The 63,680-nt window shown below is 38.5% G+C and overlaps 5 protein-coding genes across 8 annotated transcripts in view; 1 reads left to right on the top strand and 4 right to left on the bottom strand.

Annotated features, from left to right (window-relative positions):
* LOC144088051 (voltage-dependent T-type calcium channel subunit alpha-1I-like) overlaps window positions 1–2,181 on the bottom strand; it is a 97,989-nt gene extending 95,808 nt beyond the window's left edge. Inside the window, exon 1 of the mRNA XM_077618247.1 lies at window positions 1,987–2,181. The gene's annotated coding sequence lies outside the window, so the exon portion shown is untranslated. The remainder of the gene's footprint in view (window positions 1–1,986) is intronic.
* A 3,078-nt stretch (window positions 2,182–5,259) lies between these two features.
* lgals2a (lectin, galactoside-binding, soluble, 2a) lies at window positions 5,260–8,762 on the bottom strand. Its single transcript, XM_077618992.1, has 5 exons — window positions 8,652–8,762; window positions 7,877–8,032; window positions 6,358–6,437; window positions 6,036–6,207; window positions 5,260–5,777 (listed from the first exon to the last, which is right to left on the bottom strand). The coding sequence occupies exons 2-5, from the start codon at window positions 7,880–7,882 to the stop codon at window positions 5,631–5,633; spliced, it is 405 nt and encodes a 134-aa protein (XP_077475118.1). The 5' UTR covers window positions 7,883–8,032; window positions 8,652–8,762; the 3' UTR covers window positions 5,260–5,630.
* An 877-nt stretch (window positions 8,763–9,639) lies between these two features.
* On the top strand, window positions 9,640–15,455 carry gtpbp1 (GTP binding protein 1). Of its 3 annotated transcripts, none has more exons than XM_077619607.1 (14): window positions 9,640–10,100; window positions 11,207–11,318; window positions 11,407–11,587; window positions 11,656–11,839; window positions 12,221–12,385; window positions 12,452–12,575; window positions 12,641–12,755; window positions 12,843–12,987; window positions 13,184–13,366; window positions 13,445–13,580; window positions 13,702–13,880; window positions 14,009–14,141; window positions 14,339–14,418; window positions 14,572–15,455. In XM_077619607.1, exons 1-14 carry the CDS (start codon window positions 9,918–9,920, stop codon window positions 14,677–14,679), a joined length of 2,028 nt encoding a protein of 675 aa, XP_077475733.1. In that variant the 5' UTR covers window positions 9,640–9,917; the 3' UTR covers window positions 14,680–15,455. The 3 variants fall into 3 exon arrangements, with proteins under 3 accessions (XP_077475733.1, XP_077475731.1, XP_077475732.1); XM_077619605.1 differs by having other exon boundaries at window positions 9,651–10,100; window positions 14,009–14,167; window positions 14,368–14,418; XM_077619606.1 differs by lacking the exon at window positions 14,339–14,418 and having other exon boundaries at window positions 9,652–10,100; window positions 14,009–14,167.
* Window positions 15,456–15,891: 436 nt separating this feature from the next.
* Window positions 15,892–38,612, bottom strand: sgsm3 (small G protein signaling modulator 3). 2 transcript variants are annotated; one of them, XM_077619561.1, is made up of 22 exons: window positions 38,463–38,612; window positions 34,398–34,536; window positions 21,473–21,553; window positions 21,281–21,366; window positions 20,982–21,045; window positions 20,593–20,804; window positions 20,383–20,490; window positions 20,079–20,222; window positions 19,789–19,984; window positions 19,198–19,343; window positions 18,890–19,120; window positions 18,244–18,426; window positions 17,960–18,115; window positions 17,815–17,869; window positions 17,690–17,739; window positions 17,432–17,584; window positions 17,269–17,339; window positions 17,071–17,119; window positions 16,860–16,945; window positions 16,631–16,753; window positions 16,435–16,495; window positions 15,892–16,268 (listed from the first exon to the last, which is right to left on the bottom strand). In XM_077619561.1, exons 3-22 carry the CDS (start codon window positions 21,477–21,479, stop codon window positions 16,185–16,187), a joined length of 2,265 nt encoding a protein of 754 aa, XP_077475687.1. In that variant the 5' UTR covers window positions 21,480–21,553; window positions 34,398–34,536; window positions 38,463–38,612; the 3' UTR covers window positions 15,892–16,184. The 2 variants fall into 2 exon arrangements, with proteins under 2 accessions (XP_077475687.1, XP_077475686.1); XM_077619560.1 differs by lacking the exons at window positions 34,398–34,536; window positions 38,463–38,612 and adding an exon at window positions 23,399–23,561.
* A 5,413-nt stretch (window positions 38,613–44,025) lies between these two features.
* elfn2b (extracellular leucine-rich repeat and fibronectin type III domain containing 2b) overlaps window positions 44,026–63,680 on the bottom strand; it is a 44,629-nt gene continuing 24,974 nt past the window's right edge. The window contains exons 4-5 of the mRNA XM_077619366.1: window positions 48,809–49,475; window positions 44,026–48,720 (exon numbers count right to left, since the gene is read on the bottom strand). Coding sequence (XP_077475492.1) covers window positions 46,237–48,720; window positions 48,809–49,147 — 2,823 coding nt within the window. The 5' untranslated portion in view covers window positions 49,148–49,475 and the 3' untranslated portion in view covers window positions 44,026–46,236. The remainder of the gene's footprint in view (window positions 48,721–48,808; window positions 49,476–63,680) is intronic.

The raw sequence follows: 63,680 nt of genomic DNA, 5'->3' as shown, positions 1-63,680 counted from the left end.
CCACCCACTTCAAATGGATGGGGAGACTATTAATGATAAATTAGTAATCAAATCATTTAAATTCACCGGACTATTTCCTCATTCATTTTCTGTACCACTTATCCTCACAATGGTCGTGGGGGGTGCTGGAGCCTATCCCAACTGCCTAATTAGTGGCCAGCCAATCACAGGGCACGAGAAGGACAACCATCCTACCTAGGGTCAAATTAGACTCTGCAACCTGCCTACATGCATGTTTTGGGGATGTGGGATGAAACCAGAGTACCCAGAGAAAACCTACACAAGCCGAGAGAACATGCAAACTCCACGCAGTGAGGACCGACCTGAGATCGAACCCTCGACCCCAAAACTGTGAAGCCAACGCTCTAACCACTCCCCCTCCGGGCCAGTCCACCAAGCTTAATAATTGGAGGCAGGCAAATCCATGTACGAATATTCAGGTTGAGTGTTTAATGTGTTTATGCAATGGGACAAACGGACGCACCGGTGTAGCGTGAACGAGCTCGCCTCGAAGCACCGGAGGTGGCTTTGCCGGGTGCAAACAACGTGGTTATGATGAGGGAGGGTGCAGATATTTTGACACATGACAAGAAGATACTTTGGAGAAGGATTATGAGCACACAGCAAAATCCTCAAAATCCTGTATAATATGTGTCGGAAAGGGCTCTGGGGGCTGACAGTTCAGGGAAAATATTTTAAATGAAATGGCTATGTACAATGAAAGTTATGGAGAGATGTAGCAAAACATATCTAAAGGAAGGGTTTTTTTACGGTTCGGAAAGTTCTAGAAGTAAAAAAAAAATGAAGAGGAAGGGTGACCTTGTATTAATCTCATATGCCTCACAGTTCTGAGCCTCAGGATTTGGACTTCAGTGTGGATTTTGCGTACATACGTGACTTTTCTCCGGGTACCATGGTTTTCTCCACCACTCACCCCCCAAAAATGCAGGCTAGGTTAATTTATTTACTTAGTTTTAGACAAATCTTGACATTTTACAGCAAGAATTGGGTTATAATGGTTTAAAAAAATGTCTAATAATGAATAAAGTAAGCACGAGAGTTAAAAATGATGGTAAATTAAAAAGTTCAAACCTATAAAACCAAGATTCATTTGACTAATAAGAAAGGCACCAGAAAAAAGATGTATATGCTGTTCATAAGAAATACGTATCCCTGGCTGAACAAGGTTTGTGAAATAGAGGTTGCAGGGATTTTAGGTAAATTAAACATGATCACATGGCTTCACATGCCAAGTCAGTTCCTACTAAGTGCCCCCTTCAGGCTTTAAACATATACCGTAAATTGGCGCTAGTCAATCTTGACACATGCAGTATATTGACAACAAACGTGGCACTTTTGTGAGCAAAGAGAAGGGTGAAGGCATGAAAATTGTATGTTTTTCCCTTTGTGAAGCAATGACTAATTTACAGCACCATGCGCAAAAATACCCCCACTTGCCAGCTTGAGGTAATGTGCGTTATTCATAAGTTGTGAATAATTGAAGTTTAGGGGAGCACAGCTGGAAGAAAAAAAAAGAGTTTGCTGACTATGTGTTTTGTCTGGCTTGGCACTTAGGAAGAGTACAATGCTTGGGTCAGGCAATTAGCTGGTCCTACATAGAGAGGCAAAGTTGGGTGACTTATATATTTTAATGACAATTAGGCTGCCAAATCCTATTATTATTAACAATTGATATCTTTCTGACTTACATTATTCAACTTTTCTTTTGCACATTAGTGTCATATGGGAGTTTTTAAACTGGAAGATGGAGGGGATTTGTAATGGGTACAAACAGATAACATTACAGATTATACATTCAAAAAGGGGGAACATATTACATTTTTGTCAGGTTTTAGGATATAATTCCTTATTGATGTGTGCATCAGATAAAAGAAAAGAACTGAAAGCATGATAAAATGGTTATAGAGCGAGAAAACATTGAAGTAATTGTATGAGTAAAAGGATTGTTTGTTTTTAGGCACTTACTTGTTCTGTTGATAATTATCAGGTGTGCAGGCAACAGGCTTGACCATACAGCATATATCAGCCACTCAGGAAGTATCAAATGTATTAGCAGGAGATGGATTTGCATCTAAATATTCATTATACTGTAAAACTTTTTTAATTATTAGATCCAATTCACCTGGCTCTGACTTCATCACTTCCAGATGATGGCACCATGTGGCCTTTAACCTATACTTCTTCTGGAAGGTTACTCTTGGGTGTCACCTTCTATCTTGTCCCCACTTTGTTTCCTTTGTTTGTATTTGTTATTGACCAACCACCCCCACCTCCTCCCAAAGGATGAACCTTTCTGCTAAAAGGTTTGTGGTCACAGTCAAGGTAGTGAACACTTGAATTAGAAAAGAGGCTTACAAAACCCTTGAACGTGAAATTTAAAGGACACACAACTCAGGATCATGTGCACGTATGTGAAACCTGGTGTCATTTTTAAAGTATGACAGCCCTCTTGTATAAAGAACTGATTAACTTCCATAATTCAAAGTTGGTAGTGTTATGTTTGCAACAAGTTATATAAACATGCTGCCTGATGGACAGAAATTGTGGAAATTGTATCCAGTCTCACGGCCGACATTTCTCTCAAGTGAATTTCCTGTTTGGTTGTTTTAAAACATTTTTTTGCAGCTCCTGCAAGTTCAACAAACATCCATCAACTTGACAATGCGAAGGCAAGTGAAGAATTTAAACCCATTTGACTCACTATCAAGTTTATTTGCCGAATGTCTTCTCACAAATACAGACACGGAAATTGTGTTCATGGATCTTTTGCTATAGTCTCATTTCACAGTTGGGTCCTTTTTACCTAGCCAGAAAAGCCCCCTCATGGGATTTTGTAAATAGGAAGCAAGTTGTACCTCCCATTAGAGCTTAATTCTATTACGCAGCTGACTCATGGAGAGAAAGTAGGAAGTGGAATATTTGACAACAGTGTCTTTTGTTTGAATCGAGTACTTTCTGTTTCTTCATTTGTTTCATTTTGTCCCCTTTTCTTTTTTTTTTCCAGCTTTATGCAGTAGTAATTAGTCAAGGATGGCATTGCAGAACAAGTTGCCAAAATACCAAGCCTTATGCTGATGAGCACAAGACGACAAATTGAAATTTGAAAGCATGCTCCGTATGCACATTTACATTTAACGGGAAGGTGGAATTTTAATAAGAAACGTGCAGGAAGAATGCAGCCTGAGGCAGCAAGTATGAATAAACTTGGCCAGGGAAAAAAAGGGTAGATTATGAGGAACCTTTCTTCAGAAACAAGATGAGATCAGGTTCAGGTTTGTTTCACTAAATTCAGATTGTAGTGGACAGAATTCAGCTAAAAACAGGCAATTAATATTGGAACATGCCTGCTTCAAGGAAAAAATGTCACCTCACCTCTTCGGCAAGCTTATACTTCCCCAAACACACACTTGCTGGCACACATTTACAGAGCCAGATTAGGTCAATGACAGCAGATTCTCCTAGCTGTCAGCTTTACTCTGTCTTCTGGGAGAAATGGGGAAAATGATACTGAACCGATATATGAAACTTAGCTGAGTAATTTCATGTCACTATCCCAATAAAAAGCTTTTTCTGTGCACCACTCCACCAAAAAATATTGTTAGTTGGTGGTCTCTTAATAGGCAACATAACAGTGTCAACCAGTGAATCTTACTTAGCCTGTGATTTTACATAGAATGGGTGAATCTTCACATCATTCAACTTTTGGACAATTTTCAGTAAGTTCTCCCCAACCATTATGGTCCAGTTTGGTAAAACTCACCTGTCTTGAGCAACTTATTTTGAAAGAGGCAATTTAGTTAAACAGAAAAGGCAAATATTCAGCACTCAAAGAATTTAATTGCAAAATTTCCCTCAACAAGGCCCTCAGTGAATGAGATTGACTCCTTCTGGATTGCATCAAGCACGACTAAAAGTTGAAAATCTGACCATTTGATCTTGATCCCTCAGAGTTAAAACTTGGTCTGACTGCAGAACATTGTCTAAATTCCTTTCACTGAAAATTTTGATATTCAAAATGATACCAAGATGACGCATAAGTTGAATACCAAGCCTGTGCACCCTTATGCAGACATGCTAAGCACTTGAGGAACGAACAAACTCCATGTCCTAAATATTCAACAATCTAACATCTTACTGTTTCTACAACCAAACAGGTTATATTTTGCATAGTTGTGTTAATATGCTACTAATCCAAAAGTACTCTTTGCAGGGAAGACAAGGATTTGACTGCAGCACCGCAGTGAGCACAAGATGGGCCCACACATGCCTCAATGTGGCTGATAGCTTTGGTGCAGAAATTTGAAGTCGTGCGGGTGCTAAATATAGGTTTTATGTAAGCTGAGGTGAATCATTTTTAGTCCACACATTTCACATTTACTCACACACCCATGAGGTGACACTACACGGGGTAATGTTTTGAGAGGGTGTGTGTACTTTTCTTTGAGCAGTGCAATCTTTGACATCCTGCTTTTATTCTGTTGACACTGCCGTGTTTGGATATTAAAAAAAGAAAAGAAAAAATCCCTCCAATCATATTAGGACCTGAGGATCAATGCACATGTGCACAAAAGAACCCCATAAATATTTAATATTATTGCAAACATGACTTTTTTGATTGCTGGGCTCAATGTGGGGCTCAGCATTTCAGATGAACTATTTACAACCACTACAACAAGAATAAACATTGTTAAACTACATACTGTGTATTCTTTTTTTAAGCAGTTGAGGGTTGAATTACAGTAAGTGTACATTTAATGTCCTGTAGTAAAATGTGATTTTTGTAGATATTATAGCTCAAAGCATAGCAGCCTGTTGATATGTATGGCTGGTTCTTGGCCCATCCCCTCTAAAATCAGTGTCGTTGCCTCTTGTTACATCAGATGAAATTAAAATAAAATCATTTGCACGTCTCTTGCTCGCAGTCTAGCAATCAAAATGAGCCATGGTGGGATAAAAGAACAATGTCTTTTTTATGTACACGACCAAAGTCACATTAAGTAGAAAAATAAAGCAAGAATCTCGAAATTTACTCATGAAAATAAGCAAATAAACTTCTTTTAAAATGCATATTTGTTTTGCAGGGAGAAATTAACAGGAGAATAAAACATCAAGTGACTCCAATTAAAATTAAATCAATTTTTAAAACCTGCAAAAACATACCTTTTTGCTGCAATGGTGACATCTTGTGGCGGAATTTGGTCATAGCTCAAATAAGTATCTGGAAAAAAATGGTCAAAGTCCCTGTTTTTACCCGGCTTTATTAAAGTTATTGAATGCAAACATCAATAGAAGATGGAATGTTTGTTAATGTAAACTATGACTATCCTTCTTGTTGGGTAAAAAACAAAAACATTTTGGATAGGTTTAAATTTGAGCCAATTATATTATTGATACATTTTTACATTGCTGTCCAGAATATCAATTTGTTTCTAAGTATGTAGTGGCTGCACATGTCAGAAGTTAAAATGTTCAATAGGTATTAACATAATCAGTTACATTGCTGAGTCAATTTGGTAATACACACAATTGTGTTTAAGCGAATTAAAGGAGTAAAAAGGAGCACTGTGGCAAACACCAATTTTAAACAATAATCTCTCTATTGCTGCGATTTATTTAATCTCAAAACTGGTGACACGAACATCTCCATTGAAGCTAATAAAAGAGTATTTTTCTGCACCCATGCGGTTGGGAAAATGGATTTGAGAGCCATCTGACAAGTTGACCTGGAATTCCGTTGGAGTGAATACAATGGTGATCTATGAAAGACAACAATATCAATAGAATGTAAAACTGCAATTTGTTCAATATAGGTAATTTAGAGTAACGTTGTCAAATATTTGGAAAAACAAACACTAACCTTGAAAAACAAAATCAGTAAATTGCAACACTTAACTGATCTTTTTTAAAGTTCTTTCACAGCAGGTTTCCCTTAATAAACTAAAGTCACCTTTGATATTTGACAACTATTGAACTATACATCATTTCTAATATAACTAAAAGGTGGGTTTACACACCTTGAACTCCTCCCCCAGCTGGAATGGAAAACCTCCCTCGCGGTGCTCCTCGCACCATTTGCCTTCCTGGTAAGAATTGCAGACCACTGCATTCTCATCTCCATGCGCGTTGAAACGTGGGTTGATGTGCATGGTAATGTCCTTCTCGTTTGGGCCAACGTTAAGTGCAAAACTGCAGCACACAGACAAAAGGAGGGAAGATATTAGCAAAATATTGCAGTACCTCAATGAACTGTTTAATCAAAGTAGTTTTTATTCGCTTGCTAAAATAGATTTCCGTCGCTTCCCAAAAGCACATTTTTAATGACAAGCAAGTACTTACTTAGTAGCATCAGGTAGAGGCTTTCCAACAATTGTCATTGTCTGGCCAACCTTGAATGACATGTTCCTAATAACCATCCCCTGTGCAGTAGAAATAAGATATGTTAGCATATGACGAAATAAATGTACAAAATCCACTCTGAAATTCATAATAAGTGACTTCTACAATCCTGTCCACTTTTTAATGCTAAATTTTATGATCTTTAATGAAACGACTTTGCAAGGACCAGCTCTAGATTCTGTGAAGTACTGTCCCACTCCATTTTCCTTTCTACGCCTATAAACTTTATGGTAGTAATTATGATACTGTATGTGGTGTCAGAATTTCCTCAGATTTGTTTCAAGGGGGGAAAGGGGCTGGGTTTAGCTAAAAGCTGAGCATGTGGCAGTATGGAAAATCTGCTGTGTCGAGATTAGGACAACTCTCATCGACAATGTGTTACATGAGTGCAGGACTTTGATTCACTCAAAAAAATATTAATTATCGTGCATTATGAGAATAGAAGCAGGAGAGGAAAAAAGAAATGCAGCAGTGACTTAAGGATTTGCATTTAGGATATTGCATTGTACTTTTCATTCACATTAAGGAAGTGATTTTTAATTTAGGATTATCTACTAACAAACATTAGAATATTTAGAAAACCCAGATTCAAGCAGGGAACATTGCTACAGATTAGAAGGGCATACTAATGGAAAATGGAAGTGTGCTTAAAGAAAGCCAAGATAGGAAAAACAGTAAAAAGTATGTGTGCAACATTCTTTCCATGTACGAGTCCAACTGCCAAGTGGGTGAGTGCAACAAATGGCAAATGGGCCTTATAGACATTTCATTTGTGGATTTCAAGATGCTTGCTATATCACAAAACAGACTTTCACAAAGATTATAATGCTCAGTTTGGATTGGCATATGTGACATAGGTATTCATCTAAAAAAATGTTTTAATTATGATTACTGTCTTTCACTATGGAGTGTATTGGAAGTCTGCTTTTAATTCTTCAGCTCATGATTGTCAAGCTCGTGATCAGCACAGTAGCCGAAACAAGTAGCCATTTATAAACAGAACTCAGTTTTTGAGATGACAGAGATCTTAATTGTTTTAATATAGTATGTTTGATTCTGTTGGCATTCTCAATAGATCTGGATAGAGTGGTGAAACATGAGAAATCCAACAATTGTAAGCAGAATAGAGAAAATGTAAGCAGTGTCTGGGAAACAGCTGAGAATTCAGTCATTAGCTGGCAAACTCCCACTGAGGCGCTGCAGAGAATAGTTTGGCCAAAAAAGGTAACACATTGCATACATACCCATCCCCCCAAATCCACCCCAAAAAGGACTAAAAATAATAATAACATCATAGAAATGACCTATAATTGAAGAATCTTGGTATTACATGTCAAGTACTTGTTCCACATGTCAATTATTTTTTGTGCAACTTAAAAAAAACAACAACACTAGATACTAACTAGTTATGAATTATAAAGTTACACTTCTATTGCCAGTTAATAAGACTTTTACTCACGGCCATTGTGACTTCGGATGTGGTCAACGGTGACGAGCAGCTGAGAAGAAGAAGTGATAAGTGCAGGGCCTCGCCCCAGCGGCCTCAAGAGGTTTTTATGCAGAGTGGGAGGTATCTTCATTACAGTGACAGTGAAAGCAGCCAGAGTACTTCAAGCTGTGGATGACATTGACCAATGAGCTCACAGTAAGGTTAGAAACCACTAATAACGGATTCAACAAGCAACTGCAGACCCGAGTCCACAGGAGCTAATTACTGCTTGACATTACATGATACTGTCACAATGTAATTGTATTGAGTCTCCAAGCTGACGGGCCAGAATAGAAATGAATTTGTCACCAAGGAGACAACTGAAATATTTAGCTCAGCTGAATGTGGCAGAGCCCACCAACTGTATTTGGCTTGTAAAAGGATCAGATGACAGTCAGCCTATCTTGCAGTGGGTTGTGACTCCTGTTTGAACCCCGTGTGCGCTGAGATTAATGCAGTTTATTAACAATGAGAAGCATTGTTTTCTTTTGCACAGACCAGCAGATATGAATCAGTATGAATATTCGTCACAAAAGCCATTATTGATATTTCATGAAAATGTTTTCTTGTGTTGTTTTCATTGTGGATGACCTATGTTACATGCATAGAAGACAGTATGATAACTCATCTACATGTGAATATTCTAACGTGTTCTAAAGCCAGAAGCCTGTGAAATGTGCTTTTAGTGTTGGAGAAAACCACATTTTAACCATTTTGTATCTTCTTGTTTGTGAACTCTACTTACCATTAATTTCCAGAAGTAACTCATCATCAGGAAAACAAGTCACAAGGTCTAAAAAAAAAATTGGAGCATTGTAACACAAGTTAACAGAACATTATTCTTTGCCGATGATGTATTTTAAGATGTTAAAAACTTACCTATGATTCTTTTTGAAGGGACGCAGACATTTTGTGTGGTATAAAAGATGTGTTTTTGGCCAAGGCATTGTCATATTGTAGTCCTGTGGTAGTTCCGGTAGAAAATCCATGAGCACTATGTACTGACATTGTTGTTGTTTTTTTTTTTTTTTGGGGGGGGGGGGGGGGGGGGGGTGCTGGGGGGGGGGGGGGGGTGGTAGTGGTCAGTAAAGTTTCTTTCATTTTGTAATGGTCAGATCACATAGCAAAAGTATTACAAGATGACCCTGAGAAAGCAGACAGGAAAATTGACCTGGAGAGACAGATAAGGAGAAAGATGAGTAATCGCCAGGCAAAATAAACATCAATTTTCATTGCCTTTATTTGATGGTGATAGACATCCTTCTGCTATGAATAAAAAAAACAATATCAGTAGAGTTCAACTTTAAATACATTGGACGTCTATCACCGTCAATGGCAGCCATCGAGTTAAATAATCCAATAATTTTCAGGTTTAATCAAGTGCAGTGTGCATTCGAATAATAAATCAGACGGATGATGAGATAAATGAATAAAATAATGAGATGAAGAGATAAATAAATGTGAAGCTAGAAGTCGCTGATCGACTGACACGTCACAGTATGCTTACGTCGTTTGTAATAGAGCAACTGATGATTACAAAGTGTCTGACGATGATGATGACCATTTGCCGATCAGCCCTTGTGTTTATCAAACTATAACAGACTTTGAATGGCAGGTTTGTCCACGTATGACGCCCCGGATTGCACACACACACACACATTGCACACTGACATCTGCAGGAACCATGAGAGGAGGAGGCTGTGGAAATATGTTCAACCCTTCTTCACGGCATTGGTCCTCTGCTCGCATATTCAAGAGAGTTCGAGAGACTATTGGCGAGCATGTAACATATTCACCCACACCCCCTCATTATTATCAACGGGGAGGTGACGTGCTGTTTTGAAAAGCAAACTGACAGTTGACAAAAGGGGTTCTCTCCATTTGCAATGTTATCCAAATTAAGATTATCGGATCTGTAGCCATCAATTGTCCGACGTGGAATAGCAAACCGCCATCACGTCATTCTGGATAGCTTGACCCAAAAATCAACAGAATTCGACTTCCCGTAGAAATGGCATCAATTGCAGCGTCGGTGCATGAGTCGACCTCTGCGCTTGCTGATGCTTTACTCCCCGCGAGCATATTCGCACCTGACCGGGGAGGATGCATGGACGACGCCGGGGATGAGTTCTACGATGACGGGGACGTGGTTAACGGCGAGCCCGAGGACCGACGGATTGACTTCACTAGCAAGGTGAAGCTAGGCCCTAGATAGCACTCTGCTAATGCCAGAATGAATGAGATTTTAGTTTAAAACGCTGGATTTTAGCATATGCTTTGCCAAATATCATATTTTATGTTAAGGAGAGGTATATTGCATCGCGAAAAATACCGATCGTGCTATAAAACGCGTTGTTTCGCTTTCCTTTTACTTGCATAGCGATGAATAGCCGGTATCGGCTATGGCTAGCAGAAAAGCTGCATTACTGTACTGTTGACGTTTATTAAGATCATATTTCATCTAAATGAAGATCGGAGTCTACAGTTGTTAACAGCGTTTTTTACCTGCCACACGCTGTTATTAGTTTAGAGTTTGCTTAGAGATCGGTGGCAAAGTGACAGGTACAACAATAATAAACAACAAGCCTGAATGTACCTGCATTAACACATGCTGATGAAACAAGTACAATAAACATGGGATGATGACCTGTAATTTGGTAACTCGCCACAAGCAAACGTATGATGTGCCACGTGTGTTTAAAATATTGTTTAGCATTTAAAATAAAATAAAAACTTTAGAGAACAAAAAGTTTAAATATAATATAATTTCATCTAAAGGAGGCTGGCAAAACATTGCTATATTTTCAGCGTCAGCCATTTCTATTGACACCCCTAAAAGAAACATGCCTTTTTATTTGTTGTTGAGAAATTCTTTCTTGTTAAACGAGTTCAGCCTATCGAATGATGTAAAGTTAAGAGTGTAGCTGTAATAATACATTGCCTGCTATTAGTCATCACAAAATATCAATGTTAGCCTTTCACATTGTTGCATCATTTAGAAATCAACTCTTGTCAATGAAGCCTTTCCTTTGTTTAAATCAAGTCAAAGTATAGTGCTTTTTAAATGAACTAAAAGATTTGACATTTAAATTTTTATAGTTTTTCTGTGGTATTAAATACAGGTTAAGAGGCTCTGTTAAATAGGCATTTTTTATAAGAGATCATAAACATCATAAACAAATCCATTCAATTTTACCCTTGACCCTGACAATTACTACTTAATGAATAGCCATTTAAAAAAGTTTTCTTTAAATTCTTACCTCACTGTCACACCTTGTTTCCTCTATTATATATTCAAAGATGGCCCTTGTCAGTCCAAATGGAGAGCAGTATGATTCCTTACTTAACCAGCTAAAGGACAGGATGGGTGAGGGGTCTGGAGAGACCATCTACGTGGTTGGGATTGGTTCAGGTGAGACCTATTTCATGCTCATTTTAGGATCACCGCCAAAAGTTGAAAGTTTGTTTAAAAATTGTTTATGATTTCCTCTTCGGTAAAGATGGTGGTGATTGGGGTCTCAACGAAAAGGACATGGACGCTTCAGAGGCCACCGTGCGATCCATGTGTGCACAGCTGAACTCCGATCTGATTCCTCTCAGGGAACGGACTGAGGCGGAAGGTTTGGTTCGTGACTATTTGATCCGGCGGTGTGTCGGGGAGCTGGACTTCCTGGAGGTCAGGTGCGTAGTTAAATCAGAGATATTTTGTATGAAAATGTTTTATCAGACATTTCATTTATTGCTCTTAGGGTGGCAGTGGTAGGGAATGTGGATGCTGGTAAGAGTACTCTACTTGGGGTGTTAACACATGGAGAACTGGATAACGGCAGAGGCTTTGCTCGCCAGAAACTCTTCAGACATAAGCATGAGATGGAGAGTGGCAGGACAAGCAGTGTGGGCAATGATATCCTCGGATTTGACCAAGAGGGACAGGTGATACGTGGGGTTTTCTATATGAAATTTGCTAATTTCCTACTGGGAGGAAAATCCCATTTAATGATTAACTACCATTTCACCTAATACAGCATTATATCTTACTTTGGGTTCTAAGCACCAGCTGTTGCTTTCACATGCTTGAGAGCCAGAGTTCTTTTTAGCTGTAGAGTGACAACTCAAAAATATTAAAATATGCCTATCACAGTTACAACCACATGCTAGATTTTCATATGAATTCATTTGGATTGATTTGAGTTATCAGTGTTGTCAGTTTTGACAAGCTGCAATCAAAAGGTTTAGATGTTAAAAATATGAATTGCAAATTCACATTATTGAATTGGCATTACCATTCAAATTGCCTAATCTAAATATTCATAGGTGGTGAACAAACCAGACAGCCACGGAGGAAGTCTGGATTGGACCAAAATCTGCGAAAAGTCCTCCAAAGTGATCACCTTCATTGATCTGGCTGGGCACGAGAAATACCTCAAGACAACAGTGTTTGGAATGACTGGACACCTTCCAGATTTTTGCATGCTCATGGTGAGAAGTGGCATCAGAGTGCACATTAATATTGCAAGCTTTCCTCAACCTTTCATCCTTTTACAGGTTGGTAGTAATGCAGGAATTGTGGGTATGACCAAAGAACATCTGGGCCTGGCTTTGGCCCTGAACGTGCCGGTGTTTGTTGTGGTGACAAAAATTGACATGTGTCCAGCCAACATTCTGCAAGGTCAGTCGTCTGGGTTTGCCATTTCTTGCGTATTTTTCTGCAAGTTTGCTTGCTGATCTTAACAGAGACATTAAAGCTGCTTCAGAGGTTGTTGAAGTCCCCTGGCTGTAGAAAAATCCCAGTCCTGGTGCAGAACAAGGACGACGTCATAGTCACTGCATCCAACTTTAGCTCTGAGAGGTACAAAATCTTTCCCCAAGGCACATTCAGAGTGAGTGCAAGAGTTAAACCATCTTCAACAACTTCTGATTGTGAACCCTCCCGTAGGATGTGTCCCATTTTTCAAATCTCTAACGTGACCGGAGAAAACATGGAGTTGCTCAAGATGTTTCTCAACCTGCTTTCATCAAGGACGTGCTACAGAGACGACCAGCCAGCCGAGTTTCAGATTGACGACACCTACTCTGTACCAGTAGGTGTCCATACATATAGAAGGACTTAGAATTTGCAAACTCTGGTGCTAAATGCAGTTATTTTCTTGTTTGAATAATGACAGGTACATTAATTTGTTGCCTTATGTAAATTAGTTTGGACCATTTATGAACAAGTGGAAACATTTCCCAAAGCCCTCCATAACTGGGATTATAAAACCGAATTGTTTGTTTTAGGGAGTTGGAACAGTCGTATCAGGAACCACTTTACGTGGTTTAATACGCCTGAACGATACCATGCTACTAGGGCCAGACCCTTTGGGCAGTTTCATTCCCATTGCTGTCAAGTCAATCCACCGCAAGAGAATGCCCGTTAAGGAAGTCCGAGGGGGTCAGACTGCATCGTTTGCGCTTAAAAAGGTAAGTGGATGAGCACTATCAACTTCGTGAACACACCCCGTGGGGATTTTAGTCTTTTCATGGTCCTGTTTGATACAGATCAAGCGTTCATCGATAAGGAAAGGCATGGTGATGGTATCCCCAAGGTTGAACCCACAAGCTACTTGGGAGTTTGAGGCAGAGATTCTTGTTCTACATCATCCAACTACGATATCACCCCGCTACCAGGCTATGGGTGGGTAACTGAAAAGTTTACATCAACAATGTCCCATTTTTTTGTATTGTAGGTAATCTATTTTATTGGAAAGAAAAAAGGTTGATTACCTTGTCAAGTTTTGCTTTCAATCTCCACACAGTCCACTGTGGTAGCATAAGGCAGACCGCCACCATACTGTCCATGAATAGAGACTGCTTACGGACAGGGGACAAGGCCTCTGTCCACTTCCGCTTTATTAAGACCCCCGAGTATCTTCATTGTGACCAGCGGCTGGTGTTCAGGGAGGGACGCACCAAGGCTGTAGGGACCATCACAAAGGTAAATATTAAGATCTTTTGCATAGATTTTGGGGGAAAAAGTAAATCAAATGTCCTGTCTGCCAAGGCAGGAGATACGCACCTTCATAAAAAAAAAACAAAAAAAAACGTTTTTCTCTTCTTTTTCAGCTCCTGCAGTCCACCAATAATTTGCCGTCAAACTCCAAACCTCCACAGATAAAAATGCAATCCACGAAAAAGATGCTTATCCGAAAAGAAGACGGAACCACGGCAACCGGCGATGAGGGCTTATCGATAGCACACTTAATGGGCACAAGCATGACACAGGTGAGAGACCACAAAAGTAATTTTTCCAAAGACGCCTTTTTTTTTTTTCTATTTTCAACTTGGCCTGCTAATTCTCTCTCTAATTTGTCAATTCTCCTGTGCCCTTATTTTTTCAAAACATTCCATTCATCAATTAATATTGTATCATACATGTGTCAAACTTTCCCCTCTCCTTGGCTTGCGTGACTGAATCTCAAAAGGGAGAGGGGGAGGAGGACCCTCAGTTAAAGGAGGGCAACAAAGAGAATAAGGTAAAGTCAGTCATCACGGGAGTGGTGATCCTGAGTGGGAGACGAACAAATGCGTTTTTTTTTTTAGTTCTATAGTAATTTTACCTTACGGCTTCTGCATGATCAAAGTTTGTTTTTGCTCGGCAAAGCTTAACTTCTATATTTTCCCTGCAGCCAAAGACTGGAGGAGGTGGGAGAAGAAGAGGAGGTCAGCGACACAAAGGAAAAGGACCAAACATTTCGGCCGCGGCAGCTTCCACATCGGCAACGGGAGGAAGCTAAACTGAACCCCTTTGCTTACCTCCCATTCATCACTCCATTCCAGCTATTTTAGCGTGAAACACTCTTACCCATCATTGCCTTTTATACCAGGATTTTATTGTAAAGGGAATTTGAAGAACTATACTCAAAAGGCACAGCTTGGATCTTATGTAATTGAATCTACCATCACTGTTAATAGTTTACATGACAGCAAAGTGGAATAGCTTGTCACAATCATTTTTTTATCATTAAAAAGGAAAAAAGAAAAAATACTTCATGGAAGGGAGGGAGGTAAAATCCCCCATCAAGGCTTCAAAATACATAAGCAGCTAAAAATCACACTCCCTTGCATTCCATATGCATTTGCAATTAGAACATTTTGTGTACTATTTATATACTATTTAAAGTTTTTGGCCACACCCTGATTAAAGATTTAAGTACTGTATAACTGAATGTAGCAGTGAGTACATAGCCTGTTTATACTTAAATCTATGGAATCTAATTCAAGTTGTTACATTTTAACTTTTTCAATTATTTGGCATATATGCAAAATTTTACCCACCAATATTTAATGTTTTGAACTTGTGCAACATTGTATATCCTGCACTCTTCTTCCCACTAGTGTGCTGCATCATGGCTCCATCCAACATAGGTCACAACCCCGTCACCCCAGCAGAAACTCATGATTGTAAAACATGCCGTGCTAATTGTCAACTCTGGTATATATCGTGTTACAGCTTGCTACTGTTAACGTGTGACATTTATTCAACTAAATCTAAATAAATTGGTTGTACAGAGCTGCACAATAGTCTTTAATTTAGTAATCCCAAGTAAAATAGTGTTTCAAGAGTTACCATATTCTGGTTGACAGGAAAAAGTTTTTTTTTTTCATTTAAAAAAAAAAAATCCAAATTATTTCTTTGGACTGCGGGACAAAACAGTTTTGCTTCAAGACTTACTACACTTGTGTTAGTGCACATTCATACTCACCCACGTTAATATAACAAATTCTAAAGGCTATATTCGACATTCGCAACAATTATTTCAAAAGTAATTTATAACTTACTGGCTTGAGGGATGTTCTGTTTCGATCTTTAAATGCAGAGTTGAATCGAAGTCCAGTGTTTTAGCATGGAAAACCAATAGCTGGAATTCGCAATAGGATGTCTTTGAAGTCTCCCTCTTGCACCAATGATCAACTTTTAGGGGGCGGTCTGAAATAAAGTGCTGCAGTCCAGTGAATACCAATTATTCTGTATTCAGTTGGGTTGAACTCCATCATAAAACTTTCACAAAATGTCCTCCAAAATCACATTAAACAAAAATAGGATGCATTTTAATGCACGTGCATTTGAGTTCACACAACTCTGACCTTTCATGGTAACTGGGGGATTGGTGTGATTGAAATGAGTTACCATTATCCATGACAAAGTCCATAAAGTGTCCAGGGATTCGACAAAAATAGGATTCTAAGATACACATACTTAGGATATACAAACAGCAGTTGGGATGCAGTTTAGTGTTTACTAGCCATCAATATCCCAGCTGAAGAGATGATGTTTCACCAGCATGTCCTGCACACCCTCCTTAAGTGGCCTCTGCTCCTTTTCCTAAAACAAAAATGGACAGAGTAAGCAACACGATCACACAGTCTAAAACGACAGCAAGTCAAGGGAAAACAGGTCTTTTTTTACTGAGAAGAGGACACAAGACAATCAAAATATCTTAAGTCTTAACATTAAATTACATCCAAATTTTTTTTTGTTTTTTGTTTACCTCTTTCTGCTCAGGTAATTCACAATCTTGAGACAGACTGAAGGCAAACTTTGAAAGGACCCTGAAGAAAGGAACCCGTTATTTGGCATTAATGTAAATTATCCATATCAGATTATCATTTGCAGAAAGTTTATGTTGCTGCATTGAAGTTAAATATCTACAGATTCCAGTTGGTCAAAAAAAATAAAAATCCTACCTGAGTTCACATTTGATCTGAACCCATCCAGGACTACGAAGAAATGACCATGGATGATACCATTTCTCTACAGCGGCCATGCTAGAACACAGCACCTCGAGCCATAGGTGTAACACTTGCTCACTGTTAGGGAAAATGCATGTACATTAATAGATCGTAATCTTTATTATGTCTTTTGTTCCCAACAAGAAACAATTTGTTAATTCTAGTGCTGAGTGTGCGTACTCACTTGAGGCCAACGCAGACAAGAGACCTGAACTTAATATCCATCTGAATGTGAGCTATGTCATGGCTCATGTTGACTGACTGCACTGCCTGAATAAAGCGCAAAGAGGGTCCTCAGACAACAAAATCTCCTTCAAGGTACTTTAAACCTTCAGCAAATGTTTCCCCCCTTAAAAACAAAGCTTTAATTTAATGTAAATTAAATCTCTACTCACTCTGTAAAGGAGTTCCTCTGGCGTCAACACCTTCCCATCTTCATCTAACCTAGAAAAAATAAATCACACCCTAAATTAAAATCTGAAAGAATACTTTCATTATCACTCTTTGGAAATAAAATCAACTTGATAATATCAGACAAACTTTAATGATGTACTTTCCTGTGAAATGGTAAGAGAGAAAATGGGTGAGTTTACCTGTAGGTTTTACACAACACCAGTCTGGAGTAGACAGAATTAAAGTCCCTCTCGACCTCTCTGCTGGCAGCCTGAAAGGAGCCAGTGGAAATAAGTAAAATTGAAATAGTTCTGAAGAAAATCATGTTGTGACATGACATTTGGCTTTGACAATATCCTATACCTCTTCTATAAATAACCACGGGTGACATGGCCCACCCAAAATGGAGGGTTTCTTGAGCCCATGCAGAAAAATGGCCTTCAGGGCTGGACATAGAGTCCCTCTGGCAAGATCAGTCACAGCTTCTGTTACAGAGTCATCGCCTGCTAACGAGTACTACGAAAAGAACGATAAAGCAACATTTATAAAAAGCAAAATAACAGGGAAATTCTGCTCTACTACCTCATTATAAAGCAGCTTAAAGACATATTAGTCGTGTACCTCTTTACTTCTTTCATCAAGGATTTCCACAAACTTTGCAGGGAACCAGCCTGTTAAAAATCAAGAAAAAAAACAACTTATAACCAACCGATGTAGTACAACAGGAAATCCTCCTGCAAACACACCTCGAAGGCCATTGAGCTCTCCAACCCAGCAGTGTTCATCCCTCTGTGAGACAATCTGAGAGCAGCATAATCGCAGCTTGTCTCAGTCAACGGTTTTATTCATGGTTAACAATGCTAGTTATGCATTTGTGTGCCATTGTCTTACAGTGATGATATCATTCTTCCTGAAGCCCAATTCATCATCATCGTGTCGCTCAAAATCCAGCAAAGCCTTTGCTCGTCTCCGTCTGTTTCGGGACACCACCAGGAAATTTTCATGGTCCCGTTGGTGGCTCTCCATGGAGTAGTCAGGGGTCAGCTCCTATATGGTGGCAAGACGGGTGAAATACTGCACACAGCTATGTCTGTAAGTCTTGCTTTAGTGACTTGACATTCTGCAAGAGGAAATTCTCACAACGGATATTTACTAATGGAGTGTTGTGAACTCACACTGCTGGAGTGACGAGGGTCGAGACAGTGGAAATGCTCTGAAGTGCGTGTTATTGCCTCTCGAAGGGCCGCAACCAACTCAGTCTGCTTGATGTTTTTAGACTTGAGCGCTTCGGCCTCATCCTCCCCAAATAGCAGAGAGGTAAGGGTAGACTTTCTACGTAAGGACTGTCTCCTCACCACCTAGTATGGTATACAGTATGTCACAATTAGGGTAAAAAAAAGAGCTACCATTGTAGCACAATTTGTTTTTTCTAGGCACGTTTCACATGAAAACAAATGCTGAGAAGCAATGAGGCAATTAAAAAATGTTCCTTTAGAGCAGGGGTAGGGAAACTTTGGCTCGGGAGCCAGATGTGGCTCTTTTGATGTGTCTATATGAATTGAATGCTTTTATTGTCATTATACAGGTGTAATGACATTTAAAGCTGCACCACGAAGTGCACAAATAAAAACAACAAACAAACAAATAATCAATAATAAAATGTGAAAATAGGAATTGTTTATGGCTCTCTGTCAAAAAAAGTTCCCTACCCCTGCTTAAGAGATACTAGTGATATGGAACACAAGCACGGTCACTAGATAAATTAGACTCATAAGTCAAGGTACCACTTCAATAAATGAAGGCTACTTTCAAATGGCTAACCTTGTTGAAATTGGAATTGAGTTGCGTGTTTCCACTGTTGAGCTGGGCCTGTTCATTTAGGATGTAAGCAAGATGCTTGTTCCGGTGGGCGTCAAGCGTGTCCTGGGACAGATTCCCTGCCAGCCTCATAGCCTCCCCAAGAACTGCAGGCCCATCCCTCAACTGGCTCGGTAAGTCAGACAGGGTGTTAAAAATGGATGCAGAATTCTCTGATGATATGAGCTCCTCCTCCTAAACAAAACAAATGTGCGTTCGTGAGGCTTGAGGTAATAAAGAAGGCATTCATTATATGTAATCTCAATAAACACCTTTATCTTGAGCATGCCCAGTGTGATTTGAAATAGCACTATGGAGCCCTGATAGAAAAGCAGGTCCCAGATCCTGAGCAGCAACCGGATGTCCACCACACTGGCAAAGGATGTCAGGAACCAGTGCAGTGTTATCAGGGACAGTTCTAAAAACACAGAGGAAATAGCCACATTTAGTACTTTTTCAATATGAACCTCTAAGTTTTATTTATTTTTAATTACTGTATTTTCCGGACTATAAGTCACACTTTATACATAGTTTTGGCTGGGCTTGCAACTAACACTCAAGTGCACCTTATGTTTTCTTTTTCTTTCTCTGCCTACAGGCATGCTGTCATGTGTTTTTCTAGGCTACGGTTATGCGAAAGTGTGATGTCAAACGGATACCTATTCAGCCTATTGTTCTCCATTTTACTATTGCTACTTTAACATATGGTTGTTCTTGAATTCTGATAAAATGAAAAAAAACACTAGTGTGAAATGTTTTTTTTATATTCATCCTTCTCTAATCATTTATAGCTATTACAGTCCAAAAAAAAAACAGTAATGCTTTTAACCAAGTTCCTTCTTTAGAGCTAAAACAAGCACTACCTATGTCATGCTCCTGCAAAAGGCGGTCAAGGGCTGGTAAGTACTGAACAATGAGCTGGCGAAGCACCCTTTGGTCTGTTTGGACACCTAAAAGGGTGGAGGAGAAGTACGATGGAGGAAGGAGGTCTTCAATCAGGGCACACATCATCCATAGCACATCCTCCTCCTCCATAAAAAGCAACAGACAGGAAACAACCTAGAAGGATAGGCGAGAAATTCACTAAGCTGCATAGATATAGAAACGAGCAAATCTGGAAAAGATGAGTAGATATTTGGAGATAAACATTTACCATGCCAGTTCCCTGACAGTAACCAATATCCGGGTAAAGCCAGGCCAAAGCGCGAAGTACCCGTCGCAGGCGTGGAACCCCAACACTTGTTAGGGTACTAAAGCATACATTGGTAGGCATTGTCCGCAACAAGTCCTTCTCTATCTAAGGGACAGAATAAAAGAGGGGAAAATGTCTAGATCCTAATCATTATTTTATAAAGCTTTATTTAACTTTGCCAACATATTTAGAAATGGTTTGAAGCTAACAATAGATTGGAATGACTCATTATATTTATGATGTGCACACATTTTGGGGATCTGACCTGTTTAGCATTGGAGGTGTCTTCATTTGAGCTGTTCTTGATTATTTCTTTGTAAGAGATCTCAGATGTCCTCTTCTTCTGCAATGCTCCAGATAGACGCATCCACAACTAAGAGAGAAACATGATACATGTTATTATGTGTTCCTTCCATAATGTAATTTCCCCATGTCGATAAGTTTTACAGGGAAATATATAGCACAAACCAATTACCTGTGGTCTCATGCTATGAGGAATGCCGCCCAGTACGAGTCCCCGTAAGCGTTCAGATCGAGTAAGGACTGGTGCGATTAGCTCCCATGTGAGATCACCTACTGTGTGATTATGCGTAAACTCTAAATGGGCTTGCCACCGCAACCTTTGTTGAGGGTTTTCACGTTGTGGTGAGCCTTCAGTCCCCAGCCAAGGACTGGGCTCATCCGTCTCTGTATGACACAGAAAGAGTATAAGGCAATTTCATTACTAAAATAAGCAATATTAAAGTCCAAATCTAAAGCAACTAATGTTAACACAAATTTCCTTTCCATTAACTATTTTCTATATACAAATAGTGTAACTTCCCAAGCAATGAAATGAGCCCGCCTATACGGGTGAAAATGTACCTTCTACATTCACTTTGAAGCCAAACTCGTCATACTTCAGTTCATTCTGTTCACAGTTGCTTTTCTGTAAAGGGCAAAACATGATATAAATTTAGCTTGCGGAGAAATAGAACTCATGAAAAGTGGGACATACTGGTTAACTATCCAGTGGAGGAGAAATAAATTCTGTGTGTTTCTATACATAGTAGAACAAACACTATGTTGTAGCAAACAATGTCCCATGGTAATCTAGTGCGTCAATACACAGGTTTTAGAGAATCGCCATCAAAAACATTATGCACAAAAAGTCATGTGCTTACTTGATGGAACTTGGCTAAAATATCCTGGGGCCACATGCTTGGAGTGAGAGCTGAGAAGGGCCCACCAGGGGCAGGAGTATACGTGCCTGAAACCGAGAAAAACAATCATACACAAGGCAACCGAACAAAATGTGTGTCGATAAAAAATACGCTTTCTAAATGTAGCTTGAAGAGTATATAAATGATAAATACCTGACATCGAATTGGTTGTTTGAGTGAGCTCTTCTCTATCCAAAGACCAAAGTCAGGTGGACCAGGAGTAACAGGACCTGCCTAAGAGAAAACCACATACAAGTTCAATTAGCAGCCCATTCAAATGTGAAGGTCTCTGGGAATTGTTACAATAACAGAATCATGAAGAAAGAAAATGAGGACTCCTCCTCTCATGACCACATGACGACTGTTCTCACAAGAGAATCATTACTTGCTTCATTTTTTCTTCACATTCTGTTCTTCCAGATTAGTCGCCCTTTGGCAAGATTTGCCGACAGATATACAGATCTCCAACAAATGACAAAGCAGCTTCTGTTCAACTACGGAAATGATTGTGAATTCAACATTGACTTCCCCATTTCCCCCCACCTATCTCACTACAGAATTACAGCAATCGATTAGCATTTTTTTGTAATGCAGAAATAACAGTAAATTCTAATTATCCAAGGTTTATATAAACCTAAGATCCAGACTCTTGCAAAGCATGTACTTTTATTTCCTCTTTGACATTTAGGCTTATTGGGACCTCAAACAAAGAATTATCTTTTACATGATGTGGTTTCTGAGAAAAATGATGTCCACATCATAAGTGGACGCCAGGCCCTTGTAGTCAAACATTTAACATTGTAGTGTTTGACAACCAAAAATTTGATGTCCACACGTAAACGCCAGGTCATAGGAGGTTGAACGTAATTGGAAGCTTGGTGCAGAGTACCTAGAAATGTACAAAACCTGACTGATGTGTGCAACCACATCTAAAAATGCAAGGCATGCAAGAGCCTTCAGAAAAAATGTTCCATTCAGATTCATCCTAAGGAGGATTTAGGACTTAAAAAGAGATGAGAAATCAATTTGAGCATGGGAGGATGGCCAAGCAGCTTCAAGGGATGCGTAACTCAAAACTACTGGGATTTTAGAGCTGCGCCCTGACATATCCTCTAATCACCTGCCAAAAAATCCAGTGAAACTGTTGCACATGTAACACAAACAGAAAAGTTTGTCTAAAATACTTTTACTGTGTAAAATTCAAACATTGAAGGTGGCCCATTAAAGCTTTTAATTTAATTTTCAAGATGACAGTCATAGTCAAGATAGTTGGAAAAAAGTTGGTTCAGAAAATGAATGAATGAATGAATATCTGATTCAAAAAAAAAATGCCAGAAATCCAAAGGGTGACATGACAAAAAAATCTCAAACTACATTGAGACTGTCCTCACACCTTTATTTGCTCTGGGAAAAACAAAATCTATCACAGTTGTTCTTCTGTGTATGCATAAGATGTGATAAACTGAGCCTCTACAACTCTGCATGCACATCACTGGTGACTCATGCTTTCATCTAGTAGTGGATTTATGTCCACCCACAGATGATTATGTTTTTTTAGCTTGATCTGAACATTAAACATAAGCCAAATAAGAAAACACTTCCTCATCATAATGCACATGTATTTCAAAACACATGTTCCGTGACGTCATTGAGGATGCAGCATATCTGAAGTACGTATTGTTACACAAGAATCCCTACACACATCTAAGGTTTTCATGTGTCATTAAATACCCAATTAGACAAAAAATGTTTTACACTATGTTAAAACGAAACTAAATGCACATGCCAGGAACATTGGGATCGTTAGATGACGTAAAACGACTCCGAGTCCCAGGATGACGTCGAAAAGCTCTCGTTCCTACTAAATATAGCATTACTTTTGTAATCATCCCACAATAACGAATCAACCAGGGTATTTTTTAACATTTTTCCTGAGCCACCGAAGAACATAAGAATAAGTCCAGTTGCATGTTATAAACAAATGCAATGTGTTCTTGCAATTGTCAGCTGTTAGCTAGCATTAGCATGTGGCAAGCAATAATGTGTCTGGATGCACAATAACAAGCTAGCCAAACTTACCGTGACATTCGTCAAATGTAAATGCGAAACTATAAAAACACCGATCGCCGCGACATGACGCGTCTCTCTTGGGATTGGAAAATTCACTTAGGTGAGACCATGCACCTGCTTGCGACGTGTTGCTCCGATGTATCCTTACACTTTTCAATGCTTTTTTTCCATAGCCATTTGGAAGAAATAGTTCCACATCCCGGAACAGACGCGTTACGGTGACAATATTCTTCCGCTAAGCAAGCGGTGACGTAAGCACAGTAAAATTCATTCATTTTCCTTATTCAGTCTCGCTCAATGGAAAATTGTTCATTTATGAAATTTAAAAAAAAGCATCTAAAGAAGTGTGACAGCCGATGACGTCTACACTATAATAACCAGAGGTTGATTGCAAGAATAAATACTAGTTATTTATGGGCAGATGACAATGACATTTTGTAAGCATGTTGTATGGCTGTCTTATAGTATACACATTTATCATTGGCACCTGATTTATTTATTTAGTTATTTATCTATCTCAGCGCTAATTATTCATTTATTTGCTTGCGGGGGGTGCTGGAGCCTATCCCAACCATATTACATACACGACCAGGAGCAAAAATATTTTGATATTGTTTAACTTCACATTTTAGAGTGCATTTTTGTTTGTTTTAGTTTTCCTACCTACTACATAGTAGTGTTTAGTGTACTGTTACCACGTTTGTTGAAAAGCAAGATGCAATTCTCTTTTATTCCAGGAGATGACTCTAACGCTCAGAACTTGTTGATTGCAGTTTAGCCTTTTAGATAAAAATAAGTGGCCATGTAATATTCTTATCCAACTGCGTCAAACCAATATGCATTAAACCCTGTTTTGTTCTGTTTTTTTAATTATTTTTATTACATGTGCAGAGGACTTCTCTTCAATTGAATAAAGAATAATATATAAAATAAAAATCATGTATTGGCATATTTCTTTAACATAATGCTTGAATTTAAAATGTCTACATTTTGTGCATGCAATGATAATAATAATCCGTTTAAATCCAAGTAATGGTGTCACATCTTGCAATGGAGTACATATAACTCAAACAAAATACCTCTGACACACACACGCACACACTTTTTATGATGCAGTGCAGTTCAGCACCCTTGCAGACCATGGTCATAAGCATTAGTAGAGAAACACCCTGATGTTTTTTCAAAGCAGGCTAGTTTTTACTGCTCATGTAGTGAAACTCATGACTGATTGATTATGTTGATGAACACACTATTAATTACAATGTACATTCAGAGTAAATCTTTTGTCTGTATTCCTCTCTTCTGCTTCTACCTCAACACTCTTGACTCTTTCACAATGGTGGTTTGGCTATTTTAACCCCCTCGTTTTACTTGAACACTCATTTCACTGCACCATGCCACAGTGAGTCACATCAATAAAAATGCTGCAGCCCGAAGCCGACCTTGCCCACAGCTTGCGGAGCCTCAATAGAGCATGCACCCAGCATGTCATATTGTGTGGGTGTGGCTCGACTTATGACTTTTTCTTTTACTGTTTATTCCTCATCTACCGAGCTGCCTCTGTCATTTTTAATACATTAACATATAATGACAATATAAAAGCTCATATAGTGCGATTGCCATAATGACAGACACAAACAGATAGAAAATAGCAGGAGAGGAGAGGGACACCCAGAGAGACAGTGGTGAAGGTAATGAAGAGAAAACATCATGCGATAAGAGGAGTGTGAATGAAAAAGATAAGAGGATGAGCAAGACCATTATGCGTTTGTGAAGGATGATCATTGTTAGGGTGATGATTAAATGAAATAACAAAGCCTAGCTTACATTTGGGGGTCTTTACAGATTCACTGAAAAAGACAAATGAGTATGGATTGCCATGAAACAGTAGGTTACCATCGGCTAAAGGAGAAAAGCAAAGAAGCATTTTGTCTGTGGGCTTCAGTTTGCTGCAGTTGTGCAGTTTGGAGGGGGAACGGAAGATAGTGCTGTTGCAATATAGCAGGAGGTATTGTGCCCCTATGAATCAGTGTGTATTTACATGCATAATTTAGGTATACGTGTGTGTGTGTGTTTATGCATACAAGCAACAGAAGATATTCTATACAAATTAAGCCATCTTCACATGTAACACTTATTTGGATGCAGCAAATGCCTCATTTACCTCATAAATCACACTCCATTGCATTACATATGTCCTGCAATATGAAAGATGAGCAAAAGTGTAAGGTGTGCATGCTCATGTACCCTTGAGGAAACTCCATCTCAATGATATGCATCATTTATGAGTAAAAACGTCAAGATAGGCCAAGTCTGGCCTGGTCTCCTGAGTTGGATCATGGAGCTCTCACGCAAATGTTCTCGCAGTCTCAGCGGAGAACTGGAGGTAAAGGGCACCACTCCAATAAGTCTGCAACGGCAATGCAGATGGCTGCGAGGGGAAATAATGTTCTTTGCCATTTTTGCATTCCCCTCTGTGGCCAGTCATCCCAACCTCCATTTCAGGCTTATCTGCTTTGAATGTGACAAAATTAGATGAGCACATAAACGATATGTAATTGTGCACAGTCCAATCCATACTATAGATAAACATACTTAGCAGACAGCACATGCTGATCTCAAAGGGTGGCATCGTCATCTTGCAGTTCTCACCAAGACATAATTTAATCATTTAGCAGAAAGGTAATTGAGGGGGAGAGAGATATACGGAGAACATATGTGACAACTCTCTTAGCCTGTTTTGTTGTGTAATTCGATGTAAAAATCATAATGAAATCAATGACTGTGGAATCTGTTCATGTTTATTATGTGAAGATGAGGGTAAATATCAACTTACATCATCATTTTGTCTACACAGGTACAGTACATAATGTGCTTTACATTGGCTCACAGTCACACACACACATTAATAGACTAGTGGCATTGCTTCTGTCATGAAAGGTGCGCTATGCCCACTGGGAACAATTTAGGTTTTAGTGTCAGTAATAGATTCTCCTTTGGTTATTTCATAAGGGAACATGGGCTTCATTTTTAGACCAGCATAAAACACACCAAGCGAAACTGTCTTTCAGCCATTGTGCCGGAAAGAGCCGAAAGGGCACCCATGTTGCACATCCCGACACAGACTGCTAAATTATGAAAACACTTGCAATGAGCTCTGAACTTGGACAAAAACCCACGTATTAAGACATATTTTACACCTCAGCACACCTACACAGTGTTAGAAAATTATGCGCAGAGTATCAGAACAGAATCAGTATCTCGGAATGCCTTGTGTTTAACATTTAAGGTCTGTTTTCCCATTATGTTTTTATGAAATTGTCCCATAGTACCCAACCTTTAACAACAAAAAATTGCAGCGTTAATGCAATTTGGGTCTATGGCTGCTTTTTTATGAAGCCCGTCTTGTTCAAAGTGTTCCACGAGGTCTCGTCAGACATTAGCACACCAAATAAGTTAATTTTCCTCGAGGAAAATTCTTTCATGTGACTTTGCAAGACTAATCAGTCTGCTCATGCAGGCTAAACTTCAGTTGAGACTGAAGCAAGACTTTCCAAATAACTCAAGCATCCAAGCACAAATTTTCTGTACTCCCTTGCTTTCAAAACATTGGAGCCGCATTTATTTACAACTCAATGCTTGTGTTGTTCGTGTATATGAACATGTCTACTTAACTCTGCTTATCCGACTCGACCATTTGGTGGGTGGGAGGTCATTTGTATTTTGTTAAAGTCAAACGCACAGATGAGTGAATGTTGTAGAGAAATAAATCCCTTGAACATAACCATCATGTCTTATATTATTAACTTTTCGTGCAAGCGCTTTAAGCCGTAAACATTTTGCTCAGCACAGCGAGTACATGGCAGCGGTTGTTGTTGTTATTATATGATTGTTTTCAGATTATCAAAATATCTTTAAAAAAATGGACCATTATCAAATACATAGTCCACACACATTTTATTGTATGTGTATGTCATTTACCAGCCATTCATTGGTGGATCTGGCAGAAATCGGAAAATATGCTATAAAGTCCTTGGAGTAATAGAAAGCTACCTGTTTTTGTTTTTATCAGCGTGACCTTTATTTAACCTGTGGCCCATTCAATTGTACTGTCCAAATCAGCCATACTCAATGCCTTTTTATCAGTGACGACTTCAGAGTATTTCATAGAAGCAGTTTGTCTGCTCCAATTAAAGTCTAGTTAGTTCTGCATAACTTCATAATTACCCGCTGCATAGCTGCACTTATATGGCCTTCTGCTTTATATAAGGTGGATATTAGTTTACTGGAATGTAAATTTAACCTCGGGTCTGTGCTAACTAGCAAGAGGAAATTTTTAGTATTTTTCTTTAATCATTCCTAGCCTCTAATTTCTCTACTGCACTGGCTAAGTATGTTTGGATTTAATTATCTTTTGCATTATTCAGAAACAACTGCAAAACACAGAATTTTTTGGGGGGCATTTTAAGTTTTCTTTTTAAAAAATGGCCTTGTTGAAAGCAAAAGTGGCCACGCTTTTTGCTTTCATCCATTGGGATGGATTGAGGTGGTCACCAGTGTAGATTTTCCTCTTCCAACTCATTAGTCTTTATATATAGTATAAAAGTCGCGAGGCAGAAGGCTGAGTGGGGGGACAATAAAACCCTCTGGGAAGAAAACTCTGACAGGGAAACCATGATGCATGTTTCTTTGTGGGTTTCAAAACTGCCACCACTGATTGCAAGCTAAAAGGATAAAAGGGGAGCATGTCCTTGTTTCACATATTTACTGTATACTTGCATTGAGAATATACCGCAGTCACAATGTCATTTGTCCCTGTTCGCAAAGCTCAAATCCAATGAGCGTGTAATAGATAAAAAGCATGGTGACGATGAGAAAGAGACCAAGGCAATGAAGTTAAATTCAGGTTGGATGAATAAATGCATGATTCTCTAAAGGCCGTAATAAGGTTTACATAAATTCACATTGTCTAGTTTGCTTACTAAGTGTAAGATTGACAATGATAGCCACACTAAAGCATGAATACAGTTCATGGGATTTGATAAACAAAACGATAAAAGCAGCAACTATATATTGGAGATTCTTAAGCAACATCCACTTATGCTACATTCACTCCAGCTATATGAATGAGTTGTAAATAAAAGTAGGAGTATTTGAAACTAGGAGGCAGATGGACACCTCGTGTCTGCTCCACAGATAAGAATCAGGTGGATGAAATGTTAATCAATGGTGTGGCACTGATTGAGATGCTGCAGTGCGCCTTCTGTCAACATTCGCTCAGCCAGACTTTGTGTGCTGTTAGACAATAGACTTCAGTGGGTGCTCTAACATAGTTGAATAGATTCAAGTATACGTATATGGCAAGCTGCAAGGTTCACTATTGGAAAGCTTTTTAATGACCTAATCTGTAAAGCAAGGGTGTTAAACTTGGGTTGGTTCATGGGCCACATTAACGTCAACTTGATTTCATGCAGGCTGGACCACTTTAGATATAATATTTAGATTTTTTTTAATAAATGGATTAAAAGGCCTGAATATTCATTCTTTATAGATCCAAAACAATGTTTATTTTAACTTTTTTAAATATATTTTTAGATTTTACAAAATGATTTTTGAACTAAAAACAGAAAAAAATGATTGAAAAAAATTACAATTATTGATTTAAAAGGGGGAAAATCAGGACATTTAATATACATCTATACTCTTCATTTTAATTTGATCCTAAAACAGAAAATCGGCACTCATGATTTACTTTCCCGGGCCACACAAAATGATGCGGCAGGCCAGATTTGGCCCCCGGGCCGCCACTTTGACACATGTGCTTTAAAGAATTCCCTTTAGGTTTCAAGATAAGAATAAAATTACAAGTTTCAATCATAAAGTTGCCTCTTGTAAATTATTCAGTTGACTTTTCTTATCATTTTTTTTAGCTCTCACTTTTATTACTTGTCAGTGTCCAGCTCATTTCACTGACAGGCTAATTTTTTATTTTTATTTTTTATTTTATTGATCAAAGCCTTCAACACAACATGGTGAAAATAGGGCTTGAATTTTTGGCTTCCAATGAGATATTCCAGCTGCAATCTGTCACCTTATGTGAGCTTCAAGCTAGTATGAGTTACCTGCATTTGATCAAATATTTAAGGCACTTCCCTTCACCCCACTCTTCCATGAAGCCATAGCACAGGGAATCAAATATTGAAAGTTTATATTTTAATAAATAACTTTGGCACACTGCACACATTCTTGCAATTAAAAGTACTTCTGTTAAGAAGTGCTTCGGTGCTCACAAGCAATCATGCATGTAGCCTACACCCAGAAAATCTGCACGCTGATGCATATTACACAAAAAGACATTTTCTCTGAGAAAGAGGTCAGAATAAAATATTTCTAACTTGTATTTAGCGATTCGGGTTCAGTGTTATGCTCAAATGAATCTTATGAGATTTGGATTCTTTGTGAAGCAACAAGTAAATTATTGACTTGCTGAATCCAAATTGGATAAGCTATTGGAATTTTCAGCTTTGCATATTTGACCTAAAACAGACATGAATTTGTCTCAAATTTGCTTTTTTTTAAAATTATTATTTTTTTTTAATTGCAATTAAGATGTTGGAACCTAGCTATCTTATGTACGTAGATATAACTAGCTTTCTTTCGTGGTGGGAATAGTTACGCTGTGGTGGCACTAGGCACACTAGGCACACTAGGTGTCAAAGTGGCGGCCCAAGGGCCAAATCTGGCCCGCCGCATCATTTTGTGCGGCCCGAGTAAGTAAATCATGAGTGCCAACTTTCTGTTTTAGGATCAAATTCAAATGAAGATTATAGATGTATATTATATTTCCTGATTGTCCCCTTTTTAAATCAATGATTGCAATTTTTATCATTTTTTTTCTTCTGGTGTATTTAGGTCAAAAATCATTTTGTAAAATCTAAAAATAAATATATAAAAATATTTTCGGTTTTCCACTTTAATATTGATAATTTAAAAAAAAAGTTTCCATTTTAAATGAAAAACAAATGATTAGATGTTTTCCCTTATTAAGAAAAAAAAGTTCAAATAAACAGTTTTACATCTATAAAAAAACTGAATATTTAGGGCTTATGATCCAGTTCTTATAATCGAATTTAAAGAAATAAATCTAAATATTATATCTAAAATGGTCCGGCCCACATGAAATCGAGTTGATGTTATTGCAGCCCGTGAACCAACCCGAGTTTGACACCCTTGCACTAGGTCATTCCTACCATAATTTACCATTTTTAAAAGGTTGGCTCTAAAGTGTTTCTACTCCGACACTCTAAAAGCAAAAAAAAATAAAACTGCTTGACCTTATAGGATAACTTATCTACAGCATACTTTGATGAGAAATAATGTGCATCATTTAATCGCTGGTGTACAATAACAATATCCAGAAGTCCTGATACAAGCAACCTGTCAATACTTGTTTGAATTTTACATAATGTGCAAATTCTTTCCCTCACTGTCACCTCTGATTAACCATAAGAGCAAAGATTTGCTCACCTCTGTTCATTACTTTTTAAAAAGCAGAATCAGCAGGTAGAAGAAAATCTTTAAAAAAATATATTTTTGCATGACTGTCAAAAAAAATGGTGTACAATATTAATGTTAAACTGCGCTTGTAGCAGAGAGCTACTTTAGCCAATCCAAAAAGTCAGATATTTTATAAAAAGGAGAAAATCTCCACCAAGTAGTTTAATAATCAACATTTCCAGAGGGTAAAGCCTCACAAATAGACTGTAAACTAGATTAATGTTCTCCAAAACACATGTACACACGAATGCACACAACTACACACTCAATGATTTATCCATTTTCACCATGAGACCAAGGAGAGGTGAGCACGGAGTAATAAAATTTAGAGCTGACTTTTACCAGCTAGCTTTACTTTTATTAGAAGTGCTGAAGCAGCAAGATAATGATAATATGAAACATGACACAATTCATGTCCAGAGCATTATTTTAATCGGATTCCTGTGAAATACTTGATATAGATCAAGTGGGCTTGGTTGCAATAGTCAAAAAAGGCGTGTTGGCACTTTTGTACATTTTATGATTTTAATGTACAGTTAGAATAGAGTAAGATGTTACTCGGACGATTCGCCGAAAGACGTTTCGCCGTCGGCTAAACGTCCGTCGGCGAAATGTCTTTCGGCGAATCGTCCGGTCACGGAGTAGGATGGTTAAATGTTTCTCATGTCATAGACAGGTATATCCTGATTTCAACTACTTTTTTTAGTTTTATAATGTGACTTCATTGTGTTAGGCTTGATTGACAATATCCAAATTTTACCTAAAACCCCACCTATGGCATTAGTATAAAATTTTATATTGACATCAAATAAATCACATTCATATTATCACTCTAAAATGCATTTTATATATTAAAAAAGGTGAAATTAACCAACATTGCACATTAGTTCATTAGTGAATTTTACTGCGATTGAAAAATAAAAATGTAATAGATTAAAGATCACCAGTGGATCAGGTGGTGTGCTGTTGAGACAACTATAGTAACTATAGTGCGCGCTTTTAACTAAAATACATTTTGGAATTCATGTCAGGTACGTAGATGTTTATTTTCAATCTTTACACATTTGTTTACTTGGGGACAATCACAGCTGAGATCTGAACGAGAAGCAGCAGGCAAGCTCACAGACGTAAACACCAATCAAATTAATCCAAATAATAACTGTGCTTTGATGGAAATGCATGTATTTTGCATTGCTCACACCAAATTCATGTTTACTCAAATCTTTTTTTTTTTCAAAAAGGGGGTATTTTTGAGGTTATGATTTCTAGCCTATACTTATTTCTGTGTAGTATGCAATAACTGCAGCCAACAGCAGTCTGATGAAAATCCTGATATCCATTTATTGCTGACCAAGTGTCACTATAATGTAGAAAGGCGTTACATATGATTAGGACCCTGAAGAAGAACTCCATTTTATGTCAATCATGTGCATGACTGTGCTTCTCAAAATGATGCAGTCTCCACTACAAATGGACTCTGCACCCCATTTGAAGAAGAGCATAACAAAGAAGCGCCTCTGGGATGCTTTGGCAACAGAATATTTGTCGCAAGTTGACAGTGTGTGAATTTTCACACCACATAAAAGATTTGGAACATAGCACAACAGTTGTGTGCGTGTATGTGTGCATATGTACATTATTTGTGTTACACATGTCATACTGCTAAAGCATTTGTGGCGTTTATCCTATTACATTTGACATTTTTGACACTTATCACTAATAGGATTGGCCCAATAACTACTAGTAGTAATACTAATGCGGTAATCTGACACTGTCAGGGGACGTTTCCACACAGGCAACTCATGTTAATTCAATAATTGTACTGTTTAGTATTATCCAAGAGTCAGTGGCTTGATATTATTACTGATTGTGGAGTGCTTGCACTCAGACATATGAGAACATAACCTATGGTGACAATTCAGCCCCGCTTCTGACAATGAATTGAAGCGTGAAGATGATTTGAAGAATTCAAAGGTTGACAGTTGCAGGATGACTGTGCTTGGGTGCTATTTCTCATTCTGAAAAGGAGGTTCGTTGCTCCGTAAAGTTGGCCCTATGCGCTCAATGTAGATGTCAGGCACCCTCGGGTGCTGTTGTGAATCAGGTTTTCTGTCGCACCGCATTCGTTACAACATAGACATGCTCCAGGGAGTCTATAGCTGAACCAATGTTCCTAGTGTATATGCAATCTGGATGTTAGACTGTGTGAAAATTGCATATACCTACAATCAAAATAAACAAATAATTGTGTGCTATTTAATGATGCCAGGAGTTTTAATCCAGAGACTATTTGAATCATCTGTCATAATCCACAAGTATCTTTTTTTTCCCCCCAAAAAAGGTGGGGAATACCATACATTTTTTATCCCTTTTAAATGAGATAATCACAGGTATTCCTCTAAACTGTCTATCATAGTCACCACTAATTTGTAAATACCTTCTGACCATAATGAATTAATAACGATGGACACCTACGCTTCTGTTTTGTCCTGTTTTGTCTTTTCTCTAATAAAAAGTAGGAATAAGGCCGTGAAGCTTTCAAATGATCCCTCCATGGTCCACATCCTCTGACTGCCTCTCATCGTGAGCCACTCATGCGCTAAATTACCTCCAGAAATGAGAACGATGCATAGATTTTGCAAGTGGAGTTATAATGCCACCACCTGATGGTGTAGTGGTTCACTCGCCTGACTTCGGTATGTGCAAATTTGGGATTTAAAAAAAAAACTTTAAGCTATATACATTTTACTCTGCAACCAACCACTCAATCCTAATTCAATTATATCAATTCATATGATTTCATTGCTGGACTTTAGTAGAAAGAACACTTGGCAGTCATTTAATGTTGGGCTCAATTACTGTTGTCTGCACATATAAATGTTGTTTTTAAATGAATGTGTAAAAAATAAGAAAGTCAAAGATTATGTGTACTATACAAAAAATGGCTTTTTGTCTGCTACGCTTTCCAATGGATGTTTTGGGAGAAATTGAGCACTAATTACACATTGGCACACATACATACACAGGCGGACACATACAAGAGGCCATGATGGACGGCTATAATGCATTACACATTTATAGGGGTATTCGGAGAGGTTATGCCTCCCTGAAATTTTGATGTTCTATATCTTTACTGCTATAGACATACATTATAAATGATCTAGCAGCAGAGGAGGGTGAAAGGTCCCTCATGACTTTATATTGGACCTTCCACCAACTTGATCAGCTGTATCTGAATCACCAAAATTTAGCATTTGAAAACACACATTACTATAATCTGTTTTTTTAGTACTTATTCATGATCGTTTCTATTTTTCCACTTGAACACTCACAGTTGACGTTGAACGTGTAAAGCTGATTAGTCCAATATACTAAGTATATTAGCCGAGTAATTCAACCTCCTAGATTAGTGTAGTAAATGATACATTTTAGTAGATGTTTGTGTGCGTACCTTTATGCAGCACCAAATAGTGAGCAAGGTCGTAGGCTGTGTGGAACTGTCAGATGGGGGTTCATAGCGTGATGAGCTCCAAGTGGAGCATGACAGGCCTGGCGGTGGGCAGACCTCTGGGGGAGGTCATATCTCCAGGCTTGGGGTAGAGTGGGAAAGGTTAGTCACGTTGCACATGGAGCAAATGATTTGGGCAAAATGGTTCTAGGTTATGTGATTCAGATAGTAAGTGTGAAATAAAGTTAGGGTTTGAAATTCAGTCAATGGTAAAAGATGGTTGAAATTTGGATTTTTTTTGTATTGGGAAAATAACATTTGAGAAATTGCTAAATTCCTTAAAATATCAGAATTTATTAATACAATATAACATAAAGATAATTTCCAGGTATTTAGATTTGTTGTTTGAATTTAGCTGTCTTTTCACAACAGCGTGAAAGTCAATTAATATGAACCCGGATCTCTCTTTGTTTATTTAAAAAGTAGTCAGTCAAGGTTGCAATAATTCCTTCAAGGGAATATTCTCCTCCCACATCACAACATGATTGAATGAGTCATTATTTGAGCAGTCACATAAAAACTCAATTATAATAAAATATCAAGCATAAAATGATTGTTTTGTGTATGACATTGCAATCAAATGAGAAAAACAAACACGCAAAAGTGACTAACAGATATTTTTTCCATTTCCACAAAGTTGATTCAATGACGCACAGTTTCAGAGCCACCGGAATGACAAAGATTCCCTCAGTGAAGTGTGCAAGACTTCATTATTATCTTTAGGCTATTGCATATACTCACACGGATCGTCATTTTAACCTATTTTGCACATTCTTGGGAAGTGGGAGGAAAAAATTAGTATTTCTAATAAACCTGGGGAGAACATGCAATTTCCACACAGAAAGGTCGCGACCTGGTGTATGACCTTTATGCAGTTCATAAATATTTTGTCTACTATCATGAGCTGTTTAAGCAAATTTTGTTGAACTTGCATGAAGAGTAAATTGACAAATGAGCCAAATGGAACAAACGTGTTTAATGGTCAATTACCTGCATGAAATTTTAATTTAATGTTCATCAGGGGACATCTTTAAAAATCATTAAGATCCGAGAACAAGTGACTTGAATTAAACAGAACGGGTACACGAAACATTAGTAATATAATAGTGATACATCTGTTAAGTAAGTTCTATTTATTACAATATGCTGATTTGGGGCATACATACTTTTGTTATTATTTTACTGATATTACTTGTAGGCCTTTCAAAATAAAATTAAACTAAAGATAATCCTAATTGCAGAGGCAAATATTTATTGATGAATATTTTCTTTAAATCATTTGTAAAAAAAATGAACTTGAGAAAGGAATCTTAAGTGGACAAAGAGAGGTTACAAAATAAAATTATTCATCCGCACACAACAAATTTCTTATGAAATAAAATACAATGTTCAGCACTGTCGTGCAGTGGACTACATCCTCACAAAGCTTTGTACATTTGTATTCCCTGAATGCATGAGTAAAGCTCGGGCAAGTGAAATAAACAACCCACAGCCCCATTCTCTATGCTTGTCACAGTTAAATTATCAGCCTGCTCTGGAAGGAATTGGGTTCCATATTGCGTCATACACAATAAACTCTGCACACAGAACACAACCACATTTGGCAGTGCAAATCTTGGCTGCTCCTGTGTAGAGGTAAAAAGACATTCCTGGTGAACATTGAGCAATGTGATGCTAATCAAGTCCCGAGCAGTGTCAGGGTTCTGCAATTAGTTTTTCATAAGGGACTGTCAGATATACTAGATTTGTCATCTTCAAACTATAGCCACAACAGCCGGGGCAACTGGCTTTTTCCATATAAGGTAAGTTAGTTGAGGTTAAAAAGTCTTTTTCCCACTGTATGAATGTGTAAAATAAATTATTGTCCCTTTTATGTTTGTGTTCAATACATGTAACACGTGTACTAGGTTTTTTGAGTCATGATTTTATATGACTGGATACACTCATTGAAGTTACATAAGCAATTTTTCCATTTTAAACAGAATGAAACATCAGTAGCAACTGAAACGACCTTACTCCACGTTCTCAGCAATTTCAAGGTTTGCTGTTTACTATTTTAATCGCTCACTGCTCCCCTTGTGGCAAAGAGACTAATCATCAGATGATTATTTCAGTCTCAGGACTGGAATTAGTTTTGATGTGTGTTATTATGACTGACAGGTTGCCTAGGGAGCTGATATGAAAAGCACTCTGGTGAATATCTACACAAATCATATGTGTGATTTGTATAATTAGAATTGCGCTTGATTGTGGTAGTTATTTTTCCGTTGATGCATCTGTCATGTATTGATTTGCAGCTTTATAGGTCTCAAAGATCAATGTTAAAATTGTGGTGGGGTTCAACTGGTTTACTGGTACAATTATGTCTGCGCTAGTGGCCATTCTGCGCAGAGTTATGACAAGAACAGCTGCTACTGGCTCAACATGCAGAGAGCTTTGAGTAAAGCTCCTGGGCATGTTAATGCTCATAGGCATCAGATTTGTTCAGAGAGTTTGACATTACTATGCTCGAGTTAACAGCCCCACATGCCAGATATTGTACATGTTTGGAGATGTGTGATTTGCGCTTCTTATGCCGACTGTTACTCGAATACTCCGTCGGTATAGGCGCTGTCACACCCAGGATCACTACGATTATTACCAGGGGCTGTTCAGGGCTGTGAGTCACGGTGCCAGTAAGGTCATACATTAGATGAAGACAATTCTGCTGGAAATATTATTATGCAATAAAAAACACATGTGCAGCAGACACATTGTGACAGCATTCAGGGAGGCTATGGAACAAATGTGTCCAAAAACACATTCAAAATTAATCACCTACCATTCATATTTAAGTATAATGAATAAAACATCTGACAGAATCCTGAACGCTCATTCTACATTAAAAATGGAACGCATGTTTCCAACAGGTTTTAATGAGCCCGAAAGGTTGCGGAAAAATGTGATTTGTGTCACATTGGGGTCTCTAAGTAGAACATACTATCCTGTGCTACATAGCGCCGGAACTATGTCGTTGAATGATTATATTATACAGTTTAATTCAAATATTTCAAGGGGTTTGTCTATGAACTGCAATAGAAACTGGAATATTGTCCAATGCTGTTAGCAAATATGAAAATTACTTGTTCTTTCCCAAAGTGTGATTGGGGAAGCAAATAAACTAACAAAAAGCTAATTAAAGGCAAGTCATTAATAAATACTAGAAGCTGTATTGTTCGAGCCATTGTTTGCACTATTAATTCAATATAAAAATAAACAGATATGGCAGATTCGGGGGGGGAGGAACCCAGCATGCTTGAGAACATTTTACACAGATTAAGAAAGTAGACAATCTGGCAATATGACTTCATCAACAGCATGACAGGCTCACGCAAGGTGCAATAAACTAACATGTGGATTACTGCAAAGGGATGTTTAAATGGTGAAAGGGGGTGGGGAGCCAGCATGAAAGTACATTTAAATGAGTTAATCGCTTTAAAGCCTCACTGGGTGACATGCTTTTAACTTTTAATGTCAGAGCAAGGATGACACATAATATTCAAAGTAATTGCACGTGCCATGGAAAGCTTTTAAATCCTTACAAGAGTGAGGCTGTACAGTAAATTGGTTTTTAAAGATTTTTTTTTAACCTGATGTTGTACAACACCTACTACTGTGATAGTAGCATCTTTTTTTAGCCAGATAAAAAAGCACATTTAAATATGTTCTTATTTTAACATTCAGCATCCTGCTTATTCATAATATTGGACACATTAGGAATGCTATATTTTTTGCTTCATCTGGTTACTTTTCAATGCAAGAAAATCCTTTAGTCACAGTAAACAGCTCACTGTTGGCAGAAGAATTAGAGATAATTTGTCTTTGTGTTTAAAAACAAAAATGTAGCTCTTTAACAGCATTAAAGTGGTCTTTAATAAACATGAACGACTTCAGCAAACAAAACTTTACCAGACATAACCATGGCATAATACAAAGCATCAAATAAAAGAGCAAAAAAAGCAAACTTACAGGGAGGGTTAGACGAGGATATATACCATGAAGGCACGGACATCAAGGACATTAGGAGGACAAGTCCAGAAGATGTGACATTGTGCCCACCATGACAAGTAGTTTAAAGTGACAGACAGGGCTTGACAAGACAATGAGGAACAGGTGGGTGACAAACACAGACAGCCGATTAGCAAGAGAGCAGATCATGACAGGTGAAATCAATTGAAAATCACAAGGACAAACCACACAAGACGGAACAAACAAGATAATAATAAAGAAACAAACCAAAAGAACCCGAACCTAACAATTCACTTTTTAACTTTTATGAAATAGTCTTGTTTTTATCAGTTAACATATTTAAACTAATATGTTTCTTTTCCCAATTGAAGCAATCATACAGGATCACTGATTCACCAAGTTGATTTTTAACACATTTATGACTTTTTGTAGTGTCCCTGGGCACAACATTACTCTAATCCTCAAGCAATAAATGATCTTAACGTTAATGCTGCAATTTTATGGATATTTTACAAATATGCATGATTTTTTTCCAGCGTTGCTCTATGTTACATAATTTTGAACAGCATGTTTTATGACAAAAAAAGGGGTCAGTGGCCGGGGGGACGTAGTTGGGTCAGAGATATGATGGTGGGGAAGTGAGTGACGGATGAAATAGCTTGACGAAAGATGAAATGGGAAAAGAGCGAGCAAGCTGAATGGATACAGGTCAAAGTTTCATTTAAAGGATTTTCCCACAAAGTGATGGGTTAACATTTTGATCAGCAAGCACAGCTCACCCAAATGGAAATGGAAATGTGGAGAACCTGCTGTCATGATGATGCATTCATCTTTAATCACTCCTACTCTGTCAGGTTGGGAAAGTGGGGCATGCAGACAGCATCATCCTTCCACTTTTGGCAGGCTTTAAAGAAACACCACTTTCACTTGAAAATGGTGAGTGTTTTGCAAGATGGCGTTCTGGTTAGCCCAAGGAACAAGATAATAGATATTAGTCTTGACTTGACCAGATTCCCACCCTTTTTGTCATCTTCTGTTAGTTGTAGCAGCAAAAAATATATTTTAAAAAAGCCACTGAGCAACATCCAAATGCATCCCTTCTTGTTCTGTCAACCTACACATTAAAATTGAACACCGAGCAAAGCGTTTTCTAACATTAAACTTAAACATCTCTCAACAACTCTCAACGGAACTGTGCCTTAGAAAGACCCGTCGCTTTAAGGACTCATCATATCTCTCGACTCTGGTGTGATAGTGACATTGTGTCTAGAACATGGCAAGGTTTTTACTCAAGCCAAAATAGCCATCTGTGTGTACGTAAATCTGTGTGTGTGCGTTGGAGAGGGAAATCCACTAATCTGTCACTTTACAAGTAGTTGAAGCCCACGGTGCATGAATAATTCAATTGCATACCATCAGGAAGCCTGAACTCGCAAGAATTAATCAGGGTTATGTTTGAAAGGGACATTTTTCGATCAACATTGTGGTTTGCCAGAACTCTGCACCATTTAGGATTCAATCATTGCAAAATAGCAGCTCAAAATCAATCAGTTCAGTCATATTTATCGGAATTTTGCCAACTTTCAGTGTCTCCTTGCATAGATACTGTTACAATTTAGTCTGAATACTATTGCAAGGTTGACATTTATGCTCATCTCATTTTCTGAACCATTTCATCCTCACTAGGGTCGCGGGGGTGCTGGAGCCTATCCCGCCTGACTTCGGGCCAGAGGCAGGGGACACCATGAATTGGTGGCCAGCCAATCACAGGGCACAAGGAGACAAACAACCATTCACGCTCACACGCACACCTAGGGGCAATTTAGAGTGTCCAATCAGCCTGCCATGCATGTCTTTGGAATTTGGAAGGAAACCGGAGTACCCGTAGAAAACCCACGCAGGCCCTGGGCAGAACATGTAAACTCCACACAAGTGGACTGACCCGGATTTGAACCCAGGTCTCCCACTATGAAGCCGATGTACTAACCACTCATCCGCCGGGCTGCCAGACATTTATGCAATAATTCTAATTTAAAAAATTATACTTATAGGCATTAGGGATTTGTGAGGCACCATAAGTGTCGCTTACTTTAAGACAAAAACTCCAATAATTGACTTTACTTACAAATTTATTGCAAATATAGAAATAGATCTTTTATACAGAAATTGCAAAGGGAACAAATCTTTATCAGCAACAAATATGTCAAAGCAAAAAGGACATTTTGCACATGTACTGTATCACCGTCACCCTTTTGTCATTTGTAAGTGAGACTCAAGAATACTTTAAATTAAAAATAGTACTAGTAATAATGATACAGTCCAAAAAAACTTATAGCAAATTATTTGATAATTTTGATAAAATAATGATAGCACCTTGTTGCACGAAGCTATTCAAAGTAAATTGGGCAACTTGACAGATCACATACGTTGTGATGATATTTCATCTACTATGCATTTATTCTTACCTGCCAACAAACACAACTAATCCCAGTCCATAAACAGCCTCAATTTGCCAAAAATGTAGGTTGCCAAAGTATGTCATTTTATTTTTGTTATGTTTGATAAATATATTATGTGGAAATGATCAAGGTTTTATCCCTTGACTACTTATAAATTGGTTCGTGAAGAAGAAATGACACAATGCTGTATTGAGTCACTCCACAGGAAAATAAACCAAAATAGTATAATAGAATATGGGTATGTATAAAAGATGCCTTCAAGCATCTCTAATAAGATTTGAACATATGCATTTTTCACTTAGATAGCTGATATTAAAGATTATTTCATCAGTTTAAGATGGTCGTTGTAAATTTTTTTGATTTGGAGTAAATTCCCAGCACTTTTATTATTCTAGTCACAGGACATCACAATCAGATTGTGAGTTTAATATAAATAGGCCATTTAATGCAATGTGGGATCGTAGCACAGAGAGAATTCATCTGAATTGCTGGGCACCGACATCTGCACTCAGTCCAGTGGGACATTTAAATAAGTTGCCCTGCTCTGAACATAAAATAAATATCATTTCTGACTCATAAAATGGGTCTCCAGGACTAATAAATGTCTGGCTCATGCGATTATTCTACAATCTCATCTAATTAAAATTGGATCTACAAATTGGATGCCAGATGCAAAATGGCCACATTGACATATTAAGTAGCCATTTGAGGCAGTTCCCCAATTCCAAACAAGGGAAGGACGTAAAGGCCAAGTGTCTTGTATAAAACTGACAGTCATGTTTGAAGAAGACGCTAATTCACTAATGAATACATCACGAGTAATAAAATATTATATGTTGAATTAAGTCTTCCCTAATTCTAGATTAACATTTTATACTCGTGAAATCCTGCAAAAATAACATATATTATGGGTTAGTATGCCAGTTGTTGTTGTTTTTTCAAAGGAAAGCTAAAATCTTAGAGTTGAAGAGTTTACAAAATAATGTCTTTTCAGCAATACATTTTTCTTTTAATGTCTGTTTGTTTCATGAGCAGAGGTCACCAACATGGTGCCCACCAGGTAGTTTCCCCAAAGGAGCACATCCTACCTCATCTAAAAATAGCTCACAAGTGTGACATCTATTTTTGTCTGCTCCAATTCTACAGAAACACACACAACCAAAAAAAGCAGCCGTGATCTCATTTACTTTGCCTTCCTTTTTTAAAATCATGCTGAATTAGGGTACCCAGCAAGCCACTTTGCAGCCCTGTAAATTGAGATATTTATCTGAATAAAATGACCATTGAAGCTGTACATTTATATAAAAAATTAAATCCAATTTAAACTGTGGGTGCAACATAGCCAAAAAGCAAGTTTTGCAAATTTTGCAATTTGACGGGATACTTTGTCGACAACAATCGAGTTCAAACATTTTTTGTGCAAGTAAAAATTTAACGTTGCAACATAAATATTAACAGTTACAGAGAATAACATGTAAAAAAAACTACAAATATAACAAAAAGAAATGCTTATACGTACAGCCCCTAATTGTTTTTGTTTCATTGAAGTTCACTCATTTTACACAACAATATATATATATATTTTAGTCTCCCACGAGTACAGAGAATCATGCAAATATACAACTTTCTTTTGTGCAGCATACTACATAAGCTTTCTTTGCTCTGAATCTGTAATAACATAAATCACTTGAAAGTCCCAATACCCTCACAAAAGAGATCAGAAATACTTTTTTCAAAGAAAAAAAATAAAAATAAACACAAACATATCAAGACCTCAAGCGGAGTATAAAACATCTATAGAGTATTTTTACTTTTTTTTCTGTGTACAAAATTAACATATTTCACAGATAAGTCCTTGTGTCCTCCTTTGGAAACTGAACTGTAATTACATTTCCTTTTGTATGAGTAAAGAAATATATATTTTTGAGGAGTGAAAAATACATCAAACTGGGCTTGTATTTGAATTTACTGTAAAAAATGCTCTTCTGCTCAAAAAAATCCACTATTAGGAAATGAACAGTAAAAACACATTTGACACTTGTCTGACAATGTCTGACATGCACGTGAATTATTATCCGTGCAGGACATACCGTACTCATGAAGGCCGTTGAATTCAATACTTTGTTTTGTTATTGACTATGAAGTGTTTGGCAGATTGGTTGGATGTGTGGGAAGTGTTTTCACAGTCAAGTGTGAAGAGTGGCCAATAAATTATCAAAGCCACTTATCTGGACTTACAAGTACAACTTCAAAAAATTACATGCTTTTGACAGACGCTAGCAACACTCAATATTATATAGTTTAATAAAAAGTAAAAAAAATGAAAGTGATCCCCCGTCAAGGCTAATTAATATATCCCTCCAAGAAAAGCACTTTACATGGGTCTTAAAGGCTTTAAAGCTGTGGCTGCTTATGATTCGTTTAAAACATCATTATGCTAACATACTGCTGTTTGGGTCAGTGTGGCCCATGTTTGAATCCCACTTTAATATTATCAATCCATATCACGGCATTGACATCCTCACATTGTTCTCCCTTTTCTACAGACCTCAGATTTATTTGCCTTTCACTAAAATACTGCTGCTCATTGAGTTAATGTGACTCATTGTGAATTACTTGCCACCAATGAGGAGCAGGGTTGGCATAAAGAGGGAAAACAACCTTCAAAAATCCACTCTGTTATACTATTAAAAAAAAGTATGACTTTCTGACTTTAGGCAATTTAATTAAAAGACTTTTGACTGTTGGATGCTTTTGACCAAAACAAAAGCTAGTTCAAGACAAAAAAAAAATTATATTGGCAGTACAATTTTATAATTGTATTATATTAGTACACCAGTAATTAGTCCTTTTAATTTAGTGTATATCAAAACTCTTATTTATATATATTATTACACTGAAATCATGTTTAATTGATCTACATTTGGAGAGTTGTTAAATGAAGCAATGAATAATTTCCCTATATTAAAAATTGGTCATAATCAAACAGGTGATATTCATTAATTTAATTGTCTTTTAAATATTAGCTAGCCCCAACAAATTAGTGAGAAAATAGATTTGGAGCTTAATGGTATTTGTTAAGATGTAATGTTTTTTTTTAAACAACAATTGATGAAAAAATACAATATATTTTTTTTCCCATTTCAGATCGAAGATGGCCTTGATTTGAGCAAAACTGGTGATTCTGACACAAGGTTGTCAACATCATTAAAAATAAAAAGCTCCAATTAAAATATTTGAATTTGGAAATCATTGAGCAGAAGAACACTTACACTCACATCTGTTAACATTTTGATTTAAAACACAAAAGGTGAACCAACATCAGCAATTGGAAATGTGATTAATTGCAGTTCAAAGAAATCTCAAACCTCCCAAAAATCATGAAATTATTCTGTTAAGTATAACAATACCGAAAGTTCACTTCTCTTAAGTTTTTTGGCGGTCAAACACACCGAATGGTGCAAAATTGGCTCTGAATCACAGTAGTTGCCATACAATTTTACATGGTTGAAGGTCAAAAAGTGAACATTTTCCACAATGTTCTAAAAATATTGTGCAACATATGACCAAATCCATGATATCTTTCACCCTAACTGTACCTGCATGACTTGAATTGGCAATAAGTGCAAAAACAGCAATATGATTTCATGAAATCTTGTAGAAAATCATTAAGATATTATGCAAAATATAATTAGCCACCAAAAGCATTTTCATCTACATGGTTGACTAAAGTTTGAAATCAATTGTATTTCTAATAATAATTTATAATTTTACCCAATAAAACATGTGATGGCTGGGCACCAACTCAGGGTGTCCCCCACCTGGTGCCCATAGTTGGCTGGGTTAGGCTCCAGCACCCCCTGTGGCCCATGTGAGGATACAGAAAATGAATGTATGAATGAAAAAACATGCAACAAAAAAATTAAATGTCAATGTTTACTTGTACTAATACTTGTTGTCTGACTATTTCTGTAAAAAAAAAGTAAATACAGAAACGAATGGAGGTACACCGAAAAAAATCAAGAAAATTTATATTTTAATACTTTCTACTCGCATAAGCTCACGGTTAAAGCTATCCCAAGCATCCCTTACAACTCCTATATACAATCAACATGTGGTAGTAGGACAGTGATGAGTGTGTGTGCAATGAAATTGACACATTGATTAATTGTCTACCTGAATTTAGAAATGCCTCTGGAAACATTTGTTTTCAGTAAAGCCCTAAATTCAAACATGAGGCAAGGATCACTTAAGTTTTCACATTTTAGGGTAGGAAAAACTAGCCAAAACATGGAAATGTTTCACAGCAGTATAAGTAGGCAGATTGGCACTTCCAATCAGATTCTTGCAATGGAAAAAGTAGAGTGAAGGAAAATACTTTTAAGTATATAAACAAGTTCATGGCTATAAATAACAAGAGGTACTGGTTTAAAAAAATGGTCATGGCATATACTAACCGAGAACACGCACACTCAATTACGAGTTGTGAACTTTCACCATGCCAGTCATGAGATGGCAAATAATAACCACAACAAAAAAACAAATGTTGGCAGTAAATTGAAAAGGGATAGTATCACTTTGTTATTTATTCAATTAAAATATCAAAGGATGTGGAATGTTTGATCTGTTTAAAATGTTTCCTGTCACGTGGAATTTGCTTACATCAGATTTCCTACCAAATTGCTTCATCCGGCCTTCCTTCACATCTGTTCTCACTAAAGCCTAATATAGAAGGATCTTATTGAAATATAACATTTATAAAAGGGGACACTAGACTGCAGTCTCCAATTCACATTGCCAATACTTGACATCTGCACAAGTGGATGCTGCAGTTATAAAGTTTACTCCTTTTATGATAGAAAACGTTAGCTGGAATTTGATGGTCAACAAGTTTAATAATTGTGAGAGCAACCTTCGCTCAGATCAAAACTATACCGGATTTACATCTCTTGGGTTCTCAAACTATAAAAACATGGCACTAAGCAGATACAGTCTAAAACGTGTGCCACACAAGGTGTGAGCACAGAAATATTATTAGACAGAACAGTTGTTTGATTCTCCCAGAAACAGTGCTACAATGAAGTGTGAAATAAAACACCAAAGTGAGTTATATCCCAGGTATCCCAGGCACAGTTTCACAGTCTGTGCTTGAAGCACAGTACTCTAACACTGAGCATGCCAAAAAAATACAAGGCAGAACCGTGTCCGACACATTTCTTCCCTTTAAGAATTTTCTCTAGCCCAAAAAGGGTCACTGGAGAAGCAGACGTAAACAAACCTTTCCTCCCAACGCATAATTAATGCTTGTCCCCCAGTCAAAGCTTCTGCTGTGCTGACACACCCTTCCAGTAATCAAGGATGTCATGCAGGTCCTCGCCTTTAGCAAATTGCACCTTTTTTCGAAGGGCATTACCAGCTGTTACATAACAGGCCTCATCACGCTGGCCTTTACGGTAAGGGCGGAAGCGCTCCCAGATCCTCAGTGTGCTTTCCGAGGAGTACTCTGGGCTGGAGGAGTAGCCAGAGTAACTGGAATGGTGTCGAGGGGGAGAAAGCTGGGAGTAAGATACTGCATCTTTTCGAGAGCGTGACAGTGGCTTTAGGAAGGAAACCCTTTGGGGTGGGGACCCCTGCTGAGAGCCATCATAGTAAAGAGCTGGCACGGAATGGCGGTGTTCTGAGCAGTGGTAGTCTTGCTGCACCTCCAACTGTTGCTGTTGCTGCTGATGGTAATGGTGTGGATTCTGGTTTTCTTGATGTTTGGCACCAACTCCACCACTGTCGCAACCACCACCACCCCCTCCAGGGCAGCTCATACTTCCCACTAATGGCAGTCTTTCCAGGGGTTCCCCGCAGCCCACGGGACTCGCCCGGTCTTGGTACTGCTGTTGCTGATTGCAGGCATCTGGACTCCTTGGCTCTGGAACGTCGAGGCTATAGACACGAGCCCCTCCACGGTCTCTTTCCCGACCCACGGATCCACACGAGGCAGTGCTGCTCTGCTTCTTGACAGCATTTACAATCACCACGGCTGCATCTGCGCTCATTTGCCGCTGAATGGGCCGCACGGCATTGGCCGGTGGAGGTGGTCTGTACGGAGGGGTGACAACGAATCCACCGCCACTGATCCCTGGGCGCTCGGATAGAGGGGTATTCAAAGCAGGGAGAGGAGGCGGAGGTGGAACTTTGTTAACCTGGCATGGTTCGGTCATCCCTTGAGAAAGCGTTATTAAGCCACGGGTAAGAGCAGAGGTGCTGTTTGGGGGTGGGGAGGTAGGATTGGACGATGGTGTAGGAATTGGGGAGGAGCTTGAGGTTGCAACAGCTGCTGCATCTAATTTCAGCGCATCGATACAGTTGTTTATGATCTGGTTGACTTTGTCCACTTCCATGGCGATAGTTGAGATCTCCGATGCAGAACCGTGTCCGTCTTCATCGGAGTCATCTCCGACATCTGTTCCATCATCACTTCTTAACTCTTCCCCCCTTCTACCTACATGTCCACCATCTCCAGTGAGCCTCTCCATCCCTGCAACTCCACTTCTGATATCCATGTAGGTTCCTTTACTTGTCATGGCCTCTGAGAAGGCAGTGGCCATTTTCTCTACTTGGGGAATAGAGGAAAGTCTGGAGGAACTAGTGTTAGCGGAATGAAGCATTCCAGTGCTAGAGGATGTGGACATGGGAAGCTTCCCTCCATGGTGGTGGTGATATTGGTGGTGTTCTCTGGAGTGTTCCTGAAGCTTGTGGACAGCCGCTGGATCATTTGCAACTGCTGCAGCCACCTCCGGTCCATAACGCATTTCCAGTATTGTTTTCTTCACACAGATGGACTTCTTCTTCTCATCATGCATGCGTTTCTTACGTAAACAGTAATAGACAAAGCCCAAAACAATAAGCATGCCAAATAGACAACCCACAATGGTCATTATGTAGTGAGTTGTTGTCGACGGTGTGGGTAGTATGTTGTTTGTATTTTGAGAACGAGTGGAAAATTGGAGGCACGTGTGGTTATATCGATGGGAGTTTCGGATAGATGCCACACAGAAGGTGTAATTGGTGTGTGGTTTGAGCTTGTTGAGGGTGATCATCTCCTTTTTGTTCTTCAGAGTCATAACATCAGAAACAAAGGTGTGGTTGTGTTGTGTTAATATATACATTTTGCTGAAGGGCCTCGGAATTTGGACAAGGAGAGAAGCTGAGGACAGGGAAACCTGATGGAGCTTGATGCTGGGAATGAAGCCATTCTCTAAGGATGTGGAGTTGTTGGGCTGGTGGTAAGGTCCCACACCGCCATACATCTCTGGACCAATTCCAGATGGGCCATCGAGGTCTGGCGGGAGAGAAGTCATTCCGGGAATCATCACTCCATCTCTGCAGCGGGAGGAAAGGATGTTCTTGGCATTTCGACCAGCGTGGCCAGCAGCAATAGGGCTTAGTAGAGGAAAGCCAAACATCTCGCGAGGCGTCTCACACTGGAGACGATCATACGTATGCGTGACGTTGTTGAAGGATTCCAGCCAGGTCAGGAAGCTGTAAAGATCGCAGCCACAATGGAAAGGATTTGCTGCCAGTTCGCAAACCATCAGCCGATTTAGAACAGTGAACGTTGATGGATCGATGCGGGCTAGTTTATTGGAGGACAGATCAAGGCTGTTAAGACTGGGGCACTCCCAGAATGCATTGCTGGCAACAACCTCAATGAGATTGTGTTGGAGGAATAGGCACTGCATGCGGCCGAGCCCTCTCATCATACCCTCCGTTAGGTTGGTCAGCTTGTTGTAGCCCAGTTGAAGAACCTAAGAAATACAAAATCATGCATGAATATGAAAATGTGGTCCAATACACAATGGCGCTATGGCTTGTGTTGTTCTTATTTATGATCACCTGTAGGTTCGCTTGTCCCGAAAATGCTCCATCTTCAATGTAACTAATTTCATTCTTGGTGAGGTTGAGGTCTGTGAGGTTAGTAAAGCGGTACATGGAGTTTAAGTGCACCGCTTTCAGCTTGTTCTCATTGAGTCTCAAGTCATGGACCGTGTTGTTGATGTGCTGTGGAATGGTTTCGTACGGTGGCTGGTTCTGACTGCAGATAGCCAGCCACACATAACCCTTGTCCCCTTCAATGAGCCAGCAGTCCCCATTGACCACGCTTGGAAAGTGGGTGGCAATCAGGATGGAGGAGAGAATAGCAATGAAACCCGAGGTGGTGGAAAGACTTTGCATGATGGAGATGAAAGAGGGGATGTTATTCTAATCAAGAAGAGAAATGCAGCAACAGGCACAATGCACGGTGTGTTTGTTAAGGAAAAGATAGTAGCAAAGGTGCCTGGGAAGGACCGTAATAGAGGAGGAGGTAGAGGAGGAGGAGTAGGAGGAGTAGGAGGAGGAGGAGGAGGGTCTATGTGGGGTATAAAAGAACGGGTTTGTAATGCCAGTCACAGCTTTAGGGCTCTCATGGCGGATTAGCAGGTCACCCGGGTTATGTCATATCTTGTTGGGCTACAGTGAGGGGAGTCACAACTAGTCTTCATGCTCTCTGTGGACCTCCTTTCTGTGGAAACAATACAAGAAAAATATAATTATGCTGTGGGTTTATCTATAAGTGATGACTCCATTTTAAAGGATTTCAAGTAGAATTGCATTGCCTTTGTGAGAAGGCTGTATGTTTATTTATATGTGCAGCTTCCTATGATGCTGAAATGTTATTTTAAAATGTAGTAATAAAGCTCATACACACCAAAAATTCTTTATAATTATCACTATTAACTCTTCACTGCCATTAACAATGCTATATGTCCAATCATGTCGCTGTTTTCATCCTACTGCTATGGAATGAAATGAGATCATCACTAATGGATGTCTAATCCATTTGAACGAGAGTGGGAGCAAATTAACAACCAATGCTCGTATCTGCAATTTCTCCCAATATGTACTGAATGCTTTGTTTATGCCAACATTTTACCGCATCCAGACTAACTCAACCCCTCGCCTTCCTGCATCCGTCCAATGCAATGAGGTCATTTCACCATTGTTTGGCATCTACACATTCTCCTGCCAATTGCTTGCTCCTCAAGGCACAGAGCAGAGTACTCTGTGGCTATAATCATTCCAAAAAATGAGAGCACATCGTCTCCCCTCAGTCATTCTTTGTTCCCTGGCAAAACACAAGCACTGTATCCCATCTGCATTTAATTTGAAAAGCCGTCAAGTGTTTACATAAGTAGAGGATTAGCAGCCTGTTGCATCATGATATAAATTGCCCACTTGCTGGTTGAGCGGCCAGAGGAAGGATACTGTACCTCCTATAGCATGAATCCAAAATGTCTGTTCTATATTGTTTCCTCCAAAAACAGGAGAGAAAAAAGAATATTTTATCAAACTTTCTTCTCCCATCACTTTCAACATTCTTCTTTTACTGGCTCCCTAATTTCCTTTATCATCATCATATCAAATGCTCTGTTTTTTACTCTGTGGAACAGACTATTTTTCCCCCTTTGTTACAAATCCTGATGCAACAGAGAATAAACTCCGTCAAGTCTATTCCAGTTCACTCTCCCTGGAGGTGCCCATCTTCCTTTGTTATCTAACTATTGCAAGAAATTGCTATAACAGATAATCAGAAGTGATTTCATTAAAATGCACATACGCTGCATTGTAAAAAAAAAAAAGAAGAACAATTATGCTGCTTCAGTCACACCTCATTAGATTATAAAATGGAAACACAATTCCTTTAATTAAAAAAATCAGGTCACACATCTGTTTTGTGCCATGTCATTTTAGGTGGACATCACATTTACTAAATCCTTGAAAAATCTTTGACTAATGTAGAATCATTATTCTGATCAGGAATGAAAGAAATTGAAGACATTTTTAAATTGTTCTGAGAAAAAAAATAATCCAATGTCTAGTTGTTCCTTTTGTCAAACAAACAATTTTTGTTAAATCGATTTTTCTAGTTTACCACTATTCTCGACTTAGCGAGTGCATAAATATATTTGCTCTGAGTACACCAGTTTTAATTGTGGAAAGTGTATTTGAGGCATGATCTCATTTGGTGCCCCACATAAAGTCAGAAGGTCCGCGTTGGGAAGTTAGGAAGTTCCAAATGCCATCATAGTTTGACAATATGATTACATAATTAGAAATATGGGGCATTGAAAACACTCGGGAAATAGGCTACATTTCACAGACCCTATTGCACTAATCAAGTTTTTTTTTTTGTGATGAAGTATCCGATCATTCTGCGCGACTGTTCAGAACCGTCATTTTCATTTTCTCTCACCAGCGCCCTTAAAGTGAAATGCATCCGCAGAAGATCAACACGCCATGCCATTAGTAACCAACATCTGTGACCTGCATGCACAAAGGAAAAATAACAAATTATGTCACGAGCAGGGCCGTTTGAGAGGCCGACAGCTTGATTTAGCCCAGCGCGTTATTCAGATCATTGTAAAACGGACATGTTATCCATCGCTGTGCTTTTTCGCTGATTGGAGTACTTTGTCTTCTTCAATCTAGTTCAGTCTGGTCAGCTAACAGGCAGAAAAACGAAAGTCAAACCAGCTGCCCTGAGAGCATCCCTCAATTTGCCTTTGAATTCTTGGTTCACCCCCAATTTTTGGCGCTCTATCACACCCGTCCATGCCGTCCTCTATCAATTTTGCCCGGGCGATGCAAATTAATTGCATAAATTCATTTGTCATTTAAAATTGCATACAAATGCGGCCTGCTGTAGATCATAATTTAAAATATGAGATTTTATGCGACCCTTGTGAGGATAAGCGGAACGGAAAATGAATAAATGTATGTGGCAGAACCTCATGGAAAAGTCAGTCAAATCTTTCTTTGTTTTTTTCTTCTTCCTTTCATTCGCTGAAGGAAATGATCTGATTTGGGTCAACACAAGTTGCAGTTTTAGTGTAGCCTAACACCGAACATGCAAACTCCACACAGGTGGACCGACCTGGATTTGAATCCAGGACCTCAGAGCTGTGTTCCTATTCAACAAGTATTGGAAACGATACAAAATCAAAGTTATTTCCCTTCAAAGCTGCTGCAAAACATCAAGTTTTTGTCTGAAATGACCTCAATGCACACCATCCATTACTTAGTCAGCTACAGTCATCCAAGCAGGTCACTGAAGCCAAAGTGGTGAAAATCTTGAATAAGATGAACAGATGGTGCACAAAAGTGGTTCACTGGCACTTTTCCACCCCCTCTTTAACAACCTTCTTTTTCGTATGTATAAAAGCGTTTATAGGCCTGGTGACAAGAGTCAGTGCTTAGAGTTTGACTAACGACTACTCGCACTTCTAGCTGTCAGAATATTGTACTTAATTGGTTGTCAGCCCACATCGGCCACTATAGAAACTATTGAAATCCCATTGGTTCCCTTCACAAAAAATAAATAAATACATTTGAGTGGGTTCAACAGAGGCTTTACCATGTGTTCATTTGTGATGATGGTCACAAAGAAACACAGTTGTCATATTTATATATTTGAACACAATCATTTATTTATATATTCCAGAGTGCTGAATCTCTTTAGATAGTTCCTATCCCCCTAATACTGAAAACATTATTATTGAAAGTAGGCCTTTTCATTGCAAATCCCCTCTACACCTCAATTGTCCCTTTTATTGATCGTCATGCATACGGTATAATTAATTAGTTTTGCTAATTACGAGTGCTGTCAATGATATTGAATATTTTTGGCATTCACATCAAACCAGAGCTCGCTTTCATATTCATTAGCCACAATGATGACATTTTCCTGCTTGCACAGTAATAAGGTCCTTCAGAAATTGACTGTGACAGGTGTTGGAATTGGAATCTATCCATATATTGTATTTTCCACCAACACGTCTGCTAGAGCAGAGCTACTATCAGCCCAGATGTGAAATGTATTTATAGCAACCATCGTGTTATTAGGAGCAACCATGATGCATTCAACCCAGAGCCTTATCAACAGAATATAACATTGAATTTTCTTTTGGGTCAAATTATCACAAATGGAGCTGTAAGACACCAAAACATCAAATTTGCATCTTTCCCTTTACATCGTAAGAGCAATTATATCGTAGTTCTTGTACTTGATGTGACTCAATCCTCTAGTTAATATGAATCCATAGAAACTTGCATTTAAAATGAAATTATTTGTATAAGGTTTTTTGAGGATGATTCAGAATTTATTTGTGGGTGTTTAAATACGGCTCACGCCACACTGACATTTCCCCAGGCGTCAACAGTGCCGGAATCTTGGCACATTGATTTAAAAATGAACAAAACACAAATTAAGACACGCTTCACGGCATTGAAATAAAAAAAAGAAAAGGAATCTGGGAAAGGAAATTAAAACATTTAACAATTGTATTTTAGCATTCACCGTAGTTCTTTCCTAATTACTAATGATTCCTAATTTCCATATTTCATATAATTTCCGACATTTGTTTGAGTACCTTTACTACCCATAATTAGCTGAATAGGCTTAAGCACCCTCACGGCCCTCCAGAGGATAAGCGGCGCAGAAGACTGAAGTATAAATGAATGAATCTGTGAATTGAAAATGATGACAACTGATCTGGTCTTCTTCCAGATTCTGTTTACATTAAAGTGTTTCTGACGCTTCCCAAAAAATGAGCACATTTTGTGATAGGATGGCATATAATCTTCTAGTCAGGAGGCATTTTAATACCTTTTGATCAACAAATATGCAACCTTTTCCCCAAAAAATTCCAGTTTGTCGATGATTCCCCAAAAGTTATAGAATAGTGCTGAAGTAATGTGAAGTATCCAATGATAAAAATACAATATATAGAACACAAATCATGTCTGGCCTTTTTTTTTTACTGGATCCAACTCTGTGTTTAATATTAATTAATGATACTTCCCCCATCAACAGATTCTGCAATTTCCCTTCCTTGTCTCCATGAATCCATGCAATGTTCCTTCTGAACATTTTCTCTAATGCCTAGAACAAGTCGTGATCTTCCTGTCCATCAATTTCTCCGTGTTTTTCTGCATCTCTCCTTAATCTTACTTGTTCTTCTCTCAGCCCATTTGACCATTATGTTATTGTTCCTCTCTACGCTGCTGTGTTCCGGGCCAGATCTCTAGAGATTATGGAGTGTTGTGTAGACAGGTCCAGGTTGTGAGCAAAGCCCTCTTTCCTCTTCACTTCACACGGTGTTTCCAGATGAAACCAACACGGCTACAGACAGATGAAGCTCCTCTGGGAATCTCACCACAGGAAGAAGTGTGCTAAAAGCAGCTGTACTACACATCAGTAAATCGGCACTGCTGGACAAATCGTCTCTTCTTAAAGCTCAGCCAAGCTTAAATATACCTATTTGATGCGCTTAAAAGTCCGTCTCGCAGTGGCGTATGCCATTCCTAACACTGCTGAGTGCATAAATTTGAATTTTGACTAGCTCACCTTGATTCACATCTCTCGAGCAAACTAAGAAGGATATAAATAAATAAGACGCATGCATAAATAAATGAGGAAGATGAGAACAGAAGAGCAGAAATAAATAAATGGGCAGTAAACTTAGTATAGATCTGGAGAGGTGTTTGTTTCGCCCTCCTTTTTCTGGTCCAAACAGTTTAAAAGTAGATCTTAAACATATAAATCTTAAAAAATAAAAAAACAAGCAAAATAACCCATTGGTTTGTAATTATTATGTAATCTACTGCATCATTCATATCACAAATGCTGCTCCCAAGATGTAGTCGTACAAACAAATATCAGTATTTTTCCTTTTTTTCCTCTTTAGTTAAAAGTTCATTCTGCTCTACTGATTAACTGCAAAATGTCAAGAAATATGAAGAAATGTGTGAGGTGTGATACGAGAGAAAAGTTAAATTATGGAATAGGACAGTGTGTAAAAAGCTGCCTTTCACTGGTTTGATCTATAATTCATATTTTGTTGTGGTATACTCCTTCAGAAGGTCTTTTGAACTTCCACCTCCATGCCAGGCATGTGTCATTTTCTTTATATAGTGTACTATTTACAGCTATGACGTGCAGCTTATTTATGTAATTTCAAAGTCAAAGCTGCACATCTTTTGGTGTAAATACACCTGCGGTCCATAGTCCAGCTTCTAAAGGAAGAAAATATATTTTCTTGTTAAATTAAGATATCTATGGCCCCTTCTCAGCAGAAGTGTGGTTAGTGTGTCCCCAGGAACTCCAGTTTCCTCCCGCCTTTCAAAAACATGCATGGTAGCTTGGTTGAACCCTGTAAATTTCCCCCCTACCGTATTTTGCCATTTAATATACCCGGTATATAGTATATTAAATGATTTTTGCTTTTTTGAGCCTCCCGTTTGTGCGCCATTTAATATACCCCTGCCGTTTAATATACCCAGGTATAATAAACGGCAACTCAGCTTTTTTGGCAAGATTTGTATGGTTTTCATGGGGGCATAATTATAGATATTTAAGTTCATCAAAATTCCAAGTCAGACTTTATTCAGCAGTAAGTAGTTTTAACCTGAGCAGTGAGTAGTTTTAGTCTGCAAAACGTTGATGCACCCCATCACGGCATAAAGAGTGCGTAGTGGATTAAATATATATTAAATGGGGGGGGGGGTGTATATTAAACAGCAAAATACAGTAGGTATGAGTGTGAGGGTGATATGGTTGTCGTCTCGTGCAGGGATTGGCTCCAGAACCCCACGCGAGCCTTGTGAAGAGAAGCGGTCAGGAAAATGAATGATTGTACTACGAATGACCCTCTTCTTCTGCTGTCTGCTTAGCTCAGCATCTGCTTTTTTGCTGTCCGATACCAATATCTATAGCTACTCATGCATGGCAACATCTCCAATTCCTGGATGCATCTCAAATATGATAGAGTGCAATGAAGCGTGATAGAGAAATGGCTCAGAGCTCTATGACTAAATGGAGCAGAGCCCTTGACCTCCCCTATCAAACAAACTACCACCTACAGTAAATCCACAGCTGTACCATTGTCTCCAGAACAATTGACGTTATGCAAGGGGGGGTGATGTGACTAAAGGGCTAGGCTTTTACGTCCTTAAGTTTAGGTTGTCATAAAAAGGTCAAAGAGGTATATCTTAAGAGTCAGTCATGGCAAGTGGACATGATAGGTTTTTGCTCACAGCTAGGGCCAAATGTGGGGAATCATAATAGTACGTGCTTGGAGGCCTCAATGGGGAAAGGGGAGGGTAAATTGCCGTTGAAAAATGATGACAACCACAAAAGGGAGGTAGTGAAACGGCATCTACAAGCGAAGCAAACACAAGCATACCTAAATGCCGTAAATTTTAAAAAACAGGCCTAACTGTCATTAAAATTATGAAAGTTTGGGGGATTAAGCTTTTAAAGGCGTTGAGGTCAGAGCACTGAAGTTCTTCCACGTCCAGTGCTTTCAAGCATTATTTATTAAGGACCTTCGTTCAGAGACTTTTGCAAAAATAATAACCAATAATTAAAGAGCATAGCAAAAATTGTTTCGAGAAAGTTAGACGCACTGAACTGTCCAACATGCATTGAAAGATAAAAATATTTCAAATTCAGTATACAATGTGCAAACCAAATTTATCCATTGTTTTTGCTGTGTGGTTTCAAAAAAAATCACACTACACACAAAAATACAAAATGTTAATTCAATTTGTGCCAAGATGATTTTTCGTTAAATGAATATTCCTTAACTACTGTTTGTTGCTTTTTTTCAAGGATTTTGAGTTTGTTCATGAGAAAAGGGTTTCTGGATGAATAAATCCAAAAGCAGACAACTGGCAAGGGAATTGTGCTTAAATCGAGGACCCGGTTGCATCTAATAGAATTTCCTTTGTAGTGCTTTTACATTGGATGAAGCAAAGCTCTAATCAGGCGGGATTTACTTCTCTGAGAGATGCTTTCAAAATTGCATTCACTGATCTGGTTTTAATCCAATAGAAGTGAATATTGTGTATGATGTTCTTCTTCTTTATAATACATGATCAATTATACTGCCAAAGGTTAACAAAAGCCGCCTTTATAAACCAAGTTACAATAGATGAGAGAATGCATTGATTTGTAGAAGATAACATGCAATTTAACTAACATTACAATGTTTTCATATTAGAGTAAATCTCCTTGTGCACACTGTAACGAACTATGTCCCATTGATTTTTTTATATGTACTAGTTTACTTTTGTTTGAAGCAAATTCATTAGTCTGACCGAATAGATATTCTAAAGAACATCCACACTAGTTTAACGATGCGTACAGATGGAAATACCAGTAATCAAATATTTATTTACAAACATGTAATCGCTGGATACATGCTAAATATATGTATGACTTCCTTTTAGAGCATATTGCAGACATGTATAATGTAACACATCCAAATTTAAAACTACATCTACAACTACATACAGAAACCCTGTATTCATTTTATACTAATAAAATACATTGGACTTTTCATGTGTATATGGCAATTCAGGTGAAAGATCTTTTTTTTAAAAAGCATTGCCTTATGTATTCCTTGGTAAAATAACCTTTTAGAATGAATGCAATAACTTTTTGATTATATGTTTTATTGATTGAGCCATTTTTTTAATATTCATATTTATGTTTTCATGGTCAGGATTCACATTAAGGTGCTCCAACTTTAGTAGAGGTGAGAATGTGTTAACATTCTGCTCATGTTAAAATGGCATCAAGACAAAATGGAATCAGTTTAATTGAACAATTAATTCCATTGGATGGGGGAAAATCAAATGGTGTTTAATTAAATGTCTCTCTGATTAAGAAACGCACAATATGATGGCACCTGATGAAAGGCTAGACCATAGCAGCTTTTATATTAGCTTAGGATTGGTGCATGCATACACAGTGCAAATGGTTTAAGCCATAACAGGGTTTACTGTCGGGTTAAGGTAGGAGACCAAAGGAGCCTTTACTGGATTAACGTGAGGGCAAAATAGATTAAAAATAATGAAATCATTTTGTTCTGATGGCTTAGTTAAATCCAGCCTTGAAGACTTAGCTAGTTAATAGATATGTTACCTCATTAAACTGACTGTATAATGTCTTCCTTTTCCTACATTGAGACTTACTCGGGGGGGGGGCGGGGCTGGTTGGATATCACATTAATTGTATTGCAAAATGTGAACAACAATCTTTACACATCATATTTCCTCTCCTCATTTCCTCTTCTCTTATCTTTCATTTTCTGAATCAAAGTAGAACAAAGATGTACGTATATCGAGAAGACCAGGTGGCTTGAAATAGAGAGAAAGAATAAATTGGACTCTAAAAAATACTGTAACAATAAAACACAAATGGCCATTTTTACCTTGCCGTTATAGTATGTATTTACAAACCAACCCATTCTGAAATACCAAGGGTCTCTGTTGATTAAAGACAAGACCCTTGCTAAAAAAATACAAATCAGTGGTTAGCCTTTGAGCTCAAGTTAGGGCTTAACATTTTTTACAGTTCATTGAATGTCTCTTGAAACACCTCAGCTAAGAGAACACACAACCACTCATAAAAAAATCATTCCGACTGTTCAGCAAACTTAATTCGTTATTTACAGGTTCCTCCCTGTATGCCAGTTTCATTTCTTGACCCCCCAAAATTTGTGAGCTTGTTATGCGTGGGCGCTATTTGCTCAATGCTATTTGCGCTTGAACCTATTATCGTTATTTTTCAGAAAGTAGGAGGGAACTATAGTGCAGGAAAAAAACTCTCCATCTAGATAAATAAGTGACTCCATGTTAAGATGAAAACAAGGCTAAATTAATTCACACTTGAAAATAGTGTTTGGACACAAAAATCAATAGTGTATCCGTAAAAAAAACATGCTCAGCATTATAATTACATTATACCCCGTCCATATTGATTTACTTTATTGAAAAATGTCTCAACAATAGACCCAGGCATGCATTATAATAATAGTGAAGTGGAGATGGGGTCCCAGATGCTCCTCACTAGGCAGTGTTTGCATGTCTTTTTTACCTAGTAACACTAATATTTATGGTATATGGTATATCCTTTGGGTGTGGTAACACAAAAGCCAATTTTCTAATGCAACATGATTATGTTGCATAAGAAAATTGGCCTTTTTTCAAGGTCTCTTAAAGAAAATCCATATATCAAGTATAAGAAAGAGGCTATGTTTAAAATGTCAAGTTTTGAGTTCAAATGTAGACTTGAAATTGAAAATGGTAAACCCTTATATGATCTTTTGACATTTGTTGTGATGGATACAAGAGTGAAAAAAATCTTTTGCACTGCTGAATTAGGTCACCGCCTGGCTTAAGGCATGAATAGATTAATAGATGGAAAGAAAAGATGAGGTTTAGGAGGAGACGGTGAGGATATAATGAAGAAATTATGGATTTTACAATAGAAATAGAGGTAACTAGGTAATTAGTTAGCTTTGATAGAAATACCTGACAGGATTTGGGTGCCATTCAAGTGTGATTTTGCCACTTGTTTAAAAAAAGAGTGCCAAAGATGAATTTAGGTTCCAATTGGATGTCATATCAGTAAGGAAAATGAGTGTTCTTATATAATACTACTACTATATACTACACACACACCTTGCAATGTTTGAAAATGGAAGGACAAGGAAATGGACAAGGTCAACAGCCAGAGTGAAGAGGAACAGGATGCACGGCGTAGGAGTTGAGAGGCGAGGCACAAGGGGAGGATTTATACGCGTTCCTGATGAGATAAGAGCAACCCTTGTAGACCATGTTCTCAATCATTGGTTTACAATAGCCGAGACTGGTAGAAGCTTTAATCCAGGGGTCTCAAACTTGCGGCCCGCGGGCCAACTGCGGCCCGCGGGACGATAATTTGCGGCCCCCGTCTTAATATGAAAGATCGATGGTTTTTTTTTTTTTTACCCCTTTCCCCATGATGGCGCCGTTTAAGTGGCAGCCAGTGGCAGTAGCTCTGTCCACTCATGTTTTTCTTGTTTTACAGCATGTTTTACATGAAAAATTAGAGGGAACATTGACATGCACCTGCTTGTGGCAGGTGTGATACTGGTGTGCCGATAGCGAGCAATGATGATGTCGTGACCGGATGATTCGCCTAAAGACGTTTCGCCGACGGACGTTTGACAGACGGACAGGTCGTACTAGTATTTGTTAGTTTAATGATTAAATACAAATACTAGTATTTGTATTTAATCATTAAACGCTGTTTTCAGCTGGATTTGACCGAATTTGAGAGCATTTTGAGCCGTTTGGCGAATGGACGTCTATAGACGTTTTTTTGCCTCCATCGCGATATCATCCAGTATTTGTATTTAATCATTAAATGCTGTTTTAGGATGGATTTGCCCCGATTGCTGTCATTTTACGGCTCGGTTCTGCTACATCTGCCTGCCCAAGAGTGCTTATTCCCGGACTGCCATTGATGGTAGACGAACATTGATTTTTACTATAATTTGGACAACACCGGCGGCGGGCTGGATTAAAAATCCTAATGGGCCGTATATGGCCCGCGGGCCGAGGTTGAAAAACTTGTACACACACGATCCGGCGGGGCGAGCGTTCGAATCCCGTTTCGGCGAAACCTCCGTTCGGCCGAATGAACGTTCGGTGGAACGTCCATTCGGCGACCTGCCCGTCTGTCAAACGTCCGTCGGCGAAACGTCTTTAGGCGAATCATCCGAGTACCGATGATGTCGCTCACACTGGTACTCAGTGCGCTCAGGGAGGTTGTCTTTCTGCTCAGACCAACAAAAAATTAGAGGGAACTTTGGTTCGGAGCTGAATGAACCAATCACGGTGAGGTATACGGCTCTGGAGGGCGGGACATCGGCCGGGCTGTCCAGTGCCTCGCTCACTCACTCATTCATTCCTCCAATCAGCTGGGCGGAGGAGAAGCCGTGAGGCCGATCACTCCGCTCGGCGCGCACACTCCTCCGCTGCTCTCAGCATAGAACTGAATGAGGCGCTATGATCCGTGATCCAGCCTGTGTCAGTGTCTGTAGCCATCTCCGCGATTGAAACGGAGAGCGTAAGTGCACATGCGCCACAAACCCGCGCGACTGAATGTGAAAGATCAACCCGAGACTCATTCCAAGTGGAAAAACATATTACAGAGCCCCAGAGATGTCTCTTTCAAAGCCTGCCATGAAGAGAAAGGTCGGTGATGAGCACAGACAGTTTCAAGAAAAGTGGGGAGTGCAATATTTCTTTGTTGAACACAGGGGCACCCCGACGTGTCTCATTTACACTGAAAAAGTTGCGGTGCACAAGGAATACAATTTGAAACGTAATTGTACTATGAGACATGCTGAGGAGTACGAAAAATACCAGGGAGATGAGAGAGCCAACCAGGTTGCCAGTCTTAAAACACGTCTTCTGAGGCAACAGGATCTCTTCAAGAAGGCTACCAAAGACAGTAATGCAGCAGTCAAAGCTAGCTACGCCGTTTGTGAGTTGATTGATCCTGTGCTAAGTGATCCCAAATGGCTCATGGACTTGGCTTTTCTTGTTGATATCACACATGAGCTTAATGTACTGAACAAGAAGCTACAAGGCCAGGGGCAACTTGTCAGTGCTGCCTATGACAACGTGAGAGCATTCTTCACTAAACTTGTGTTATGGAAAGCCCAGCTCTCTCAGACAAACCTTTGCCATTTCCCAGCATGCAAGGCTCTCGTGGATGCAGGCACACCATTCAGTGGTGAGAAGTATGTTGAGGCCATTTCGAAGCTACAGGAGGAATTTGATCACAGATTTGCAGACTTCAAGACACACAAAGCCACATTTCAAATTTTTGCGGACCCCTTCTCCTTTGATGTGCAAGATGCCCCTCCTGAGCTTCAAATGGAGCTCATTGACCTGCAGTGCAACTCTGCACTCAAAGCCAAGTTCAGGGAGGTGAGTGGAGAAGCAGACAAGCTTGGGCAATTTTTGAGAGAGTTGACCCCCAGCTTCCCTGAACTTTCCCGAAGGTTCAAGCGGACCATGTGCCTTTTTGGGAGCACATACTTGTGTGAGAAGCTCTTCTCCACCTTGAACTTCAATAAGTCCAAGTACAGGTCCAGACTTACTGATGAGCATCTTCAAGCTCTACTGAGGGTCTCCACTGCTTCCTCCCTCAAGCCAAATGTGACTATGTGAGAAGAAGCGCTGCCAGGTCTCTAGCAGCAAGGAGTAGGCAAAAGAAGCCGTGTTCAGAATATTTCATGTTCAATGTTCCATTCAAGTTCAGAAAGTTAAAGGTTAAAGAGCTGTTAATACAGACATTTGAAACGGAATAAAAATAATTCATTTTCTCTACTTAGCCAGCCAGTGTATATCTACTGTATGCTCATTAGTATTATTTGGTTTTATATTACTGATTGATTTTTTTTTTATTCATCTTTAAGTTAATTTATTTAATTCATTATTTTTTGTTAAAAAATAAAGATATTTGATAACGTTGGTAAGTTTTATCAGTGCTTTTCTTGTGGAAATCCTGATGCGGCCCAGTCTCACCCAGACTCGGCCTCTAGCGGCCCCCAGGTAAATTGAGTTCGAGACCCCTGCTTTAATCCCATTTCTACTTTATTTCTTTTTCTTTTTGGGTTTGGGTTGTCTTTTTCATTTTTGTATGGGAATGACAAGGCCGGTCAACAAATACTATAAACAATAAAAATGTTATATAAGTCTTGTACAGTCTCTGGCAATAAATTAACCATCTGATAGCAAAGAGACGTTCATTAGCACAGGAATTTAAATCTGAGAACTGGATTTGGGATTTTGAGCCAAGAATTTGATTATTCAAATAATCCATGGTATTTATCCAATACATATAATAATTCAGATATTTATCCACATTGTTTGGAGGAATGCATGAACTCTTTTGCAAATGGCGGGGATGATTTGAGAAATGAACCAAAGCGGTTGAGAAAGTGTAAAAGGTAAAGATTTACAGCAAGTTAAAGTAAGCGCTAAAGAACAAAAAAAAGATTAGAGGTGGATGAAATGTGGTTGGAGGACGGAGAGAAAGCTTTTAAGAGACAAAGTGATGAAACGAAATAGAGGATAATGGAGGTTGGGGAGCACAGGCAGAGAAAGATGGAAGAAAGATTTAAAACGTGCAATTACAGGGGGCGGAACCAAAGAAGTGAGCACTAATAAACAGCATCGAAAAATACGACAATAAAATGTATAGGCTGACCGCAAACAGGATAAATGCACTACATTCAATAATTTTAAAGGTGTATTGGATGTTAATAATCATACAAAACACAACTAAATGCATGGTTCAGAAAGAAGTATTGTGGATCAAACTGTCATGGTTCATGGCCTAATGAATGGGGGATTCAAATTTCTATATATGAAAGTATATAGCCTGCAAAATTTCATTTTAAGGGTTGTTTGATTATATCCAAATAAGATATTTAACATTTTGCTTATTTTGGACTGTATCTACGACTCCATGACGCTCTCCAAGGTACCACTGTCTGTGAATGTAGCATTACGGTTACTGTTTTTATCTGTGGGTTGATTGTAAACCTGTTGGTTTGATAACAATTCACATTCTATTTATAGATTACGAACCTACACTAATAACATCGGACGTGTTCTTTCACTGAAACACATTTCCACTAAAGTCTCATACAATCACAATGAGCTTCACATAAAATGTCCAGAAGGTATAATTACATTTCTCCTTGCATAGTATTGTTGTCAGCCAACCTCTCCCCAAGTGACTAATTAAAGTTGTTGCTTCCACATAGTTTGAACTGCGTAATATTTCATTCTGTTTGTAGTATAGGGAAGTTTGTGA

The sequence above is a fragment of the Stigmatopora argus genome, chromosome 14, assembly GCF_051989625.1.
Source record: "Stigmatopora argus isolate UIUO_Sarg chromosome 14, RoL_Sarg_1.0, whole genome shotgun sequence".
Classification (NCBI taxonomy): domain Eukaryota; kingdom Metazoa; phylum Chordata; class Actinopteri; order Syngnathiformes; family Syngnathidae; genus Stigmatopora; species Stigmatopora argus.
The sequence above is the reverse complement of the archived record's forward strand: the minus strand, read 5'-3'. Positions and strand labels throughout refer to the sequence as shown.

Bases quoted from the DNA above. Each gene is read 5' to 3' on its own strand.
- lgals2a (XM_077618992.1), bottom strand. The intron at 6,208-6,357 runs GTAAGTACTTGC...TGTGTGCTGCAG, and splicing joins CCTCTACCTGATGCTACTAA to TTTTGCACTTAACGTTGGCC. The intron at 5,778-6,035 runs GTGTGTAAACCC...TGTCTTTCATAG, and splicing joins AGCTGGGGGAGGAGTTCAAG to ATCACCATTGTATTCACTCC.
- gtpbp1 (XM_077619607.1), top strand. From the start codon at position 9,918: ATGGCATCAATTGCAGCGTCGGTGCATGAGTCGACCTCTGCGCTTGCT. The intron at 11,840-12,220 runs GTGATACGTGGG...AAATATTCATAG, and splicing joins GATTTGACCAAGAGGGACAG to GTGGTGAACAAACCAGACAG. The intron at 14,419-14,571 runs GTAAAGTCAGTC...TTTTCCCTGCAG, and splicing joins AGGGCAACAAAGAGAATAAG to CCAAAGACTGGAGGAGGTGG.
- sgsm3 (XM_077619561.1), bottom strand. The intron at 18,427-18,889 runs GTTAGCCATTTG...ATACCATACTAG, and splicing joins TCAATTCCAATTTCAACAAG to GTGGTGAGGAGACAGTCCTT. The intron at 16,946-17,070 runs GTGAGTAGAGAT...CGCTTTATTCAG, and splicing joins CAGAGGAACTCCTTTACAGA to GCAGTGCAGTCAGTCAACAT.